Source organism: Rhinolophus sinicus, chromosome 2 (genome assembly GCF_057876585.1).
Source record: "Rhinolophus sinicus isolate RSI-liver-muscle chromosome 2, RSI-T2T, whole genome shotgun sequence".
Classification (NCBI taxonomy): domain Eukaryota; kingdom Metazoa; phylum Chordata; class Mammalia; order Chiroptera; family Rhinolophidae; genus Rhinolophus; species Rhinolophus sinicus.
The window spans coordinates 39,738,868-39,810,956 of NC_142502.1; the positions used below are offsets into that span (position 1 = coordinate 39,738,868).

At 37.5% G+C, this 72,089-nt stretch overlaps 3 protein-coding genes and 1 long non-coding RNA gene across 7 annotated transcripts in view; 2 read left to right on the plus strand and 2 right to left on the minus strand.

Annotated features, from left to right (window-relative positions):
• Window positions 1-2,169: 2,169 nt before the first annotated feature.
• Window positions 2,170-28,790, minus strand: NUS1 (NUS1 dehydrodolichyl diphosphate synthase subunit). Of its 2 annotated transcripts, XM_019741371.3 has the most exons (5): window positions 28,191-28,790; window positions 14,997-15,122; window positions 13,975-14,124; window positions 8,357-8,456; window positions 2,170-5,143 (listed from the first exon to the last, which is right to left on the minus strand). In XM_019741371.3, exons 1-5 carry the CDS (start codon window positions 28,603-28,605, stop codon window positions 5,053-5,055), a joined length of 882 nt encoding a protein of 293 aa, XP_019596930.3. In that variant the 5' UTR covers window positions 28,606-28,790; the 3' UTR covers window positions 2,170-5,052. The 2 variants fall into 2 exon arrangements, with proteins under 2 accessions (XP_019596930.3, XP_019596931.3); XM_019741372.3 differs by lacking the exon at window positions 13,975-14,124 and having other exon boundaries at window positions 28,191-28,753.
• On the plus strand, window positions 28,744-40,659 carry LOC148758764 (uncharacterized). Of its 2 annotated transcripts, none has more exons than XR_016020194.1 (4): window positions 28,744-28,994; window positions 36,602-36,704; window positions 37,974-38,067; window positions 38,531-40,659. It is a non-coding gene; the product is annotated as an uncharacterized LOC148758764 (long non-coding RNA). The 2 variants fall into 2 exon arrangements; XR_016020193.1 differs by having other exon boundaries at window positions 40,220-40,659.
• A 644-nt stretch (window positions 40,660-41,303) lies between these two features.
• On the minus strand, window positions 41,304-58,655 carry LOC109452430 (nephrocan-like). Its single transcript, XM_019741340.3, has 3 exons — window positions 58,467-58,655; window positions 50,525-51,423; window positions 41,304-42,373 (listed from the first exon to the last, which is right to left on the minus strand). The coding sequence occupies exons 1-3, from the start codon at window positions 58,653-58,655 to the stop codon at window positions 41,926-41,928; spliced, it is 1,536 nt and encodes a 511-aa protein (XP_019596899.3). The 3' UTR covers window positions 41,304-41,925.
• A 10,116-nt stretch (window positions 58,656-68,771) lies between these two features.
• The window catches only part of GOPC (golgi associated PDZ and coiled-coil motif containing), a 33,124-nt gene continuing 29,806 nt past the window's right edge, over window positions 68,772-72,089 (plus strand). The window contains exon 1 of one of the 2 annotated variants that reach the window (XM_019741348.3): window positions 68,772-69,294. In XM_019741348.3, the coding sequence (XP_019596907.1) occupies window positions 69,007-69,294 (288 nt within the window). In that variant the 5' untranslated portion in view covers window positions 68,772-69,006. The remainder of the gene's footprint in view (window positions 69,295-72,089) is intronic. The other variant, XM_019741349.3, reaches the window with a different exon arrangement.

The following is a 72,089-nucleotide window of genomic DNA, read 5'->3' on the forward strand; positions in this document are numbered from 1 at the left end:
ATTACCTACAGGATGAAATTGCTAACGTGATTATTTATACAATGGGTAATTTGAAGTATGGGATTTCTTATAAATTATACATGTGTAAAACATTACTCTCTGTCAAAAAACATTACTTTCAAATAAACTTAGACAATAAGCTGACAAGATTTGAAAAACTGGTAGGTGTCTCAAAATGTCAAAGATAAAATAAATGTGAAAATAATCGAACTCATGAGTGGGGAAAAAGTTAATATATCATCACATGTAATTAAAATATGCATGTTTATTTCATCTCTAAATTACGAATATACATTCAAATCTCAACAAATAGGTTTTATTACAATTATCCCATAGCACATTTTAGGCAACATCCATCATTACCCCTCCCCAAATCACACTAGACCAACGATTCTCAGCCCTACTGACATTTGAGACCAGGTAACTTTGTTTTGAAGGCTGTCATGTGCTTTGTAACACGTTTAGTAGCTTTCCTGGCCTCTTCTCACCAGTACCAGTATACTATTCCTCTTCTTCAGTTGTGAAACCAAAGTCTCCAGACATGTCAAATGTCCACTTAAGGGGGTGGGGGTGGGGTAATCACTCCAGGTGAGAACCACTACATCAGGCAAATGCTGTCAAATATCTCGTTAACTTCCACATTTTTATATCCCATTTCCTAATTATCTGAAGTTAATTAAAATATAGGTTCCCTTCTGGAGAAAAGTTGGTAACTATTACCATCACCCATCCACTTTTCCATTAAAGTTTATAAAAACAAGAAATTTAAGGCAGTTATGTACAGCTGTTACTGAGAAATAGTAATAGTGCAAAATACACACTTATCAAAATAAAGGGTTCATAGAACCAAATCCATAAAAGATATAGCAGTTGAAATCAATCTTCAACTGAATGGAAATTTTAGATACATATTAATTATGCTGTTAGCACTTGTCCACATTCTGATTTTTTCCTCATTTTGCTCAAGCTTTCCTTCTCTGAGACAAACAGGTCTTTCCTTATCCTCATTAAAGCAACTTAAATTATTAATGCTAAAGAAAAGAATATAAATATGGTCATGAGAAGATAATCCAAATAGCTTGATCTGGAAGCACATCTAATTTTTATTTTTTGCCATCTGGATAGAAATCCAGATGGCAAAATTAACTTATAGCCCTTGAATCTCTAAAAGATAAGAGGAAAGAGAGTGTAAAATTACCTGAAGAATTTGGACCAAGGTTAAATATTCATTAAGGATAACTGAATGTACACTATAATTTTTTCCAAACATTTTATTTTCATCTGCTGATGTAATTGTTTATATCCAAACACAATCAGATACAAAACAGAATGCAAGACTCTCATTTTAGTCTGTAGTTAAAAAAAAAAAAATCTCTTTATTAAACCTGTAGGATCCATTTTTTAAAATATAAGTACAAAAAAGTTCTAGGATTGCCACCAAAAATAGGAATCAATGAGCAATGCTATTATAAGTTATTTTCATTGATGTTGCTGAATTCTTAAAATTTTTCTACAATAAATGTTTTTTAAACCTTAAAATTTTCTTTGCATTGCCCTTTTCCACCAATTTTATGGCCAACTAGGATTTTTGCACAATTGCTAACATTAATCTTGTTTCCTGGGTTTTATTTCAATGTTTCTTGAACTTTTCCTACCCTACTTTTCATTAAAGATATTTCCTATTAACCAAAGTTAAAATGTGACCTTTGTAAAATTTGCTTTCAGATGAAAATTATGCATACAAAGCCAACTATCTTATAATTAGGTCCTCAAGTTAGAAAGGGAATACTCTATGCAACATTAAGACAAACCATAGGTCTTACCTTTGTATTTCACGGTTTGACAAAAACTCAAATTTCTTTTTAAAAGAGTACACATATATATTTTTAATTTGGCATTCCATATTCAACAAAAATCAATTCAGATTTTAATTATTGTGGAATTTTGACAATTCTCATAATGGTGAAAATGAATTTTATCTTGCTGTTATCTAGTAAAAACCAAATGACACTGTAAGATTTCAAATGTTTAACGTGGTAAAAATGAGAATATATTTCAATTAAGAACCATATAAAAAATAGTATTGCTATCTAGTCATACGAGTCTCTCATTACATTTCTGCAAGTCCTACATGTTTAGAATAAATGTAGCATTCACATAATTCTATAGTCCATGAAAAGAGTATATTCTTTTATTGTTTTTGTTCATACATGGTAAATTTCAACTTTCAATCATAAAATTCAATAAATTTGATTCCTTAATCATAAAAACTTGCTTTACACATTATTTACATGTTGCCAAAGTCCACAGCCATACAAAACATCACAAGGATTTGACTCTACCATCACACAGGAGGGGAGCTATCAAGTAACATACATTCCAAGATTAATTTGTAGATATGCAGTGTATTTGGCACAGTTCATTAACAATATAACACCTTTCTCTCTTCAGTCATTATTAAGCCTTGGTCACAATATACCAGAATTTGCTATTTGCATCAAAACCAGATTTCAATCTTTGTTAACAACAATGATCACTTTTAAGAAATAAAAACAACCAGAATTGGGAACAGAATTCCAACCCTCTGACTTCTTGGTATGCTCCAAGCTGCCATCTATAATGTAGGTTTAATTTGGTAATTATTCCATTGTGGGGTGTATCAAGAAAAAACAACTTAAGGACAATATCCTTCAATACACATAAAAACAAACTCTTTGAAATGATCAATTCTTCTTGGGAGCATAGAGGGAGCCTTGACAGTGTAAAACTGGTGCTAATTTTGGCAGGAATTACAGAATGACCAATGCCATTCAAGTTGTGAATGGAGGGCATACTAGCAGCTGAATTCATGAAAAGGATCTGGAATGCCCATACATGAATTCAGAATCCTTAGCAACTTGTTTTAAGAGTCTCTTTCTAGGATTGTAACAGACTCAGGTCACAGGTTATAGATTTACTCTGATGTGTAACACTACACTGTTATAGAATGGAAGAAAATAAAGTACAAAGACTCAACTATTAAAACTTTATCAACTCTAGCTACCGTTATTTCCCCGAAAATAAGACCTCGCTGGACAAGCAGCTCTACTGCGTCTTTTGGAGCAAAAATTAATATAAGACCCGGGTTATATTATAGTGTATTATATAAGACCCAGTCTTATATTAAGTAAAATAAGACCGCATCTTGTATTAATTTTTGCTCCAAAAGACGCATTAGAGCTGATTGTCCGGTTAGGTCTTATTTTTGGGGAAACATGGTATATCCCAATAGGTAATTATTCGACTAACTTCATTTTAACAAATATTAAATCTCTTCACTTCGATTGGGCCCCTTCAATTTAATTCATTAAAGCCACACATATTCCAGAATGTTTAAAAAAGACACATTTATAAAACACATACACTCAAGTCTTAAACTAAGGCCAAAAAGCCTCAATAGAACATGAATGACAGTACAGGGGAACAGAAATCAAAAATTCTCTGGTAAAGTTTAGAGACATGTTGTAGCTTCACACAAAACTTTTAGCAATAAATTAAGACTTTAAAAAAAAGTCTTGCAATATACAAAGGACTATGAAGTGCAAAGTAATGTCAACTAAACCAAAGTGTAGTTTAATCATTTTTATTTCAAGTGTATTTTTAAAATCATAAATGGGATTGTGTGATCCAAAGTTGGAACATTTATTCTTCACAGCTTCAGAATTTGACAAGTACTTCCAGATCTTGCTTTCCAAATCCAGTCTTCTCTGCTACTTTTCAGACTTCTGAGACCTAGTATTTAAACTACTCCATTCTAAATATACAATTTTAGGTAACCATTATACTGAAAAAATCCATCAAATATAAAGAATGGTTTCAGTGAGGAAAGAAATATTAAACACCTATCAAAAAATCATTTATTCACTTAAAAAATAACAGAACCAGTGCTGTTCTCTGTCATGAGAGAGAACATGTAAAATTAACTTACTTTTGTAGACTTTGGTAATATTTTATTACTTAACACAGGCCTCAATCTTACTTAAAGATCTCTTCTACTAAGTTACCATCAGGGTTTACCGAGTAAAAACCATGAGCACTAACATGGCCCTACGTGTTATTCCAAAGAGGAACAGGTTACTTTTGAGGAAAAGAGCTGCCCTGGTAACTTCCCTCAAATACTTATTTTCAATAAACATAGTTAATGGAAATTAAACCAACTTTGGGTATTCTTTAGCACATTGCCCACCAACAAAAAAGGAAATCCAAACTTTCTTTCCTTTTTTAGGATTTTCCACCATATTTACTTTTTAAGATTACAACATTTTCACCTTTTTTTGACTGCCTAATACATTTTAAAATTTTAAATTCTGCATTTCAGTGTTGTAGGAGTTCTTTTTCAAATGATTTTCCCAACCCAGAACAAGGACACCAGATCAACATTCTCAAGTCACACTGTTTGACAATAATGATGAGATGAAAATGGACGGGTATCTGAAAATAGGTATTCCCTCTGCTCCAGTGCTGAGCAAGTTTTTAAAATGTGAGCAATACAGAATTCCATTCCTCTGGAAATCCCTCAATCTCAGAATGCCTCCATTTAATAATATATTATTTTTAAAAATTAAAGTTTGGTCACTAGGAAAGACAAAAAAAAATTATTCCCCACCCCCCAAAACAACAACCACAGTCCTAAACACCCACTCATCTCCCTACAAAAACAGGGAAGTAGTTGGGACTGAAGCCTTTAAAACTGAAATTTCAGCTCATGAAACAGTGCTGCTATTTGCTCAAAGGTGCAAGTCCATGTATTTCATTCTCTAGCATTTCCCCATTTATAAGTTTATTTCTATACACACACACACACACACGCACGCACACGCACGCACACACACATACTCACACATACTCACACATACTCTTACTCTCAAGTAAGACACTTTTTTGTGTTTGTTGATAAATTATGAGGATTATGAATTAGGTGTATATAGGGTTTCGTAGGTGCTTTGTAAACATCAGAGTCACTTGGGTCCTTTTCTCCAAAAGCCTGGAATCAAATTATGCCACCAGGGGTCACTACTTTCCCAGACGCTGTTCACAGGCTGCATATTGACGAAGGGCAGAGAAAAAGTCCTCATATCTGATGTTTAGGTGGGAAGGCAAAGAGCTGAAAAGAAAGCAGAGGGGCAAAAAAGCAATTAGATGACATACCGTAATTTGGAGGGGGGCAACAGAAGGGTAATGACCAAAATGAGGTTAAGCGCAGAAAAAAGTAAATTATAAGCATAGAGTATGCAAACTATTTCTACTGAATAATTATTACACTCACTATGAAACAGTCCAAGTAAAAAATAATCTCTCCTTTCCACAAGAAGAGAAAAGCAACTTGCAGTGAGATAGAGATTCAGAACCTATTAAAGCATAAGTCTAGGTTAATGCAAAACTGGAGATCTATTTTGTAAAGAATTTCACTCAAATTTGCTTCAAGAATTCATCCGGTTCTACTTGAACGGTTTATGAAAACTATGTTTAACACCGGTGGAGCAGCACAGCATCCCCACGTGATAAGATACTGAAGCCATGTGGTGAGTAACCAACAAATGAACAATATTTACCTCCACCATTTCCAATTACTCAAGGGGACAATTATAACGTGAAGACAAGTACTTTAAAGGCAGCGTTAACATATAGCTGAAGGGTTCCCCTGTAAGTATTGTAAACACTTAAATAATTTTCAATAATTAACATTTAAAAAAAATCTCTAACTTACACAGCTTTATTGTGAGCCTTTGGAAATTCCGAACAGTATCAGAAATTCCAGCAGTATCAGAGCCCAACACTCTGGCCCAACACCTGGCCAGAGTACAAGAGTCACACTCAGAATTCTACAGTCACATGCACCACAGAAGAATTCAACAAGCCTACCATGACCCTGTGGTTCTTTTGCTACACTTCATCCTTCCTTCCCCGCCCCCAGCTTTATGAGACAATTGACATCTAGTCTTAACCCTTCCTCTGACTGCCAAGAATTCTGTAACAAGTCTCCTACTTCCCTTCATTTCTTCATCTCTTAATAATCTCTACCATCAACCTTTTACTCACTACTGAAATGATAGCCTCCAAGGACAAATTTAGTAATATTCTTCTCACAAAAGCTTGCTTCAGTCATCCTCCTCAAACTACCTACTTTCCTAAGTCTTCCATATTTTACCCCCTTTATCAAGTCTCATCTCCACTCACTCCTCAAGAAGCACTCAGAGCCACCACCCCTCAGTTCCTCCGAAGGGTCTTGCTATTTCCCAGTCTGTTCGGTCAGGATTCTACCCTTCTTCTCGGTATTACGATTCAGACATTTTTCCTACCATCAGGGTGCCTGCAGTCTGGTGGATGGTAGACAAATACAGAGGAAACCTCAGTGTAACAGAGCTAAGATAGACATACGTACCAAGATCCATGAGAAAGCCTGTTATGTGCTAGGAATCTGATGTCCATTATCAGACTTAAATCCTCAACTCCGTATTTAATTGGCCAGTTTACAAATATAGAGAAATTTAAATAGCTTTCCAAAGTCATGTTATTGAGCTGCACAGCAAAAATTCAAACAAGACCTGTTCTAAAACACACTCTTCCCTCCAAACCACTCCCAACCTCACAAAGTATCACTGCTACCTTTCTTGGACCCCACCTGAAAGGCACCTGAAATAACATAAAAAAGCCCTAGAGAAACAGAGACAAGAGAAACATACACCACCATAAAGAAACCCAGAGCTTGGAGATTTGAGTTCTAATTCCACTTGTTAGATGCTTGAGCAATGTCTCTTTCCCATTTTCCTCGCCTATAAAATGAGGACGCAGCACCAAACGATCACTAGCCCTTTTGACTCTAACATGCTACGTCTTCTTTTCTGCCTCTTTATGTGACACCTCTTCTCCCTCCAGCCCCTGAGCCTGAAGCATTTGAGCCCTCGGTACTGTGTTATCCTATATACACTTTAGAGCGGTCCTCCATTCTCTCAGGTTCAACTACTTCTACTTCCTGATATTGACGATCCCCAAATGTTCATCTTCAACCTTGACTTCTTATCTAAACACCATTCCTACATTTTCATCTGTCCTGCTACTAAGCATTTCTATCTAAATAGGGCCTCAAAATCATCTTAATCCTGAATTCAACATCTTCCCTTCAAAAATCAATGCTCCCTTGACATTTGCGTTTCTCTCAATAACACCGTAATTCACCCAGTCACTTATGCTTAAAAACTTAGAGGAGTCACTTCTTCTCTATTTTTTTTAGCACAATTAGCAAAGTCTTAGGCCTGCAATTTTACTTGGTAATTACTTCTCGTGAGAAGTAGAATTTGTGGTATTTTCTTCCTAAAATCCAGAATTTAAATGTATTTTAAAGCTCCTAAATCTCTCCTTTATTTTAAGTCAACCACTGGCAAATACAACCCAGGAGCCAGCCACATGTTTTTACAAATAAAGTTTTATTAGAACATGGTGACACACATTTGTTCACACACTGCCTGTGCTTGTTTAGATATACTAGCAAAAGTTGAGTAGTTGCAACAGAGAGGAATAGTTGCAAGAGGCTACAGGACCCTGCAAGGACTACAATATTTATTATCTGGCCGTTTATAGAAAAAGCTTGCCAAACTGTTCGAAATAAGCAATTTCATTCTTATCACTGTTTTCTCCCCTAAATTATAGCTTTGGCCTCTTTACTTGTCTTTTAAGCTCATCTTTTTCCAAATCCAATCTACTAAGCACGCAGCTGCTAAACAAATCTTCAAAAATCACCATTCCAGCATTATCCACAGGTTCAACTGTTTCCTACTGCCTGTCTAAATAATTATACACATTCCTTAAGCTGGTATTTAAAGTATTCCCAATGTCTACATCCCCAAACTATTTGATTTCACCTCATACACTATCGGACACTAACTCCCTGCTCTGGTGTGGCTAGTTCCCTCACTATTTCTGTAAAACGTGATGTTCACTCCCCCACCCCAACTTTTCTTTTTTTCCCTGCCCATGCCAATGTTTCTCCCTTTTTCTCTAGTTACAGAAATTCCACTCATTTTATATACTGCAGATCAAGCCACATCTTTTCTCTATTACCAACAACTCTGGCCCACAGAGATATCGCTCTCCTGATCTCCTTATGCTAACTGGTGTCAGTTCCAAACATTTGCACAGCCATACACTCTCTTGGGTCTGCGCCATTTGTATGTCTTTACTTTACCACTGATACTGTGAAATACCTGAGGGAAAGGATCCAGTATTGTAATTCTTTGGGAATTCCCTATGCCTAGTACAGCGTTGGTTCAAGAAACACTTGCTGAATTGAACCAAAGTCAGTACACTTTGAATTACTTACATAATCTCAGTCAATCTCAGCTGCCAGGGAAGAAAGCCTAATGTGCTCTCCACAGGACCAAACTTCAATACTACATCAGGATCAGGGAAACCATTTGAACCTTGGAAAGAAACACATACACAGGAATTTAGCATGTACTGCTCTCAAATAAGATGACCTACGGCAAAATCTGTTCATCAAATTGGCTTCTTAGGCTTTGAGTATCAGTTCTCTTCAGCCACTTCACTTGTATGTTTCCATACCCCCATCCCACTGCCCAACATATACTTTAATTATCTATGTTATTTCCAAATGTGGAAGTTTTCTCTCCAGTGCATTTAACTGGATCGATTCCATGATAAAAAGGGGTAAGCCAACTCCTACCCTAAACCCTACAGGTAGCTCCCCCCAAATCCCATCTGTCTTTCAAGACTCAACTTGTTAAGTGTTCTCTTGGCATCCCGGTAACTGCACTGCTTTAAGGGCAAAATTGCTTATTCTGGTCACAAAGTCAAATAACTTTAGATGAAGAGACTTAAAAAATATCTACACTCCTTCCCTTCCTCACCCCTCATTTTATAGCTAAGGACCCAGAAACACCAATTTCCAACTATACAGTACAAATGTTCTCAGTGTTCCTCAGGCTGACCCCCTAGAAGGGGAAAAGGAGGCTGTACACCTGCCTCCACAAAGGCCTGGCCATTTTCTGCTTTCCACACTGGCGTCCACATGAGACATGGCTTGAGGAAAAAAAGGGGGGATAAGGATATTTGAAGTGCTTATAAATAGAGTAAAATAAATCTTAAAATAAATGTCCTTGTATAAGAGAAAAGATGCTATAATTTAAGAGACCCAGGTTCAAACATTTTCTAGTAACAGTTCTGCCACTAACCTTCTTGTCGCACAACCTCTCCAGTGCTTACTTCGTTCCTTCATTTGTTAAATACAGAGACTACACTAGACAGGCCATCCTGCAGTAATAAAGAATATTTTCCTAACAAAGTCTCTTTAAAAGTCCATGTTGGCAGAGTGGGTGGACTCAGCAGAAGAACATACATTCCTCTGTCTGCTGAAAAAGCAAATTCTCTTCAGTAAAGAAAAGAAGGTACTTCCAGCTAATAGTGGTGTGAAGAAAGTGATGAATTCTCAAAACAAACAAACAAACAAAATGTATTAAACTGGACAAAAATCAATCACTTAAGGGCACTGGATATTAACCAGAAGCAGACAATTATTCTTTAAAAAACAAAACAAAACAAAACAAAAAGACACCAGCTAGAGCTTTAGGTTGAGAACGGTAAGAATCTTTGCCCTTCCTGTCTGGGAACGCTCAAGTCTACCCCCAATAACTGGAAAGAACTGCAGTTGTATCAGCACAGGGCTGACAGCAAAAACTGGCAGGTTAGCTGCTTGAAGCCAAAAGACACGGACCCAATGTGGAACTGGAGGTTGCGAGAAAGAGGGAAGGGGCAATGATGAAAACCTATGGTTTTGCTAAAAGCGACAAACTCAAAAGGATGCAAATGAGGAAAACCCCCAGTTTTGCTCTTCTCAAGTTGAAGCCCAGTTAGGGTAAACAGTATGATGGCCAGAAATTTAACAGGGAGATCCTGGAAATAAGGGCTCAGATAAACTCTCCACACATCCATCGTTGACTGGGAAACTACTCAGTAAAGGCGGAAGCATGGGACCAGGGAAGGAGGGGTAATGCAGGGTGGCAAGAAAGTCCAGTGAATATAGGCAAGGAAACTTGCGAACTGACTTGAATGCACTTTCCAACATCACAGAGATTTTAGAAGCCTTACAAACTTAAGGTGTTTGAGCACCATCAGTGTGCAAATCATTGGCTGCCACATTAAACCATGGACACAGAAAGCCAGATTAAAAAAAATAAAACTAAACATAGAAAAACTGAGCAGAGATAGCAACAATCATCTTATTTATAGACAACACAATCTTGTATTTTGAAAAATCGTAAGACTTTATAAAAAGCACTACTAGAACTGTTAAGTAAATTTTATCAAGGTTGTAAGATACAAAATCAATATTAAAAAATCAACTGTATTTCCATATATTATCAACAAACAACCCAAAAACAAAATTAAGAAAATAATTCTGTTAGCCACAGTATCAAAAAGAACAAAACAGAAATAAATTAACCAAAAGAAGTAGAAACTCTATATCCTAAAAGTATAAAACATTGTTAAGAGAAATATTAGGACCCAAATAAATGGAGAGATATACGATGTTCATGGATCAGAAGACTCAAAATTGTTAAGATGGCAATTCTCTCCAAATTAAGCTACAGATTCAACTCAATCCCTATGAAAACAGAATTTTGGGTTTTTTTGTATGTTTGTTTTTTAAACTGACAAGCTGATTTTAAAATGTTATGAAAATGCAAAGGACTCTGAGCAGCCAAAACAACTTTGGAAAAAAAAGATTCAATGTTGAAAGACTTATACTAGCTGATTTCAACGCTTACTATATAATAGGCTACAGTAATCAAGAAAGTATAGCATTATAAGAACAGAATATAGACCTATGGAAAGGAATAGAAAACCCAGAAATAAACTCATAGATTTATAATAAACTGATTTTCAACAAAGAATCCACAGTATTTCAAGGGGGAAAAGGCTGTCTTTTAACAAGTGGTGGTGGAAGAAAAACTGGTATACTATACCTCATACTATTAAAAAAAAATGGGTCAAAATGGATGACAGACTTAAATACAACAGCTAAATCTATACAAATTCTAGAAGAAAACACAGGAGAAAACAATTGTGACTTTGGATTATGCAAAAATTTCTTAGATATGACACTAATGCAAGATCCACGAAAGAAAAAACTGATAACTAGATTTGTAAAAATTAAACTCTTTAAAAAAATTTAAGAAAAAGAAAAGGTAAGCCATGGACTGGGAGAAAATATTTGCAAATTACATATCTTATCACTGATAAAAGAAAGACTTTTACCCAGAATAAAGACCTCTTAAAACCCAATTATACTACAAATAATCCATTAAAAATAAGCACAGGATATGAACAGACACCTCACCAAAGCAAATACAAATGAAAAATGCTTACTATCATTAATCATTAGTAAAATATAAACTAAAGCCACAATGAGATACATTACATGCCCACTAGAATGGCTAAAATTAAAAAACAATGAAAAAAACAACTGACAATACTATGTTTTGGCAAGGATATGGAGAACCTAGATTCCTTTACCTTGATGGTGGGATGCAAAATGGTACAGTTTGGTAGTTTCTTAAAAGTTAAATATTCACTTGCCACACAATCTAGAAATTCCCTTACAAGTTATCTACCCAAGAGAAAGGAAAACATGTCTATACAAAGACTAGTATGTGAATGGTCACAACAGCATTATTCAAAGAAACCAAATGTATGTCAACTGATGAATGGATAAACAAAATGTGGTATATCCATAAAATAAAATACTATTCACCAACAAAAAGTAATGAACTAATACATGCAATATAATGAACCTCAAAAATATCATGCTGAGTAAACACAGAAAGACATAAAGGACTATATATAATTCTATTTATGTAAAATTCCTTGAAAAGCTAAATATAGGCAGAAAACAGATGAGTAGTTGCCTCCCACTGAGGGGAGGAGGGAGGATTAACTGCAGTCACAGGGGAACTTTCTGGGCTAACAAGATTCAGAGGGTTTGCTTCCGTCGGATTAATGAGTTAACTTACAGACTGTGTACATTTTCATTTGTCATGGGTCTTCAACTCCTGACGGCAACACCTGGGCTCAGAACTTCAGCACTTCTCCATAGGCTGACTGACTATCTGAAGGACCACCTTTGGTCTCTGCATCACTTCCAGGACACCTTCACACATTATTACCCTGGTGGGGGCCTTACGGGATCCGGGGAATAGTCAACATCACAGCTGACTAGAGTCCTTACCATGGTCTACTTTAAGCCTATTCATTTGGCCTGAATACAGCCGAAATGACAGAGTAGAGAAGAGTGGGGTCTGAAGTGAGTAGTCAATCAAAGCAGAGTTAGTGAGACCAAGAGGCCAGAGAAGGACTGTGCTCTGAGATGGACATGTGTCCAAGTGGAGAAACAAAGAATGGAGAGTTAAATAAGACAGAAAACGCATAATTAATAGCTAAGGTAAATGGAGACTCTATGTGAATTAAAAAAAATATATGTCTGAAATTGTATGGCTACAGGAACTTGTTAGAAATATTGTCTTTCTTGAAAAAGATCAAGGATAATGCTATAAACAGGAGGATCTTAACATTAAGGCAAAAAGTTCCTAGGGAGTTCTAGAGAGAATAAAAAATGAAAGGCTTTCATATAAAGAGTTGGAGAAAATAAAATATAATGTTATACTTGGTACAACGTGACACATATAGTGGTATATTTGGTATACCATAATAGAAGGAACACTAAAAAAGGAGTCATGGATGACAATAAGATTATATTCTTGCGACTACTTCCTAAATAGCTATTAAGTTCAAACTTAATAGAGAGTTCAAACTGAAAAGAAAGAGGGAGGAGAGCGGTGTGATTTATAGTATAATAAAAAATATACATTTGGACTTTGTCCCAGTTTCCTAGCACAGAGCCCCTAAGACCCTTGGAATTTCCTGAGTGATAGGGGTAAAGCCAGAATATTTTGTGATTCATAAGCCCCTTTCAACCACAGCAGAGTTTATGTTACTGAGGTTGTTCTTCCTCGGCTCCTAGATACCTTCATGATGGGGGCCAGTTGCCAGAGGAATCACATGGTTGGAGGTTTGAAACTTTCGGCCACCAACCTTCAGGTAGGAGAGAGGGGCTGGAGACGATTTCATCAAACATGCCAGGTAATAGAGCCTCAATAAAACCCACTAGAGGACAGAACTCGGAGAGCTTCCAGGTAGGGAAACACATTGGGGTGCTGAGAGGTGTTGTATCCAAAGAGGTCATGGCTACCTGATACCTATATCAGAGGGTGCACCCCCACCTCCTACCACCACCTTGCCCTATGTATCTCATATCTGGCTGCTGCTGAGTTGTATGCTTTATAATAAACCAGTAAACATAAGTGCCTTCCTGAGTTCTGGGAGCCATTCTAGCAAACTATCAAACCTTAGGAAGGAGTCATGGGAACTCCCTATTTATAGCCAACTGATGGGAAGTACAGGTGGTCAGAGAATTCCAACTGCTGTCTGAAGTGGGGGCAGTCTTGCATGACTGAGCCCTTAAAGCTGGTAGTCTGGCACTAACTCTGGGTTGTTAGCATTGGGATTACACCCTGTTGGTGTCTGGAGAATTAGAAAATGCACTGCCAGTGTTGGAAAACATCGCAGAGGGAGGAAGGCTGACAAGCAGAAGTCCTCTTTTTAAGAAAATTCATTATCCCCTACCAAAATCCTCTTAGTTCCTTTCCTTTACCAGTATGTCATCATGCAAGTGAGTAGACTACATATTTCATTATCCCAAAACCATTTTCACAATAGAGGTCTTTAAACTTCAGAAACATGACAAATATAACAACAACAACAACAAAAAAAAAATCAGGCTTTATGATGTGAAAGGAACCTAGATAGTCTCCTTCATACTGTATATTTGTGGGACAAAACTAAAAACAAATGCATATGACTTACTAAGTAAACTGTCTAACATATGTACATCCAAATCTGTGGATTTCTTTTGCTGCTGGGCTACTAACTGGCAAAATTCCTGAGCAGCTCTCACAATATCTGCTTTTCCATCTTCTGGGGACAGGACTTTCACTGCTGATTGGCAATTTAAAACTGGAGGAAAACACAAACAAGACATTAAAAACAAAAAACAAAAAACACCCTCTTCCAGATATATTTCAAAATCTATCTCAAGATATATTACATTCAGACCAAAATAAAGGTACAATTCTTACAGTAAACAAAAACCATTTAAGCCCTTCAACTTCCGTATCAAAACATACTTAAGCTACTCTCCTCTGAAAGGACCCACACATCATATTTGTGTACATATTTATATACTGCCTTCTTTTCAAAGTACTCAGAATGACTTGTATCTGTGAATGAATCCTCTAGAAAATAAAAATTTTAATTATAGGGTAAATTACAATTTCTACAAGTCTAAAATGACCTCTACAATCACAATAGTTAGTAGTAACACGGGATAGAAGACAAAAAAAAGTATTTCAATGGAATATGCATCATCTATAGTACATACCCACCTTATCAAATTCTGTGATTCTTTCCAAGCTATTTAACAATTGATAGGATTCTAGGTAAGTGACAGCAATGCCAAATTTTGTCTACAGAGGTTCTCTCTAACCCCACATAAACACCATTTCAATAGTCCTGATCTAGAAATGTGTCCATTCTTTGGATTCTCTTTCGAACCAGTTATAAAATTGACCTGGTTCCTGGTGGTTTCTGAGTTGCATAAAACCTTTAACACGTGTTTATTTTTCAGTAGCTATGAAAGTCATGATTTTTTCTTTTTCTGAAAACTATCTTTTAACAAGATGAAGAAAGAAAAGTCTAAATCTGATAATTAAAGATGGTGACACTAAAGACTAACGGCAAAATGAATGAATCAATGAGTGACAGAATTTGCCTTGAAACACAAAACACATCCGCCTATGTAACATGTTCAATTTTATATTCATGCTTACCTTGATCGTCTTTGTCATTACTATTTGCAAACTCTGTTGAGTATTTGGAACAATCTAAGCCCAGAAGTTCCTGCTGTTGTTTTAAAATTTCATCCATCAATCTGGAATTATTTCTTTTGAAAATACCTTAAAAAGAATAAAAGCAAGTAAATCCCAACTAGGTTAATTTATCCTCTTCAATAATTAGTGGGTGCTTGCTATGAAAATAACACTGGATACAGAACTAAACAAATTCCAAATGAAGTAGTGACAGCGAATTCTAAACTAGAATTTGAACAGAAAACATTAATGACAAAAATTCATTAATACACAAGCCTGGCTTCAACTGAAGTAAAAAACAAAACAAAATAGGGGTAACCACTTAGTGTCAAAATGAATATAATACAAATTTAGACCTAGAAAGAAATTTTAAGAGATTGTTTTACTTTACATCTTTATTTACAGATTAAGAAATTGAGACCCAATGTCCGTGGGACTTGTCCAAGGATTTATGAACTATAACAGTGGTCTATAGCCCGTATCTTCCTGACTCCCAGGCTCATGTAATTTCCCTGCAGATTTACGACGTGCACTCAAAACTATTACCTCGATTTGATTAGTTTTTTAATGATGACAGGGACTATGAATTATGTAAAAAGTAGAAAATAGACAAAACTAACAAAATTTAGTAAATTCAACAAAGTATGAAAATAAGCCACTTAAAGTTGTTTTTGATCCTCCAGCCATGCGCAGAAAAATTAAAATTTTAATTACTATCATGTCATTGAGGAGGATGAAGGAACTATGTGACATACATTTAATATAAAATTAATATACAGAGGTCTAACTAAAAACAAACAAGTTTTTGGTTATTTTCACAGAGTCTAACCTTCCAGTGGCTATTGCCTTTTTGGCCTTTACCAATTGTTCCTCTCAGTCATATATTGTTTAAAAAGTTCAAAGATTAACTGCCAGAGAATATAGCACGGCATCTACAGAATATGCTGTATATAAATGCCAACTTGGTAGTATATGTGTAGTAGCAGTTCAAAGACAAAAGCAGTCTCCTTTTGTAGGGAAATGCTTTGTAAATAAGCAAGACTTAAGCTAAGCTGACCTCAGAAAGTAAAAGAGAAGAAAATGGACAGGATATTTAGATGGAGAAAATGCGTAAGAAAAAACACTGAATGCTCAAAAGACAAACAAATGCTGCTGGTACAAAGGAACTAAGAAAAGGGACCAAGGGATAGGCCTAATTTTTTTCCATTTTGCCTGCTCAAAGGGTAACCAACAATTTCTGAGTAATGTGTAAAGGTGTTGAAATTTGCTTCTTTAGGAAAATTAACCTAGTAACAGTGCAGACAAGGCCAGGCAGTAGACTACTGCAGAAGTCCATGTATAATTTGATGAAGCAATGGAAAAGGAGTCACTAAAAAGAATTGATAAAGAACATGACTTAGTTAGAGGTGAACACAGAAAATTCCACAGTTAACTTTAATCCTGGGTAATACAAAATGCTAACATTTTTTTAAAGAAAGGAAATTCTATAAAGAGAACTGGTTTGAAGGAAAAGATTAAGTTTAGTTCAACATAACTGATGCCAGAACACTTAGGTAAGAGTTTACTGTAAAAGTGATTAGAGACGTGAGGGAAGGGTGATCAAAAGAGGTCGTCATATGAACACCATGTGGGCAGGGATCTCACTTGTTTTGTTTCACTAGGGGCTGGCACCGTGCCTGGCACAGAACGGACACTCAATAAACACTTGCTGAAAGAAGATGACAGGTCAGAGATGGCTGGAGGACTGACATTTCAGCTGGCCCCTTGAAGAATTAGGAGAATTTTACAGGTGTGCAGCTGGGAAGGTGACAGAACACAAATGGAGGATGAGGATGTAGATACACATTTGGGAGTCATCCTCCCTAAGGTTGAGAGGCATACACACAAGAAATGATAAAGATTTCCAAAGGTAAAGGAGTATCCACGGAGAAGAGCAGAGGGCTGAGTGTGGCTCCTTATGAAAGTCCAGGATCCTTAAAATGCTGAGCTGGGAAAGACAAAAGTGAACGTTCTGTAACACCCATATCCAGGGCAAGATTAAACAACAAAAAAAAGATACTCGCAAATACAAAGACAATCCTTAAAGGGAGGTGATTAATATCAGCAGCTATTTGAATAACAATGTTTAGAATAGCAGTACTTTGTGTAGCAATACAAATCAATCATAAAATTCACTTGTATGATACAAAAATAGCACATAAGTATATGATACAGGCCTACAACTATTACAAGATTTCCAATTACTTATGCAAGTAAAAGAAAAAGAATAGTTTAGACCACACTTGGATCTCTACTGTAGGGATAAACTGTAGAAGGTGTGTGAATTTCAAAATTCTCTTATGTTAAAAATGTAAAATCTCTATAACACTACTGCTAGGATATTACGACTTTATGAAAAATAAAATATTAAACAAATCTATTTCTCATATCAACTATGATTTATTCATTTTAATAGTAACCCAACACTAGGAACCCTTGGTTTTGTCTAGTCACATCACACTGATTCCTTTCTTTGATACTCTAAAAGGCCTATGCCTCAGTTCTCACCAATTCACTCATCTTTCCCTTCCTTTTCAGATTAAAATGGGAAAGCTTTCCAGGAACTCTTGCTCTCTTCAAGGCAATGGATGACATTCTTCATCAGCAAAATGGTCACTAGCTCATCTCAATCTTTATTCTTCTCAACCTGTCTGAAGCGTTATGACCACACTGCTTCATCTCAAAATTCTATCCTCATTCTTGCTTGTTGGAATGTTTTCTCCTGGTTCGACTCCCAATCTGCTCCTTGAATGGCCCCTTCTCACTTTGCGCTGAATCCTTTGCCTCTTTCCACTCCTAAATGGAGATCATTCTTCCAAGTTCCCACTGCAGCCCTTTCTGTCCAAGTACTCCTCCTTCTCTGAGTCTAGTTACTCACAGGATTTTAAAACCACTCAGGACCAGGACAAGGGTAAGATGAGTGAAGCAAAATTTAGGGAGTGCCCAAAACTCAGTAATTAAGATAAATAATAACAATGCGTTATCTTTAAAAACTTAAAATTAATGCAAAACATCCATGACGAACAAAACATTAACATTTTAAGAACAGCATTTGGTTCCTCACATTTCCAGTGCATTCTAACATCCAATCCTACCTATAAGTTCTATCAGCATCTGAAAAGGAACAAATCTAAAACCTGGCAGCTTATCTTTTAAAGCTAGCTCTCAAACACTTATACAGTATCACATGAAGTTAAAAGAAATGGAGCAGTCCGTAAGTGTGAAACTTGTATGTGCTTAGGGACAAGGCCTATAAGACAATAGGCAACATGAGAACAGTAAATGTATTAATATAAGGGTAATGAGACAACAGGTCATCTAAAAATATAACTGCTGTAAAGCTGTTCATATAACTAAAAAAAAAAAAAAAAACTTCTTGTTCTATTTCTAATAAAGGCACCACTTACGCGCCCAGCCACCCAGGTATCTTCCGTACTCTCTAGCATTATCACCACCAGCCGCCAGTGCCCTATTAATATGCTGAATCCATACATTCTTCTACAGCAATGTTTCCTGTACCCATTTCCTTTTGCCCATTATCCCCACTGTTTCAAGCAACAGTCTTCTTTACAATTTTACAATCACCTTCTCTCTAATGGGTCTTTCCTGCCTCTTCTCAAGTATCACTAGACTGACTACAAGATCAGTCTTCTTTGGGTACATCTTCAAACCCGGCACATTCCATCTTTAATATCTTCCATGACTCCCAAAATGCTTACCGTATTAAGTACAAGCTGCTCAGGGCAGAATTAGCATTCTAGCCCATGCTTCCACACTCGGTGGGTAGAAACAATTTACGTTTATGAAATAAATGAATCTATGTCCCTATAGTACTCTATCCCCAGCAAATCAGACTGCTTCACATTCCTCCAAAAATCAGAATGACTCCAACCCCGTCTGTTATGTTACCTACCCAGTCCCACACCTGTAAAATTCTCCTAACTTCTCACAGGACCTGAAATGTCATTTACCCTCAATCCCCCAGCCAGATGTGCCTCCTTCCTCTGACTGACCCTCACCTCCTCCAAATACACACATTTTGTTCAAACTCCTTAATAAACCAATATTCTACTTCTTACTATAGTTATAGTTTAACCTCCCTACTAAACTACCGTCCTAGTTGTGAACTTGTGTCTTACTCATCTCTTTTCCCCTAAGGCACCTTCCATATAGCAGGAGCTCAATGTTTAAAAAACTGAATTATCAGTGCACAAAGTGACACCTAACAACAACAAAACCTTAACAGATATGTCACTGAATGGAATTTTTAAGAAGTTTCCAGGAACCTCTCACAATAAAAGCAGGAACTTCCTTACTGCACACAAACAGAAATTCTGTTTAAAAGGAAGAATATTACACAAAGGCATAGATAGCTACGAGTATCTTTTATAAAGAAGACTTTCATAAAGTTATTTTAAAAAGAACCTTTGTCTTGGCTGATCTGGATGAAGAAATGAAATTTTAAAAACTATAGTTTCTGCGATATGCTAACTGCATTGATAAGACAGATTATCAGCTGGATGATTCCTGATACTTCATAGCCTCGCCCTCATCCTGAAATCTGATTATACTCTATGGTACTTATCTCACTTACCCATAAGCAGTATTATCAGCTTACAATTCTGTTCAGGATTCAAAGTCTACACATACGTGTATACATTCACATGATACACAAGAAATGCAACAAGACATGTGCCTTTGAGTAAGACAGGTAATATCACAGTCTGTGTGGAGATTCTTTTTCTTGTATCATAATTCATCTGTTCACCTTAACAGAATTTAAACTAAAGCCAAAATGATATGATAAAAGTAAAGAAACTATCATAAAAGTAATTTTATGTAAAAGGAAATTGAGGCTTCATTCAGGAATAACTGATCTAAGAGAAAAACATTTGTAAATACTCAAATTTTTGAGAAAATATACATTATAGAATTATACAGAAATGAACTGCAAAAATTATTTTATCCCATCCTTTTACAGATGAGGATATAAGACCCAGAAAGGTCAAGCAATTGTCCTTGTTCACGAGTTTACGACTGGACTGAAATCCAGATCTCCTGGCTTCTAATCATTCATTTCAGTAACTATTTCTAATGCTGATAAACAATGATAAATCCACTTTACTATGAAATTTTGAATTATCCTTTCAAAAACGTTAAATTCCATAAAATAAATGAAACTGACCTTTTTTTTTTTTTTTTTTTTTTTTACAAATGAAGAGTATCTTTTGAAAAAACCAGGACTACAGTATGTTTTTAAAAAGCTTTTGAAGGTTTCCCAGAGCTAGCAGATCATTGAATTCTGTAAGAATGACTTGGGAATATAAAATAACTTTTTGCAATAATGATTTAAAGAATTTTACATTGTTTTTTTGCTCTACAACTACCTATATCTCACGCTCTCGCAATTTCCCAAGTATAAACTATATGGAAATACATATACTTGTAGAAAAGATACATGAAAGACCCAAAAATTTTTTAAACACATACATGCACACACACACTTTCTCTTATACTGTATTTTAACTGTACCTTTTCTATGTTTAGATATGTTTAGATACACAAATACTTACCATTGTGTTACAATTGCCTACAGTATTCAGTAGAGTAACATGCTATGCAGGTTTGTAGCCTGGGAGTAACAGACTATACCAGAGAACCTAGGTGTGTAGTAAGCTATGCTATCTAGGTTTGTGCAAATGCACTCTAGATACTCACACAATGACGAAATCACCTAACAGCACATTTCTCATAATGCATCCCCATTATTAAGTGACATGTGACTGTATGTATAGGAAAAAATATAGCATATATGAGGATCAGTACTATCTGCGGTTTCAGGCATCCACGAGGTGCTAGAATGCATTTCCACACTAAGGGGGAACTACTGTATAAGGGCCAGATAGAAATGAAGACCAACCATGAGCCTACAACAGTAATCCAGGCAAAAGATAATGATAACTCAACCTTCGGTGGTTACAACAGGGAACCAAAACAAGTGGGAAATTTGATATACTCTAGAAGTCAGACCAAGGAGGCCTGTTGATAGATTACAGGTGGAATATGATGTAGGAAAGGACTCATATATGACACCTAAGTTTTTAGCTTGAGCAATCTGTCGGAAGGTAGCAGTATTTTCTGAGATCGGAAAATCTGAGAGCGAGGCAGAGGTCAGCAAACTACTGCTACTAGAACACAGTCACATGGCTGCTTTCTGGCTCCGTCAGCAGAACTGAGTAGTTGAAACAGGGACCATAGAGCCCACTAAGCCTGAAATATTTACTAGCTGGCCCTTTAAGAAAAAGTTTGTGGACCCGATCTAGGAGACAGAGTGAACAACAGAAAGACACACATAGGGCACACATACAGCACAAAACCCTAAGACACCCCAAAATTTCAAGTGGAGCAAATGAGGAGAAGCCAGACATAAGGCTCAGAACAAACTGACAGTGAGATAGGAAGAAATCCAACCATATGTAATGTCACAGAAGCCTGGAGAGAAAAATACTTCAAAAAGAGTGGAATTAAGTAGGCCCCACCCACCTATTAGATTATATATAAGGTGTGATCTAAAAATGCAGTAGAAGTTTAAATTTAAAAAACTTTATTACAGTAAAAGACACATTGCCATTTATCCCCCTCAAAATACTTCCCCTCACTTCGAACACACTTATCCCATCACCCTAGCCACTTTCTGAAGCAGTTCTGAAGACCTCTTTTATTGAGTGTATTTAGTTGCGTTGTCGTGGCTGCCTCGATGTCCTGAATCGAGTCAAAATGTTAACATTTCAAGGTCATTTTGACTTTGGGGAAGAGCCAGAAGTCACACGGTGCCAGATCTGGTGAATAAGGTGGTTGAGGACACACTGTAATGTTTTCATTTGACAGAAATTGCCGTACCAGAAGCGATGTTTGACAGGGAGCGTTGTCATGATGGAAGATGAAGTAAAGACACTCACGAAAGAGAACTTCCAGAACTGCTTCAGAAAGTGGTTAAGAACAATGGGATAAATGTGTTTGAAGTGAAGGGGAGTATTTTGAAGGAAATTAATGGCAATGTGTCTTTTACTGTAATAAATTTTTTTTATTTAAACATTCACCGTATTTTTATCACACCTCATACTATACTCAGGTACATTATTGGAGTCTTTAAAAATCTCTACTATATTAGTTAAAATGACATTTTAGAATTTTACATCGGTCTCAATATTTAGTCTACCTATATACTCAAGCATGTACTTATTAACGAGGTCATAAAAACATGATATACATATTTTTTCAACTTAAGGAAACCAAGTAACAAGGAATTTAATTAGACAAGTATTCAGTCAGCAAATCTTATCTGTATCCCTTAAATACTGCTTCCTTTAAAATTTATGTGAAATGAATAATTAATTCTATAAAATAAGATTTTTAAAACACACGTTTAGTATATCTTCTTCTAAATCTGAAATTAGAATTTTTACTGTGGTTTTCCCTTCCTTCTATAGAAACAGATTTTTTTAAAAAGTACCTACCAGCAAGTATTTATAGGGACAAGGGAAGCAAAGGGGTGAAAAGTGAGATAAACACTGAAATATCTTAGTTATAAAGCATCTCTCCAGCTATGGGACTAAAGTAATACCTCTTTATAAATAAATGCAATCATTAAAGTAGCCTTTTTTCTTCTTAAACTAGACACCTATGTAAGTTATCTAGTGGTAACTCTCATTTAATTCTCTAACAATCAAATTATAACACTACTGGAATCAAATTTCAGAGAGGAAAACATATACTTACGGAGCAATTATTTAAAAATGAAAAAAATCTGCCATTAAAATTTTACATGAATGAATGTAGTCATAATAAAACAAATTTTATAAGCTACTAAATAACTTCATTTCAAAAGAGAGCCGCAGGATACCTCACAGAAAACAAATTAGCATGCTGTGGCACTGTACAAGGGAATGTGCAATGGCGGCACTGTACAAGGGAATGTGGGCTGGGGTTTAAGTCCCAGCCCTTCAGCAGAAGAGATGTGTAAAATGAACAAGGCTCGTGTGCTTTCTCAGCCTCTGGTTGCACATTTAAAAAGTGAGAATATCTCCACATACTCTGCTTACCCGACAAATAAGTAGTTCAATATAGAACAGGAGCCCCATAAAGTTCAATTTATCTGATCAAAAAAGGACAGTGTGTCCTATAACTTATAGGATAAACATTTATACTAGTGGTATGAAAATAATTCTATCTGCCTTTAAATACCTTTTACAAATCATTTCTATCATCTGTAGATAACTACCACTTTACCAAGGCTCTAAGAGGCCCCTCCAGTCAGGAACAGTGACCGCATCACGGTCACACTCTCTTACCGGTGTGAGTCAGTATGGCATAAAGGTTAAGAACAAAAGCTGTGCAATAAAATCTGTTCAAATTCTAGATGTGCTCCTTGCTAGGTATGGGTACTTGCTTTCTAAGTCTCACTTTCCTGACGTGAGGATTTAAGGTCCTTCTCTGCATAGTGAGTGGTACATAGTAAGAGTTCAACAGAGTAATTATTACCGTCAAGTAAAGGTTTATTTTCATACATTGATCCAGCAAATGAGGTCATTTCAAAAGGTAACAAAAGCAGGACAGAACTTTCCAAAGAGTTAAACAGGGGGTGGAACAGTTGAGAGAGGTCGTCCAGGAGGTGATAGTCAGAATGGATATACAAGGATTGTATATCATGTTGGATCTACTGGTGGCTAGTAGCTAGTCTTCTGGTAGCAAAAGGAGAAGACGACATCCCAGAAGGCTGATAAATGTGAAATTCTGCGCTAGAAGTGCCCTGTACAAGGTGCAGGCTGGGACTCTGATGCCCCTTTACATGCAGGACCACATAAGGGAAAGCCAGGTACACTCGTTTGCACTGTCTGGTAGATTAAAATGTAATGACATTTACATTTGGACTTTGAAAACTTCTGGCAACTTTGTATTTCAAAATAAGGACAATAGCGTACTTAATAAAATCATATTTGCCAATAGCATGTGTCAGTGTGCCAAATAAGTAAACGAGGGGAAAACTTACATTCTTTTCCTCCATTATTTTAGGCTTCTCGGTAGTATTTGTGTTGGGAAACATATTACAACTCAGTTCATTATTCTTATCCCCAGAAAATGCAGACCTTAACAGGCTTAACACCAAGCTACACTCTGTAGGACAAATGCAAATGAAAAGGCTAGATACCATCTGTGGAGCTTACACTCTAGGAAGAAAATTCAGGCACTAATACATATGACTAATACTTTAAAAAATAGACAAAAGAAGTACCCTTAGATGCACAGTTTTAAGTAGATTCAAGGACAGAGCAAGATTAGGAAAGGAAAGTAGAGACTATCTAAGAGGTGATGGATAGACTTAAACAATGATCAACGACATTGTTTTGACAGGTTGATAACCATTTCCCAGGAAAAGGACCAGAGGGAACAACAACTAACCTAATTATGGACAAAGCAAAAGGTATATAAAATAGTGAGGAATAGGTTGGGATGGTTGGCAGTACACCGGGCAGACCTTTTAACAACAAGTGGGAGAAATCTGTACCCACAAACCATTTCATAAGACACCTAGTGTGGATTTACAACAATGAACATGACACTAAAAAGAGCTACAAAATAGATTTCTTTTGTCTTTTACTGAGTCCTCACATAGAAGGCAAACCTATTCTGGAGCTCTCAAATTTACACTGGGTAACATTAACACCCACCCAGATTATCCTCCCTCACAAATAGGAACATGAAGGGTGAATAATTTGATTTAAGGTAAGTAGCAGAGCATCCTTTGATTTCTTTTAGGGTCAAACTTCAGTGTACACATCTATCGTCTAGATCATTTGATAAAAATAGACATGCTCAGGTCACATTCCCTAATTAGGTCTGATCGATTGTGTTGAATCTGTATTTGTTATATCCCCAATGACTCCTTCACAGACATTCCACAGACCATGTTTTGAAAATACTGCCCTATAGCAAGGTTTCCAGCATGGCACCAATACAGCTGGGCAATATGAACAGGTTCCATCACTGAAGATAATAATACATGTCCAGATAACCTGGATCTAGGCATATTTGAAGTGAGACCTAGGCAAGCAGAGCACCCACACAGCTATAGCACCAAAAGCCCCAAACCGCAATTTTTGTACTATCCTAGTTACGGTCATTTTTTGAATTATAATTTCGTTAACAAAAAACAGCCAAGTTTCCTTACTAGACTTCTGAGCTCTAGAAATTCCTGAGAAAATTCCAATTTCCAATAGATTAAAGAAATACTGGCAGAAATCATTATAATCAAGTAGTATTGCACGTAGATGAAAATAAAAGGTTCAGGTTGCTTACAGAGTCAAACCGTGGTAAATATCAATGGATTTTTTAGATTAAGTATAATCTAGATCCAATTATAATTAGAATGAATAGTCATTTTAAAAAGTGCCACTCACCAGCATTTATATATTTGCTGGTATTAATATTTAGTATATACCCCTAACTTGAGTGCAAACTCCTTAAGAGACACAACTTCTTGTATTCCTTTGTATCTCAGTACTTTATATCACAGAAGGTGCTCAATAAATCTGGCATCTGTGAGTATGTCAATAGAATTTTTTATAAGTTAAATACCTATATAGAAATAGCTTAAATAAAAGTTTGTTGGAGAAAACTGAGTAAAGCTTACGGATCTCTAAGGACAACTTTTCTCACATATCCACATGGCTGCTCCCTCACGTCCTTCAGGTCTATGATCAAAAGTCACTGAGGCTTTCCCAGGCCAGTCTATTTAAAACTGTACCCCCTCTTCCACCACTGACTTTCAGCACGCCCTTCCCTGCTTTATTTGTCCTCATTATTTATGATCTAATATACTACATATTTTACTCATTTATAATATTTGTCAGACTTCCACTAAAATTTAAGTTTCATAAACATAGGGAGTTTTCTCTGTTTTGTTTACTGGTGTGCCCTCATGTCTGGAACAGTATCTGGTACTTCAATTGTCGGCTGGTAAATGAATGGATGAATGACTCAATCAATCAAAACCAAGAATGGGTAAATGGAAAGCCTCTTATTTTAGACAATGAAATTATTCCTTATCCCTTAAGAAATAATTAAAACTGCTTTTATAGAGAGACCAAGTACTCTATGTCCATTCGCTGAAAATGCTCTTTAAAACTCCTTTTGGTTATCAGTCAATACTTGGACAGCTTGACTTCCTCCTTTTCATTACCAATCATTTTTATTTTACAGAATATGGGACAGGATATGTCTGAATCCCATAAGCAATTCAATAACAGGAATTGCCAGAACAAGGAAGTGTGACAATATTAGAATCTGTGTTAGCAGGCACAGTCACCAAGTTAAACTATTTGCTCTACATTTTTCTTCCCTACTAGAAGGTAAAGGACCTCGCTGTAAAAGAATCACCTGGATATGTGATTAGCTTGTAAGTAAATTCACCACACTGCTTAAAGGCCTTAACTAAATTTCCATTTCTGCTTCCCTTATTTTGATCCCAAGGCAATAAATCTATCTGATGCATTGCTTTAAGCAAAGATTATACCTCCTTTTTAACAGTCTCATGATTTCTATTCCTCTGCAGAATTCTTAGGCAAGTTCCATGAAATGTCAGTCCCTGAGTATATTAAGCTTCACCCTACAGGACAAATCATTGGATGATAATAGGCTCTAGTCACCATATTTCTTGCTGGCTTCAAGAAATGTTATAAGTCAATCAAAGGTTACTCTAATGCCCTCTTACAGTTAGTCAGACCTCGACCTACCCTTTCTGACAAAATCCACACTAAGGGGGTTGCTGGTTAGCTCAGTTGGTTAGAGCGTGACGCTAGTAACACCAAGGTTGTAAGTTCAGTCCTCACACTGTGAGCTGTGCCCACCTTTAACAAAATAGATCCACACTAAACCTATCTATTTGACAAAGATTTAAAGATTAAAAATCAAGTTGTAGCTTCTGTGGAACACACCAGTCATTTAAGTTATTGAACAAATATTAAAAGATTAAGCTTTTGTCCTTCATATCAATACTCCTAAATCATTCTTTTCATCACACCTTTATCTCTAAGGAAATCCCACTGCTTTCAGGATATGATTGAAACCCAAACCTCGCATTTGGAGCATTCCATAACCTTATCTCCTACTCATTCTTCCTTGTCCAGCTTAAATCCCTCTGCATGAACTTCTCAAGTTCCTCCATTCAGAATATCTCTCCCCTCTTCTCATCAGTGGTTCCTTACACCCACCATTTCGTGTTAATGACCATGTCACTTATGTGAGTATATGTCTACTCCCTGCAAGCCTGAGAGTTCATGGAGTTAAACGGAAGATTCCAAGGATAATGCCCAGCAGAGTGCTTAAAGGCCTTAACTAATTTCCATTTCTGGTTTGTAGCCACCTGGTGTTTGCACAAATTCCCTCAATCCAAACTATGGAAGGACAATTATTGTGTCAAGTACTGTGTCAGCCACTGAGGATGGAGGATCCATCCCAGACCTCCCAAGACAAAAGGTGATGTTTTCTTTTCTGCCTATCCGGTCACTCACGCACTTTTCAGAAGCCCAGTTCAAATGCCACCTGGCCCCAAACATTCAGCTTATGCCTAACTCCTCCACAGCCTGACTGTGACTGAAGATCAGTGCCTTGAACCTCTGGAGAAACACTGTAGTGTAATAAAAGGGTAAATATGTAGAAAAACACAGACTGGCTAAAATGTCAATCTCCCTATTTTACTACCTTGTTGACTTTGGACAAATCAGTGAATGTTGTTGATCCTCCGCTCCCTCACTTGTGAAACAAAGATATACAAATGCTATTTACCTTACTGTGGCATTATGGAGAATAAGAAATGTTTTAAAAATGTATAGAAAGAGACTGGGTCGAATTCAAGGACTTAGTAGGTGTTCAATAAAGCTTTCCTACTCCCCTTCCTCGAAAGCGCGAACACTGTAACTTCATGCAAGGGCCGTAGGACAAGAAACTCGCGGAACCGGGAGGGCTGCGATAAGCCGTGCGCCCCGAGAACACACCTGCCCATTGTAAGGTCCCCGCGGTCGGAAATGCCCCGGTCCCCCTACCTGCGCTGGGTCTCACCTTGGTGGTCGTAGACGCTAATGTAGGAGATGCCCACGGCCATACACCACACCACGAGGCTCGCGATATCCGAGTAGCTGGTCTCCTGCTCCTCCTCGGTGATCAGCAGGCCCATGTGCACAGGCAGCTTCTCCAGGGAACGGGCGTCTGCGCGCCAGCGCAGCCGGGGGTGGGCGGCGGCCGCACCCGGGCCCCCTCGTGGGTGACGGTGCTGACGGCGGTTTCTGCCTACAGCCCGGGGCTTTCGGAGCGTGAAGCCGAGCGGCGCTAGGACCGCGGCGGAGGCGGCGCGGCAGCAGCGCCGCCAGATCCAGTTCCAGGTGCCAAACCGAACACGGAGCCAGTAGGTGAGCGTGCGGTGCAGGCAGAGCAGAGCGTGCAGCACCCGCCACACCAGCTCGTACAGCCCCGTCATACTCTCGTGGCGCCCCGGTATCCTACCCTCCCTCTGTCCCACACCCACGGCGCGACGGCTTTTTACCTACCCCTACGGCCGGCGCGGGCCATCGCTCCGCGTTCCCCTCCCCCCGCGCCCAAACCCTTTCTACTGCCAACAGCTCACCTCGCCCCCGCCGCCATCTTCCACCGGCCTTGGCAGCCCCACCCCCGCTAGTACATAGACAGTTCTGATTGGTTGGCCTTGGAACTCTGACGTGGCTTCTGGGTTCGAGGATGTGGCCTACCCCGGCGGGGCGAGGGACAGCGCGCGCCTGCGAAGTAGGTGGGCCAGTGACCGAGTGCGCCCCCTGGTCGTGTGGAGGGCTAGGAGCACACGCTACTGACACCAGAGCTAGACCCAGTAAGGTGAATGTCCTCATGGGAAGAAAGGGTGACTGCAGGGACGACAGCGTCCCTCGGGTCCTGGGAGTCTTATACTTTCTGTCTAATCTCCTGGCCTCGCCAGAAACGGTTTCCAAGGAGTAAAAGTGGCCCAAATGGAGTGGAATTACAAATGCCCGAAAACACCTGGGGGTAGAAAATAGCTCTCAACAAGTGTTGACGCTGGCATCAACCAGGGTCCCCTAAAGGAAGTGTCTGCAGAGGTAGGAGTGTGCTCCTTAGAGAGAGCCTGCTACTGTTCTTTAGTCAAACCTTCTAGCTAGGCTAATTCTCCCAAGAGTGAGAATAAAGACCCTTAGTAATTAATGTTCCTGAAATGTAATTCAGCCCATGTCATTCCCCTCTAAAGGGAATCCTTACTGGCTGTCCACTGCTTAGTACATAAAAGAAAGGCTCCACCGCCTAGCAGTTCATCACTTCATTCCTTTATCCATTCATTCAGCAAGGTGTTATTGACTACCTGGCACCCCTGAGGTCAGTCACCATTAGGGCTTCCAGGCGGGAATACCTGCCCCGTCTCAAATTTTTTTCGCTTTCCCATTCCCGAATCCTGAGATATAAACTGTTTTCTGTTCTCCACGATGAATCATTTCCACAAAGTGATGGCCGATACTACCAACCACCAGGATTCAAGGAGCCAATTTTCCCGATTTCCTGACCAACTTTTCTCGGGATTCAGGAACGGAAAAGCGAAAAAAATTCCCAAGAACGGGCAGAAATTCCCTGCAGGCCTGAGAGTCCATGGAATTAAATGTAATGGTGTTGTGTTTTTAATTTCAAATTCCACTTGCTCATCGCTGGGAATTGTTCCTTAGTCTTATGAGTAAGTCTCGGTTTTTCAGTGAGCCTTGACTCTGAACTGTGAACTTCACAAATGCTTTTATCCACCACCACCACCACCCCAACATGTAGGACAGGATTGTCAAGTGGGGTGGAGTTGGCTATTTTCCTTCTCCCAGGTCAGTTAGGCTATGATAGGACCCCAGTAGTTTAGGCTCCAGTAAAATAGTTTATTTTGGGGGCAGGCCTTATTAAGAAGAAAGGGAATTCTAGCATATTTCAAAATGGTTCCTTTACCCCTCCCATTGCCAGAAGCATGAGATTTTTTTCCAATATTCACTTGAGAACCTGGTTCAGTTCCTGAAGGTAATAAAACTCACAAAAGTAGGCTCACCCTCCTGATCTGGGTCCAGATTTTTAAATTCTCGTATTTGTCCACTCTGAGTCTCCAGCAATTCATGAATTACAGTTCAGGTTTTCTGATCACAGCACTAGTTCCCATGGAGGTTCCTGCCCCAGTAAGTTGTAATTCTCTGTATTCACCTGTCCATTTCAATTTGGGGAGCATACATTTGCTCTGTGCCCTAACTTGTTTTATGGATCTAAGAAGAGTTGTCGATTTTTTAGTTTGTCCAGCTTTTCACTTGTTATGATGGATTGACAACTTGCAAGCTCCTCACATGCTGGATCATAAACCAGAAGTCTACCGCCAGTTGTTTTAAAACTTTTTAAAGAACATAGCTACAGCCATTTATTTATGAATTTTCTATGGCAGAGTTGAGTAGTTCCAACAGAGATCACTAGGCCCACAAACTCTAAAATATACGATCTCATCATTTACATAAAAAAGTAGGCAACACCTGACTTTGATTATTACAATGTCTCCAATAAAAGGAGCTTTATTCTGATTGGTTTATATAAGCTAAAAAGTACCTATATAGACTTATATAAGTCATTCTAATATTCCTAGGATTTCCAGAAAGTAAAGAAACTGAACTACATACTAGCTTTTGAAGGACAAACAAATCACTTCTTAAACTGTTAGGTCATAAGCATTTTTATACAAGGATCCAAAATTCTTGCGTAAATCATACTTGTTTGACAATCTGTGGTTTTGGTAAGTCTGTAAATTCATTCCCTTCTCGTAGAGAGACTAGTTAACCTGAACTTCTTGTACTGGGTTATTGATCAGATTAAGTTTACTCCCACATAGTGTTTAAAATTAGGATAAATGTAAAATTATACATTCAACAATTTAGAATGATGTAAATTCTAATGATCTTTTTATATCAACATTAATTATGTTCTGTAGTGTGTCATTTTAAATAGAATTCCTAAGATCCTTAGTTAACTTTAACATTTGGAAATAATATGAAATCAGGTTTTAATTAATTGATATGTGTTACATAGATAACTTCTAAGTAACAGAATACTGAAACATAGGTTACTAAGATACATATCTATCCATAGAGATGGATATATCATATATACATACATACCTATGTAAGTATAATACACATATATACACACGTTAAAATATACCTTAGTGTATATATACACACGTGCATAATGTGTACTTTGTATATAAAAGTATGACTGATTTGACTATCTAAAGCTTAAAATTTTCTGTAAAGCAAAAAATATAAACCAAGCCAAAAGAAAAAGAATAGTCTGGGAGAAAATATTAGTAATATTACTGACAAAATAGAGATAATATCTCTACTGCACAAAGACATCCTGTAAGTTGACTTTTAGAATAGAAAACTAAATTTTTGAAAAATGAACAAAGTATATGAACAGGTTGTAAACAGAAGAGGAAATGCAAAGGCTTACAAATACATAAAAAACAAGGTCAGCGTCACTGGTAGTCAGTGATGTGAAAGTCCAAACAATGAGATAACTCTTTTCTCACCCATCAGACTGGCAGAACTGTAAAGACTGAGGATAAATGCTGATGGTTTCAAAACAGGTGGCTACAAACATTGCTAATGAGTTTATACAACATTTGGAAGAAGTAATCTTTGTAAAATAATCTGTTGGGATCAATTGAAATTAAAAATATATATAGCCTTTAACACAGGGATCCCATTTTGGAATTTCATCACGTTTCCAAGTGAATAATTATCATGAGCTACTTTTCATATAACGTGGATTTTCTTTCTATTCAGACAGTATTATTTTCAGTGCATTTTTTTTTTAAAGTAGATGGTAAATCCTACAGTACAAATGACAATGAATAACAATGATCCAACATTGGTAGGGGAGGTTGTGGGGGTTTGTGTTGTGGGGAGAGAATAGGTGGGGAGGACTGACTATAGACTAAGTATTTTTCTGAAACCAAGTTAGATTGGGATAAGAATACTCTAAAAGCAATTGTCAGTGACTGTTTTGAAAGTTGGATGTGGTATTAAATCAAATCCTTTATGTTGGATTTATAGAAACAGTGTTTTGTGAAAGTCTACAGAGAATATTAGAACAATATCTTGACTTAGAAAAAAAAAGATAGGGAAATCCATCATAGCAGCTCTTCCCTGTCAGAAACAGATACCAGGGCTCAGAGATAGTGCTAGTAAGGTTCCTGAACGAAAATGTTAAGATAATCCACTATTATTACTGGTATGGCACCAGTTCTACAAAATTTATTCTCATCAAACTGCTTTGGACAATTTTCCATTCCTTGAGATTTCAGACTGATAAGCTGGCAAGAATCCAACTTTTAATGGTCACTGTACAAGTATATGATGGAAAACCACTGAGTTTCTGGTTGACTTATAAAGATGGTAGTTATTTCATTTGTGTCCATATTTATTGAAGCAAATTTAGCTAAGATCAAAATATCTAATTAAACGAGTGACATAATAGCCCCAGCCCCTGGCAAAGTAGAGCTTTAAAAAATTAGTATTCAGTTTCTCAGGGCTGGTGAAATCTATACAACTTATATACAAAAAACATGAAAGAGTTAAACATCAACAGATCCCCCTCCCCCCCCCACAGCTGTTTTATAATGAGTAAACCAGAATTTTTATGAGTAAACCAGAATTTTTGGCTACAGCCTCAGCACCAGAGCATTATTTGATGAAAGGACATAGTAAACAACTATGAAGAAAAAAGACTCCTTCACAGGAAGGAGAGTTTTCTGAGCATCAGCTTTGAAGACATCTTTCCCACCTAAAGCCAGAACCAGAACATCTATGAAACTCCTCTCTCTGAAGTAAGGGAGAGACCCACAGGTGAAACCAAGCAAAGATTTGAGAAGACTTGTGAGTTCCTTTGCAAAGGCATTCGCAGAAAGTCCACACATCTAAAGAAGACAAGTCTACAGCTTCCTGCTATAATAGAAATTTATAAATCTGTGAGGAAAAAACTCTTCAAAGTTTATAAATTCTGAGTAGAAACTAAGAATGCCCCTGAATGAAAATATTAAATCTGATAGAAGTGGTATGTTTCTGTGGACTGTGTGTACACCAGAAGAACCAGTGCCTTCTTTTCACATCATTTCAGTTATTCCTTCTGGGTTTCAAAACTGGGATGAAATTCTCACCCCCTTCCTCAAGACTGAGAGGGAGACTCGTCTTTCATCTAAGAAAAATCAAGACCCTGCAGGGTGCAATCTAAAATCTTTAGCCAAGATTTGCGTAACCAGTAGGAGGGTATAACCAGGCAGTGGTTCACTTCTGACACTTGGCAGGGCTAAGCAGGTAGAATTTGAGTGGTTGGGGCGACACAGTGAGGGAAGAGAGGGCCTTCAGTAGGACACATGCTGTCCACTGCATAGCTCTAGGGGGTGCCACTTACATATGCTACCATGTGATTGGCAGCCCGCTATAGAGCAATGTCTCCATTTGGAGAGAGAGGGGGGCAGATTTGCAAGTTCTAGTTCTGCCACTTCCTGTGTGAGTGAACTGACAGTCACTTCAGTCCTATGAGCCTGAGCTCTCTCAGCTCCCTCAGCTCCCTCAGACTGGATTCTTTCTCAAAGTCTTCACAGCTTGGGGATTCTGATTATTAACATCCAGGCAGTGTCAATGGGCATAAATTATTACTCATCAAACATCATTAGTCTTTCTTAGAGAAAACTGGAGGTCTAACACATTAAAAGAGTTGAAGTCCTACACAATAAGAAAGGAAAATCATGTCAGAGTTCCCTTCTGTGCTTTATGGACCTGGGATACCTGTCAATGTGCCAGGGAGTCCTAGAAACCATAATATAAAAAGGTCTCTTCTCCAAGGAGTGTCAATTTTATAAAGATTTTGGGAGAAGAAAACATGGACATAAAGCAAGTAATGAAAAATTTGCATAAAACTTGAAACATGACATTCTGGAGAAAGTGTAAGCTTCTGGTGGGCATCTTTGCTCAGCTACTCAATCTCTACTGTTTACTTTCCCTGCCATCGAGGGTGTTTTCATGGCAAACTTTATGAAATACTACAACAGAAACTAATTTGGATGTGGTTTCAGTTTTATTTGTAAATACATTGTATTCACAAGTAGATTGATAGAAAAAAAATATTCTACAGTCACACCTCTATCACCAGACAGGCAACTCTCAAAAGCATGCAGTAATCAAAAGGCAGGCAGTGGGGGGATTGTGGTCAACTCAGAGAGAACTGCATATAGCTCAAAGCACGATTCTTTTCAAGAAGGCCTTTGTAGGGACATCTGTAGTATTTTAAGCTGCCAGTGTATAGAGCATATAAAATGCATTATATATGTTGGATTGAGGTTTGCAAAACAAGTTGTTTACTAGTAGGGACAGGACGATGGTATCTATCCAGAGAAATCAAAACACTAATTCGAAAAATTTATGTACGCCTATGTTTATTGCAGCACTAGTCACAGTAGCCAAGACATGGAAACAACCGAAATGCCCATCGGTAGATGACTGGATTAAGAAACTGTGGTACATTTATAGAATGGAGTATTACTCGGCCATAAAGAAGAATGAAATCTTACCATTTGCAATGATACGCATGGACCTAGAGAACATTATGCTAAGTGAGATAAGTCAGATGGAGAAAGACAAATGCCATATGATCTCACTTATATGTGGAATCCAGGGAATGGAATAGATGAGCAAACTAATCAGAAACAGTCTCAGAGATGTAGGAGAAAGACTGAGGGTTGCTATGTGGGGGGGGGCATGAGGGAGAAGGTGGGGGGATTGGAAAGTGCAATCGGTAACCATGGGATTGCCACAGGGATACGGACAGTTTGGGGAATGTAGTCAGTAATGTTGTAAAGATTTTGTAGGGTATCTGATGGACACTTATCTTCTTAGGGAGACCAGTTCATGGACGGTGTAGATGCCTGATCACTGCACTGCACACCTGAAGCTGGAGCTGAATAATAATGAATGTCAACTATAATTTTATATATATATAAAATATATAAAGATATATATATATATCTTGCAGGATGTGGAGTACAGCATTAAGGAATAGAGTCAGTGAAAATGTAACAGCTATATACGATGTCAGAGGGGTAGTATATTGGGGGAGGGGAGTTATAACTTTGTGAGGGGTATAAATGTCTAACTATTACATTGTTTCATACACCTGAAACTAATAATAATAAAAAAAAATCAAATGGGCAATATAGATTGACTATTGACTACAAAAATATTAATTAAAATAGTTCCAAAATGCCAGGGGTGTTGCCTGACCCTGAGGAGGTAATTAATAAAATTACCCAGAGAAACAGCAAATTTTATGTGACGATTGATATGTCCGATATGTTCTTTGCCATTCCGATTACAGAGTACAGCAAGGAATATACCACCTGTACATGGGAAGGTGCACAATATCAATTCACAGCAGTACTTGGATAGCCCAGTCATTGCACGTTCCATTTTGGCATCACAAATTGACAATTCCAAATACTCTTCTCTTATTATCTCCTATATTGATGATATCATTATGATGCGTGACGAGGACACATATCCAGACAGGAAAAACAAAAATTGATATAGGACTTACAATCAAAAGGATGGACCGTAAATGAGGAAAAGACCTCAGGTCCCGCAACAACTGTTAAATTTTTAGGCATAACATGGAATTCACAAGGCAGACAAGTACCACAATCAGCAGTTGACAAAATTAAAGCCCTAACAGCACCCAAGGATCAGGTATGTACAGGCTCAGAGGCTGATAGGATTGTTTGGCTATTGGAGACAACACATTCCTTATATGGGAGTGTTGCTGGCACCATTGTACAAAATAACTAGGAAGGCAGAACATTTTTGAGGGGACTCGAAACAGGAAAAAGTTTTTCAGTAGTTAAAAGCCTATATTCTTACCTTTCAAATCCTAGTATATCCAGCACAAGGTGATGAGTTGCGCCTGGAACTAGTACAGACACGTGATTATGGCACATGGTCTCTATGGGCCAGAAAAAAGGGGGGTAAACTGTTCAAACCATGCGGTTTCTGGACCAACAGATTTCCATACTCTCCTAATATACTTAATTTGAGCAATCGGTCTGGCTCTCGTATGAAGCTTTAATATCCACAGAGCCTCTCAGGCCACACCAAGCTCACTGTTCGAACCACAGTACCTGTCCTATTCTGGACTAAGCTGATGCCAGAAGAAACAGTGGGCATCCAATGTGACCAGCAGTTGCTAGCCTGGAAATGGTACATCCAAGGCAGGGATGTTGCCACAAAAGGGCAACCTAGTCTTCTCACAGAGGAGATTCACAAGGCAGAGATAGACTTGCCAGACCTTGGTCTGAGGGATAAGCAAATCCATGTCCCTAAGGGAAATGGGGCTCATCCTGGTCTCCTGTCTTGCAGAACATCTGGTTCACAGACGGCTCAGTGGTGGTAACTAAGGGCGTGACTGCATGGACAGCAGCAGCTTTCAGGCCAGAGGACTGGGTGGTTCTCAAGGAACAAGGTAAGAGCAGTTCTGCTCAACAAGCAGAGCTCATAGCTGTGGTGTTGGCAGAGAGACACTCAGTATAGGATAAGCAACCTATGATCAGAATTTTTACTGACTCCTGGGCAGTTGCTAATGGAATTACTATTTGGTCACAAAGATGGAAAAAGACAGATTTCAAAATTAATGGCAGAGAAGTCTGGTACAAGGATTACTGGAAAGATTAAGCCTATTAGCTGAACAGATTAAGATCTTAGTTACACATGTATACATACATAGAAAGGGAGAAACGCCAGAAGAATATTATAATAACATTGCAGACTCTCTCACCAAAGAATCAGAGGTAAGGGTAGACTCTAAGGACTCACTATCTAGGCCAAAGAGACAAATCAAATTTCCTATTAAATATGAGGACTATGCTACAACTGGAGCATTTAAGGTTCCTAATGAACCAGACAAAACACAACCACATAGACCGCAGAGGGAGCATAAGCCTCCAGCTCATCTAAAGGACTATGTCACTTATGCAACACAAGTTACAGAACACAAACCTATTATAGTTGATACCATTAAACAGATCCATAATAACTTAGGGCATTTAGGAACACATTCCCTTTATAATTGGCTTACTAAAAGGGGTTTACAGATTCCATGGCAACACATTAAGCATATTATTTCTACGTGCGTTGACTGCAAAACATTTAGTAACAGATGATATAAAGAACCATCTGATGCTACATCTATACACACTTTTAATTTTCTTTGTCAAATTGATTTTATTGGACCATTAACACATTCATACATCCACAAATATACATGCACCTTGGTGGATAAATACTCTGGCATTGGAGTTGCATTAGCCTGTCACAAACCCACATCAAAGGCAGCCCAAAGAGCGATTCTTCGATGGTGTTGTTTCTATGGACCACCTAAAATTGAAAGTGATCAAGGATCATATTTTATCTCCACAGCACTAAAAAACGGACATAACTTTTAGAAATCCAATGGGAATATCATTTACCTTATAATCCCACTGCTTCAGGCAATATTGAGATTCAATGGACTTTTAAAAAGGGAACTAAAATTACTACAGCAACTTTCTTCTTTTCAATTGGCACTGGATGTCGCATGTTTCCATTTAAATCAAAGAGAAAGACCTGGTGGTGAGCCACTTCACTCCTATCTAAATTGCTCACCAGACATTGTCGATTTGCCAATTGACAACAAGCCTTGTAAATTTCCTTATAAGTCACCATTAAGGATCATAAAAATAAACTCTCCCCACAGGATATAATTGCTGATGGAGGAGGGACTACTTACTGGACTCCAGGAGGACGTGGACAGTTACAGCCCCACAAAGCCAACCAAATCTCCCCAAACTGTTAAGTATTTTTGCTACTTTTTACTGGATATTTTATTAGTGCTTTCACTTGTTGAACTTATTCATATTATTCTTATTTATCGCTGTGCTCCAACATACCTTCACTTGGCAGTACTAACAGCCCTTGTTTTCATTTTCTCTATTTTATATATTACCTTTTTCCTTTGTGAATATGCCTACCGAAAGGGATCTCATGACACACTTATCCATGCACTTGTGAAAACTCAAATATACCCTGTCGGCAAACCCCCAAACCATTATCAGGTCATGGAGCCCTCAGGAGGGAATATCCCTCCTATATAATTTAGGACATAGGCTGTGCAATAGAGACTGCTTCATATGCTTGTACAGTAGGTAGCAGTAAGGCTTCCTAACAGACAAATTAGGGCAATGGAATTGAGGAAGTAAAACAACCAGCTTTTTGGTCTTCGGTATACTTAATGAAGCATATTCTCCACTGTAGGATGCCTGGATACTTGGATTACGTTTATGGAAAACCTGAAGAACACATAACATGGTACAAATATAATCTACAAAAATGGATTATTCCAGGCTATCTGGCTATATAGCTGATGGTGAATGTCTGATCATTCTAATAGAACTAATAGATACAGCTTCAGTACTTTTCTATGACACTCATGCGACACCTGTCACAATTCAGGGACGAATCTTTGTTCCCCTTGAGAGACCTTTTTATCTACAAGGCTATTATCTTTCTGGAGAGCTTATTCATCCTTTCACTTCATCTATTTACTTCACTATGCAACCTGTGGAAGTTACCCTTTCTGATATTCCTATGGTACATATTGAAACCCCAGCACTTGTAAAGAGCTTGGGTGATGGCACATGGATTTTGTGTACACACAACATATCTCAGTTACTCTATTTTAATCATACAGCCATGTGAATCAACAATTTCATCTTTACAGCTTACATTCATGTTTTGAATGGTATTAATATTACTTTTAATGGTCACAGTTATCTGACCTCTACTAATACACCTTTATCATACTGTTTCCTTTCACCTACTGTGGCAGATACTAGCAAACCAATTCCTTGGATTAATTCCACCACAGTCAAGGAAGCCATTCATCAAAATTTGGACGTACTAAAGACCACTCATGATGACACCATTAAACACCTCCACACACTGGAGGCACATACAACCAAAATACAGTCATTGGTTTATACCCTGAATAGTTATCTGAGTAAGGCATGGACAATGAATTAAGTACACCTTGTTCCTTTTGGGGACTTGTCGTGCGGGAGACCCTGCTCGCTGTGCCATTTGTCGTTCAAAGCAGCCTGTGGGGCCTCTGGTCCCGCTCCCCACATAAGAATGCACGATATGGCTAGGCCAAAAAGGAACACCCATGGAGCCATAGGTAGGGGAGTCATACCACTATAGTCTCACTGGAGGCTGGAGCCACACTACCTACAACCTGCTGTCTGCTTTTCTGCCTGCCAACCGACCGACTCCAACCAGCGCAGCCGCGGCAGTTATATCAGTGGCCAATTGGCCAACTGGTCACAGCTGATGGCCAACCAGCCACAGCCGACAGCCATCCACCACCTGAGCCAGTACCCCTCCACGTGAGGCCGAGAGCCTGGAAACCGCTCTCTGGGACTCTGTCCCCACAGGACTCATTAAGAGATCCCTGTGCCTACACACTTGTTCTGGCTCATGGAGCACAAATAACTCTTTGTACTTCTTTCAAGCTACCTGGAATTCTGTCATTGGAAATGTTGGAGTGGACTGAAAGAAATTTTGCTTTTTATGATATGTATTGTTTTTGGTTGGTATTGTTTAAATATATAATACACACCTGTTGCACAGGTAAAGTTTTTGCTAAAACACCATAATTGTGATTTCCTCAATATTTTCTTTGTAACGTTTCAGAAATCGGGATTGGCATGTATAGAGCATATAAAATAATATTATATATGTTGGATTGAGGTTTGCAAAACAAGTTGTTTACTAGTAGGGACAGGACTATGGCCGCACATGTGTGAGACTGATAAGAGTAAAGTGAAAGTAAACATGTCTATGTTTAGAACATATACATGAAAGTTTATGTTTATGTGTGAAACTGAGCATAACAAAATTGGGTGGTAAACATGTTCACCAAAACAACTTCTGGTTATTTACCAGGGAGGTAAACAACTCCTGGCAAACAACTTCTGGTTATCACCTAAGAAGCAAAGTCCAAGAAAAAGAGGATAAAAGCAGAGCTCAGAGCAATGCCATGAGTGGTCTGACTGGGTGCTCCAGCTAAGACCCTCTACGAGGGCTCTGAGCGAGACACTCCAGAACAATCCTCCAGGACGTTCGTCGGGGCGATCTGACAGAGCCTCTGCGAGGTGCAAGCTGCAATTTTCCAGGACTCTCCGAAGTTCTTCCTTGAAAGACCAGCTCGCCTCAGACCCGTCGTGGGCCCAGTCACCTCTCCCTGACCAGGGTCCTTCCTTATCTCGATTGACTCTTGGACTTGGTTCATTATTAAAGTCTATTCTATTCTGTATAGCCTTCTGTGCTTACCAGAGCATTGGCCTCTGGAGGGATATTGGCTCCCAAATAAAGCTGTGTTACTCACTCTATCTGAACCTGTGTGCTGGGATCTTGTTTCCTACTTGCGTCATGAGTACCACGCAGGGACGTAGGGCCCTGCTGAGGGGTTAACGTCCCCTTGACTTTCAGGAAGAGACTGAAATACAGCGACTGCCCTTCCAAGCGCTCGCAACAGCAGTTTATATTTTCCTTTCTGGTTTCCCTATGGTCTTGGTAAGTTGTCAAACAAGACCTACTACAGTCCCTTAGCCAAGGGCAAACAGGTGACTCCAGCAAGGACTTAACTTTTCCCTCTGAGGATAGGGATCTTGAGGGAAGCTAACTCTTGGAGTAGGAGGAGTGCCTCATTCTGCAGAGAGAAACCTCCAGAAGCTGAGAATCTCCTCATTAAGTCCTTCTGCCTGGGGCAACGGAGCATTTCTGATCCCTCCTTTCCAGGTTCTTCAGGTTTTCCTTTGATTCTGTGACCTAGTCCCTATCTTTCCCATAAATTCTTTGTTGCTTAAGTCAGTCACAGTCAGTTTCTATTGGCTTGCAGTCAAAAGCCTACGACAGTGTAGGTCTATTTACATATGTACCTATATCAACTTGATTTACAAAAATCATCACTTTTCATTGGATAAAATGAACTTACTCTATTTTTGCAGGAAGTTAGCCAGATGGCAGTTTTATTTGGCATTGTTATTTATCTAGATTTCAGTACAAAACACAAACAAATTACTTTTAACATGCAAGGAATCTTACATCATCTTACCATTGTTCCTTTCTACTTACCCCCTCCCATCGCAACTTAGCTTAACCTCATTTCATGCTTTAAAAAAGAAAGAAAAACTTACAGAAAAGAGTCTTTTCTATATCTAAATGTATAGAATATTTCTGCTTAAAAGATTGAATATTAAAAAACTTTTTCAGGAGCACAGATAATTTTTAGGGCAGTGAGACTGCTATGTATGATAATATAATGGTAGATACATGCCATACATTTGTCCAAACCCATAGAATATACAATATGAAGAGTGAATTCTAATATAAACTGTGGCCCTTAGGCGATTATGATGTGTCAGTGCAGGTTCATTGATTGTAATAAATGTGCCATGCTGGTGGAGCATTTGTAATGGGGGAGAGTGGGAGAGGGGACATATGGAAAATCTCTGGGGACGAATGAAAAATCTCTGTACCGTCCTCTCAATTTTGCTGTGAACCTAAAACTGCTCTAAAACTGAAGTCTATTTAAAAAAGAAAAGAACAAGAAGCAAAACCTTTTTCTAAACTGTATGCAAAGCTCACAGTTAATCAATTTCATAATCATAATAATCATCATCCATGTTGATTCTGATGCTGGAGTGCTCTTCAGGTTTTGATTTCTTTTTGGTCTCTTTGCTTTTCTCGGTCAGATGTAAGTGATGCTCACATTGCCTCATGATCTTCTTGGAAGACATCCAGCTCTCCCCTTGTCTTTCAGCTGGTGCTGCACACTGTCCTCCCCTCACATCTGTCCCCTTGGCCTTCAGGACCTCCCGCGCTCTTACAAGACTGCAAGTGCAATTCCATGGATTTCCATCCAGATACAGGTGCCTGAGGCGAGGTAGCCCCTCCAAGGCTTTGAGGTCTAAGGCCGAGATCTTATTGTTCCTAAGGTTTAGAACCTGAAGCTGCTTCAGATCCTTGAGCTCCCGCTCAGCAATGTCCCGGATGGCATTGCCTTTGAGATCCAGCCTGGCTAAGGTCCCAGGAAGCCTGCAACAGCAGAAAACCAGGATGCAAGAGAAGGTCATGACCATTATTCCATAATTGCAGAGCAACTCAGATTGAGCAACACCCGCCTTTTCTACAGCTCTGTCCTTTCTGAAGCTAGAAAACAATTTTTTTTAAGAAGTAATTATAAGTGCAAGCCTCAGTCTTTTCTGTAAGTTTTTAATCCTTCCTCATAAGTCTTATTTTCCAACTTGCTGTTTTTTTCTGGCTCCTAGTCATAAAACTCTAATACTTTTCTTGTCAAATGGGATCACACAAATAAATCAATAAGAAAAGTACTAAGTTCCCATTTTTTTAGTTGACAAAGGCCATGAATCATAATTTATAGAAATAAAAATATGGAAAAAAATGTTCTTAATGAATATAAAAGGCAGATGAAAAAATGATGCAACATTTTTGTGTATCAGATGAGAACATGATTTTGGTTATAAATTTAAAACTTATTGCTACTGAGGGTGTAATGAGGTAAGAACTTGAACACCTGTGCTGGGAGTGTACATTGGTACCACTTTGGAAACAATTTGATAACATGTATCAAATGTAAATAATGTCATGCCTTTTGACTTTGGAGATAATAGGAGAAGAAAATAGAGACATATTTACAAATATGTTTGTTACACATTTGATCATATTTATAACAGCAAAAAAAAAAAAATGATAAAAGACGAATGTCCACTACTGGAAATGAAGAGATAAAGACTATTATGTGATCATAAAAATCATGTTTTCAAATAATTTTTAAAATACTAATTGTGTGAGAATTTTTTAACTATGACTTAAAATCCAGAAGCTATAAAAAAATCGATAAATCAACTACACTAAAAATAATTTTAAAAGAAATTGTGTATGGCAAAAGGCATATGCAAAGTCAAAAGACAAATGATAAATTTGGGGAAATATCTGCAACGTACATCCCAGACAAAGAGCTAATCTCCCTTGAAAAGAAATGTTTTAAATCAGACTGGTAACTTCAACCATATTCAGGAAAGAGAAATGAAAAATAAAACCATGCCATTTCTCACCTATCAGACTGGTAAAAATCCTAATCTTTAACAATACTTTCTGTGAGCAAAGTTGTGAAGAAACAGACATTCTTATATTTAGCTTGTAGGAGTCTGAAATGGCACAGCTCCTGAATTTAGTAAAACCTAAGAAAATAGCATATGCTTTTTTACCCTTTGACCCAGCAATCTTACTTTTGGGTATATACTCTGAAGACATGACTCCACAAATATAAAACAGTGTATGCGGCATTTATTATGGTATTGCTGATCATATCAAAAGATTGGAAACAACCAGTACATCAGAAAAGAACTGGTATGCATCCTTAAAAAAGAAAGGAGTTGGTCTCTATGAACTATCAAAATGGTTTCTAGAAAGTATTGTTAAAGGGGGAAAAAAACCAAGAAGCAGAACAGCATATATATAATATGCTAGTTTTTGTGCAAGAAAAAGGGAAATAAGAATACATATACACATATTTGCTTGTATTTGGGGAAAAAAAGATAAACCAGTAGTGAATAAAAATGGTTACTTATTAGGGAATGTTTGGTTCCATATGGTTTTAAATTTTGAATCACATTAATGTTTTATATGTCCACAAAACAGAACAAAAAAGGAAAAAAATCAAGCCCTAAAATTGAACACAAGCAGAATCAAACAAATTAATTAATTATTCAAATGTTTATGTTGGTAACATAAACATAAACATATAGAGAAAAGAGAAAAGTACTCTGACTGAACATCCTTGGTGGTTATGTCTTAGAGTCTAAGGATAAAAGGACCTGAAAGAAATTTCTCTCAGTATGTTTACTGTTAATATTAATGTTAGTAACTAAATTTTAAAACTATTTAATGAACAGAGTAAGACAAAACAAGTAAATATATTAATGTTATTAGAAACCAAGATTTTCACTGTAAAAGAAAACGGTACAACTACAAAACAGAAGAAGTAAAACCATCTCTAATGTTAACTATGAATTGGAAATGTCCATGTGAATTCATAATTTTCAAAATATATTTTCTAGCTCTGTGTGCTGAAAGGACCTAGAAACAATATTACAATAGAAGAAACAATATTACACCCTAGTAGTGGCACTGCCCTCATACCATAAGCACACCACACACTCAGATCTTAGTTTCAGAATTCCAATCTCCACTTAAAAAAAAACAAGGTTTCTTGGAGAAATGGCTGATCCCATATCTGGGGTGAGGTAAGCTAGAACTTCTGAGCCAGAATGCAATACAATGTTTAAAGATTAACAGAATACCCATCAGGATGGCTACTACCAAAAAAACAAAAAACAAACAAAACAAAGAAAAAACCAGAAAATAAGAAGTACTGGCAAAAATGTAGAGAAATTGGAACCCGTGTATACTGTTGGTAGGGATGTAAAATGGCACAATTGCTAAGGAACAGATATGGTATCTTACCATATGTATTGTCGTTCCTCAAAACATTATAAATAGAATTACAATATGATCCAGCAGTTCCACTTCTGGGTAAATACTCAAAAGAATTGAAAGCAGGGTCTTGAAGAGATATTTAGGCACTCATACACCCGCACTGAATTCACAATAGCTAAAGTGTGGAAGCAACCCAAGTGTTCATTGACAGATGAATATATAGCACACATACCACATTTTGCTATATGTACATACAATAAATATCATCCAACTTTAAAAAGTAAATTCTGACACATGCTAAAAAGTGGATAAACTTTGAGGACATTATGCTAAATGAAAAAGCCTATCATAAAAAGACAACTACAGTACGATTTCACTTATTTGAGATACCTAGAGTAATCAAATTCATAGACACAGAAAGTAGAATGGTGGTTGCCAGGGGCTGAAGGGAAGGGAAATGAGGAGTTGCTGTTTAATGGGTGTAGAATTTCAGTTTTGTGGGATGAAAGTGTTCTGGAGATGAGCTGCACAACAATGTGAAGACATTTAGCAATACTGATCTGTACACTTAAAAATGGTTACAACGGTAAATTTTATGTGTATTTTACCACAATTAAAAAAAAGATAGATAATGAAGTCATGTCTCATGAACACAAGAACCAACTAAAAGGGGCTCTGACTAGCCAAATTTGGGACAATTTGAGCATGAAAATAGACTAGCAACTATAAAGGATCATAACACACTGAATAAATTAAGATCCATAAGTCCATAGTGATACTTAGGAAACATAGAAAGAAAAGGGAAAAGGGAAAGCAAAAAAATCTATAATGTTAGGTGGAAAAATTAGAATACAAAATTGAATGATCCCAAATATGTAAAAACAAATTATGATTAGACACAGGCTCTCTGAGCAATTATGGATGCGTTTTTTATTTTCCAGCACACTAAATTTTCAACCTTGAACAAATATTGCTTTATAGTCAAGGAAAAAAAAAGTTTTTAAAACTGTGGATAGCAATTTGAAAAATGTCATACTAATGCCCATTGATAAAAAAATAAAAAAGAATCACAATTGTGAACCCTCAAATTTTCTGCTATACAAAAACTTTATACTTAGTGCCATTCTTTTCATGAAACACAAAAAGTTGGGAAGTTTTACAGAAAAAAAAAGGCCTTCAAAAGGCCCTTCAAATGGCCATCCAAATAGTATTTCCCTACAGTGTAAACACATTGGATGTTCATGCCTTTTTAGTATTCAGTGAAATTTACTGTGACATTCCCAGTCATTGATTGTTATGTCAAAGAGCAAAAACAAATGAATTTAATGATGTTTTATGACAGTATCCCCTTTGCTTGTTAGAGTATTATTCTTACACGAATTTCATTCCAAAAGTTTATCCTTTTAGGTTTTTTATTGGCTCTTAGCTTAAAATTGTACCCTTGGGTTTTTATTTTATATTTATATTTTAAATTTATATATGTATATTTATGTTTATATATTTTATAGTTGTATTCATATTCTAAACTATATAGTAAATATATTTACATAAATGCCTTCTCCTTAGTTGGAATAAAATTTACGTAACAAAGATTAAATTACCCGGGAAATTACTTCATACATTTTAACAGCTTGACGATTAAATTCATTTGAGTTTAATTGCCAAGACAATGTGATTTGTGCACACATTAGCTTCTGTAAGGTACATCTCTCAAAGGTGCACAGAAAGTCTCTCATGTATAGCTTTCCCCCCAACCAAGGAAAGATTGACTATTAACAGACTGTGTAGCAAGCAGTAAGCAAGATTCTGTTCCCATTGAGAGTACAAGAGAGCAAAACTGGAAAAAGATATGATAGAGTAAACCTAAAATGGAAAAAGTCCCTACCCATTAGGACTTGGGTTCTAACTTTGACCGTTCATTCCATTAATATTTACCAATATGTGGTTTTACGTAGGTAATTTCACTCCCTAAAACTTCTAATTTTCCACCCTGCAGATGAAAGTTCTCAGTACACAGAAGTCACATAATAAATGTTAGCTAGAGAAAATAAGCAAGCCAAGTTTTCTTTGAAAAAAATACAATTATTCAGTTCTGGGCTGAGTAACCAAATATTGCACCTGTTCTTAGGAGTACATTTTTTTCTCTTTCTCTTGTTTCTATGGATGTATAGCCAAAATGACATCGGAAGAAAAAAACACTAATTTTCCTGGTTTTGTGACTTTCGGGCAGTCATTTATTGCTTAGATATAATTTATCTTTGTAATTCTGATTTCTCTGAAAAGGTAGCCCTGATTTTACGACAAATGTGTTTCTAGAAATGCTGTATGTTCTTTGGGTAGTTGTTGCTTTTTAGGCTAAAAAGAGGCCTATCCTATTTTGCAAGTAGATGGCACTTGGGTATACGTAAGTAAGATAAAATGCTAACTGGACTGTGTTAGTTTGAAGAAAGCTGTCCTGGATTTGAATTATCCAAAAAGTGGATAAAGAAGAGACGATGTGATATATTTGTTCTCTGAGCTGCAGATGGGTGAAATGTGAAGCAGCAAAGCAAGGCGTTCAGACCTCTAAGTACTGTAGTGCACTGCCCACAGTAGGGTTAGCCTCAGAGGCCGGTGCTCCTGCGATGGTCACAGATCCCGGCTGTGGAGTTAGACTACTGTGCTAAACCTGCCGCTGCCGCTTACTGAGGATGTGACTTTGAGCAAGTTTCTTGATTCCTCTTAACAGTAACATCCTAATCTGTAAAATAATAGGTAAAGCAACGTACCTACCTTCACAGGATTGCTGTAAGGAACAACGAATGTATACGAATTCACTGCTGATTTTAGCACTTAATGAATGTTAGGTATTATTTTCTACCTCAGTTACCATATTGACAATGGCAAATAGGGTAGACTGTTATTCTTGATGAAATGTAGAATGCAAGGTGGAAAAGAAGGATTTGTGAAAATAGTTTGTGATAGAAATAAATTGCATGTGTTTATTACAGTTTATATACAAAACTGAATTTTAAAGTGTAACTTTGTGTCTGAATAAGGAGTGTGCAGGGGGGGGAGAGAGAGAGAGAGAGAGACAGAGAAAGAAAGAGACAGAGAGAGAGAGGAAAAGAAAGGGTGTACTGTTTAAAGCTCATAAATAAAAGTTTTAAAATTCAAATATTTTTAAAAATTCAAATAGATCATTCTTGTAGAGAGTGATTTTTAAATTGGAATTTAAAAATCACTCTCTACAAGAATTTTACTTTCATAGCTAGCCAAGTTCTTTGACAGAGCAGACAGTTAATTTAAGTCTCACAGGAAAAGCCCATTCCCATCTCATGTTACTTGCCCCACTGCCTTTGCCCACTAGTTCTCAACCCTGGTTGCACAGTAAACTCATCTGGGGAACTGTTTAAAACTACTGATGCTTGGGCCCCAACCCCGGGTGTCTGATTTAATTTGTTTGAAGTGAGGTCTGGGCATGAGTATGATTTTTTTTGAGTTTTTCAGATCATTCTAATGTGAAGTCAGATTTGAAAATAATAGTTCACTCAGGCTTGCAACTCCACTATACACTCCATTGGGTAGAAACGCAGGGCTTTCTACAGTCACTTATTAAAACACAAATACGCTAGTAGGAGTAAATAAGTAAGCTATTTTTTACTCATTAAATTTAGCAGCATTACTTAACCAAATGCTGTCTAAAAGTAAACTGAATAGAAAAATCAACTGAGTTCTCAATTTTGCCCACAGCTGTCATAGCCTCTGAGAATCCTTATGTGATAAAGTCACTCCCTAGCCTGTTTTATGAGTTTTTATTACATACATGATTTTTTTTTTTTTTTTTGAGTAGAGACATGCAGTAGCAAAATAGCTTGAAACATAGTAATTATTTAAATAACAAGGGTTAAAGTTTTGGAACTCAGCAGGCATATTCTTGCCTTGGTGGGATTTGTACCGGCTCTTCTGTCTGGAACACCTTTTCTCCCAAATTGCTTCACAGCTAATCTCTCATCTCCTTTCAGTCTTTGCTCAAAAATTGCATTTTCATGAGAGCTTATCTTATTTAAAATTTCAACCAGGCACCCCCACTCTATAGTCTTGAATCTAGTAATCCTGCCCTTTTTTGTTGTCATGAACTCTAACACCTAACACCATCTAAATATTACATACTTTACTTATACATTATGTGATTGTCACTCTTTCCTTGCTAGAATTTAAGCGGTACAGAACAAGAAGTTTTCTCTCTTTTATTAAACGGATGCATCCCAAATGCCTGGTAAAGTAACTGGCACATGGTAAATGCTCCAAACATATTTAGGGAATTAAATTAACTGTGTGCACAGGCTGTGCATTAAAAGAAATTGATTACTTTCAAATCACCCTGAATTATATATTTTAAAACATGGATTTCAGTTGGAAAATCACGTTTTGATGTTTTGAACTGAGTAGTACAGTTACCATACTGTATAATGAAGTCTCTTTTTTAACTAGAAAAAATTAACACCTGTAAATAGCAAAGATAATTTTTCTCTTTGTCATTGGTAAGAAAAATTATTTTAACTAACAATGAAAATAAATAGCGTGCCATAGGATTCTACAGAAGCCAAAAGCTGGTATATTATGAGAAATAATAATGATAATAGGCAGGCAAGAAGCCTTTTCTTTTCTATAAAGTGCTAAAAGAAAAAATAATCCACTGGTAGGCACATATAATAAACAATATAATATATTTTTAGAGAGAATAATAGTGCTGTATTCTACTTTTTTATTTATCTACTTTAAAATGTAGAACATAGGAGAAAGCTTAAAAATAAATAGGGTCAAAAAATAAATAGGGTCAATTAATGTATACATGTACACTAGTTTAGATTATGACTGGTTTGGGGGAACATTGGGTTGGGTATAGAGGGAGAGATATTTGGAAAGAGAAATTAAGTGTCAGAGTATGAGGGCGTGTGTGTGTGTATGTGTGTGTATGTGTGTGTGTGTGAGAGAGAGAGAGAGAGAGAGAGAGAGACAGAGAGACAGAGAGACAGAGAGACAGAGACAGAGAGACAGAGACAGAGAGAGAGGTGAAGAGACAACCAAAACCAGAAGGTAAGGCCAACACAAATGGCCTCACACACTCACAGACACACAGAGAATAAACAGAGCCAGTTAAATCCTTTAAAGATCACAGCACTAAGAAGGATACGAGGCTCACAAATAAGTAATTCAAAATAAATGTGTATAATATTAAATTGTAAAGTTTTTTTTTTCCCCCATAACTACTATTTCAATGCTTTTTAAAGAATAAATATCTTACTGCATTTCCCCCACCCCCACCTCCATTTTGTTGCTCGTGTCCTTGCTTTGCTAATGGCTAAGCCCATGCCTCTTCTGCCCTGGGTTAACCCAGGCCATATATTTAGAAACCGAAACACACCTTTTACAAGTAATATCTCCATATCATGTTTGTTAGCACACTTCCCCAAAGCAGCATTGCGTATTTTCAAATATAGATCTCATCCATTGGTGTCTTGTCCCATGGGCAAAATAATAAATTAAGTTAGTGCTGGCCTCAAATTGAGGGCTGGAGATTCTAATCTCTTGTTTAAAATTTCTACCCCTCAACCCTTGGGTAGCTTCGGTCAGATCATCTTTGTTTGCTCTGACTAATGTTCTTGCTTGTCTAGTGTGCTCCTTGCCCCAATCTTTGGAGAACCTTTATACTAGTGACCATAAATGGCACCGCTGCTCACTTACCTCAGAGGTATAGATAACAGCAAATTCTGCTCCAGGGCCAGATTAGACAGCTGGGAACACCTCTGCAAGGCTCCTGCTTCGAACAGGCTGACAATGTTGTTGTCCAGAAACAAATGTTTCAAGTCTCGGAGGTCCTGAAAGTCTTGCACTGTAACTCTCTGAATGAGATTATTGCTAATATCAAGCTTCTGTAGCCTTGCCGGAAATCTTAGGGGCAGCATTTGAAGCTGGTTGTGGGACAGCTCAAGAGTGGTTAAATTGGCAAGGAGCTGTGCCCCATCGATGGAAGAGAGAGAATTTTCTGACAGGTAAAGATGGGAAAGGTTCTCCAAGTGTTTCATATCTCGAAACCTTACCACTTTGAGCTGGTTTCTCTCCATCTTTAAAGAGACCAAGGATTTGGGCAGATTAATAGGAATTCTTGTCAGAAAGTTACCACTGAAACTGAGAAACTGCAAAGACTGTAGAGAAGTAAAGAAGACAGCTGGTATAAGATGCAGTTTATTATTCTCCATGCTCATATGTTTCAGATGGGGAAGAGCCAGTGGTCCAGCTACCGTATCAATATTGTTCCCATCCAACATCAAACTTTGCAAACTGGCAAGGGAGGAGAAGATATCAGACAGGGAAGATATCAGGTTGTTTTTAAGTTCAAGGATTTTTAATTTCTTCAGTCCTTCAAAATCAGATCCGTGCAGGACATATATGGAATTATCATTTAGTTTTAACACTTCAAGACTGGCTGGGAGAGCACTGGGGACTCGTCTGAGCTTATTTTTCCAGAGTTCCAAGGTCTTCAAGGTACCCAGAGCTTTGAAGGTATCATTTTCTACTGACTCTGTTCCACTGGCCAGAAGAATAAAATCTTCTAGAGCCAACATTCCGGTCAACTTAGATAGCTTAAAAAAAAAAAAAAAAAAAAAAAAAAGGCAGAAGTGGGGAGCAGGGAGAAAAGCAATAAATTAAAATTATGTGGGGGAAAAAACATATGTATAATCATTCAATACTAATGATATTTCAGATTTCCTTTCAGGATCTATTTTAAATTATCTCTTGCAAAAGGATGAAAACTCAGATCCTGACTTTTTATTTATGATTGCTAACATTGTAAGATATCAAAACCATTTTATGCACTTTCACACACTGTTCTTAGACATGCAGTATTGGTCAACTTTTGCTGCATGTTCTCTGACCCAGCAAGTTTACTTCTAGGCAGAAGTACCTATAATTGCACAATAATTTATGGGATAAGATGTTCCTTGTTGTGTCATCTTATAACAGCCCCAAATTGAAACAATCTGGAAATCTTTCACCAAACCATTAACAGTTGCTAACACTAGGGTGTAAGATTACAAGGGATTTTCATAATCTATCTACATTTTGCATTATTTGAATTTTTTTTTAAGTAGAAATTACCTTTATTTTTTTTTTAAGCATGAAAAATAAAAATTTTAAATGTCCTAAATACTGCTATCACTAGGATGAGCCTATCAGAGAAAATTTTTTCTTGCCCTTGTTGAATACCTACAAGTGTGAAGTGGTTTTTCTCTATGTTATCATTAATTCTCCTAATAACACTCAAGTTTGCTGTTGTCAACTCTGGCTTTTAGATGAGGAAATTAGAAGTTAGTAAGTGAAAGAGTTGAGAATTTCAACAAACTCTGTTGGACTCCAAAGACCTTTCTTCTTCAGTTCACCATTTTCTAATGCATTTTCTATTGCATTTGTTCTACAACTAATGTTTTTTAAAAAAACTCAAGATCTGGACACAAATCATATAATTTTAGAAAAGCAGAGTTTTTAGAGATTTTCTAGTCCAAATCTTCCATTTAAGAGATGAAGAATTTCAGCCCCCCTCCAAAAAAAAATATTAAATGACCTGTCCACTACTCAAGTGTTCTTTAATCTACTCTCCGTTCTAAAGTCCCCTTTTCTAGGCTTTTCTTTCATATAAAGTCAGAAACGAGTCTAGACATAGATCTTTATTTCTTGGACTGTTGAGCTCCCAAAAGAAGAACTTCCACTTCTGAGTGACCATAAACTCTAAAAGATTGCTCATTATGCAGCAAATATCAGAGATGACGTGCATCTGAATGGGCAATTTATTTGGGGAATAGACAAGTGTGGTGTCTGAGCGTCAATCTGTCAGTTTGTCTTGATTTCTATTTGTAAAGTATACAGACTGGCCTAAATAGTAAATATAGTAAATAGTCCGTATTCTTAACCGAATCCAGTAGATAGTTGTTTTCTCTTATTAAACATAGAGAAACCTTTCTTTTTCTTTTTATCAGAGACAATGCAGATTACTTTTGATTATTAATTAAAATGGCTACCTTTATTTAAGTATTTACAATGTTTATCTTTACAAAGCCCTATGTGTAAGCATGATTATACCCTTTTCTCAGAGGGGAAACTAAGGCTCAAAAGGCGAAACAACATGTCCAAATATATCTATATAGCATGTAGAAAAGTTGGGTTTTCAACCCAGGTTTATCTTACCCCAACACATATATTTTTAACCTTAACCACTACAATATTCATTTAACTGAAGAATATACTTACGGTGGCACAAACAGTGAGGAAAATACCTACTGATTTTCAACTTTTCAGTTGAGTTTGAAGAACTAACAAAAGAAAAAAGTTCTGCCAGACCTGTTTTTTCATTTTTCCTGGCCTAAGCCTGGCTGTGCTCAATGAGATGTGGAAAGAGATGCTTTTGTCCTAGAGCTAACCTTGGGGCTGCTGGCAGTTTTTCCAATGTTGCTTAAAAAGCAAGGTAAGTATGGCTTGGCATTAATAATTAGGCATAGATTGCTTATCTAGGTATAATTCCTGCCATCACAGTTTTACAGTTTAGTTACCTAATACATATGTAGATAAAAGTTACAATACAATATGAAAATTTATAAAAACAGGAGGGAAGTAAAATGAAGTAGAGCAGAAGGGCAACTCCTACTGGCTTCCCCATGAAAGGCTTTGTTTCTGGTTTCAATTCTGGGCAGACCATGCTCCGAGCATTAGAGGGCCACAGGCTTTTCCTGAACTTCTTATAGGTCTAAGGTACATACAAAACTGACATACTGTCACAGTAACTACCTATGACTTGTGTGAACAAGCCAGCAAAAAGTTTTCAAAACAATGTTGGAATTTTTTACTCTGAACATCAAAACACTTATTCTCGGTAAATGATTTTAAAATTCTGGAAGGTATGGAGAGAGTATAAAAACAATCTATAATCCCCCACTTGGTGATAAACCCTGTTTATATATTTCTTACCTAGGAGGAATTTTAAGTAACTTCTTTTCTTCCACAAAAGATGTAAAGTGCAACCATGTAAATGACTGCCCCCCATAAAGACATTCCTATTTGTCTTCTAAATGTAAGAGCTAAAACTATAAACCTCTTAGAAGAAAATATGAGCATCAATTTTCATGACCCTGGGTTTGGTAAAAGGTATTTTAGATATGATATCAAACAAACGTGACACAAGAAAAAATAGACAAATTTGACTTAATCAAAATTGGATACTTTTGGGCTTCAAAGGACACCATCAAGAAAATAAAAGATAACCCACAGAATGAGAAAAATTTTCACAAATAATATATCTGATAAAAGATTTATATTTAGCATATATTAAAAAACTCTTTCAACTCAATAATAAAAAGACAAAAAGCCTAATTAAAAATGGGCAAAAGATTTTTAAAGACACTTCTTCAAAGAAAGTATACAAATGGCCAATAATCATATGAAAGATGCTCAACATTAGTGATATGAAAGTCAAAGACATAATGAGATATACAACCTGACCTCACTAGGATGGCTGTGGTCAAAAAAAAAAAGATAAGAAATGCTAGCAAGGATGTGGAAAAATTGAAACTGTCATACATTGCTGTGGAAATGTAAAATGATGAAGCCACTTGGAAAAGTCTGGCAGTTCCTCAAAATGTCAAACATAGAATTACCATATGACCCAGAAATTCCACTCCTAGGTATATACCCAAGAGAAATGAAAACATATGTCCATACAAAACATGTACATGAATGTTCATAGCAGCATTATATTCATAATAGCCAAAAAGAGGAAACAACCCAAATGTCCATCAACTGATATATGGATAAACAAAATGTGGCATATACAATATTCTGTCTTTAAAAAGAAGAAAATTCAGACATATGCTACAGCATGGATCAACTTTGAGGACATTTTTGAAGTGGAAAAGCCAGTCACAAAAGACCACAGGTTTAGTGAGAAAGACTGAATTCAGTTTATAGCTTGTTATTGAGAGAGAGAGATCTAGTAGACAGCTGAATAAGACTAAAACATGGGGGAAAGGTATGATAGAAACTCAGTTGTGGGAGCCATCATCATGTACATAAAGTCACCTAAGGAGAGTGTGCATAGTAAAAAAAGAGATGGCTGATGATTGAGACCCTCTGGAAAAGCCAAAAACCAAGGGGCAGTGGAAGAAAAGAAACCTATAAAAATGGCAGAAAAGAAATATCAGGGAGGAATAATGAAGACATAAAAGTGTGATGTCATGGAAGGCAAGAAAATCGGAATTTCAAGAAATAGGATTGAGCCAATGTCTGAGAGAGAACAGTTTTAGCTGTGTGGAGTAGGTAGAAAACAGACAACAGTGAATTAAAGAATAAACAGAAGAAGTGGAGACAGTAAATACAGACTACCCTTTCATGGAGTTTTGCAAATAAAGATAGTAGCAAGAGGAGACACAGGATTAAAATACTTTTATTTTTATTGTAGTGAAAGGCACATATTTATAGGCTAGTGCAGAAAAAACAACTAACGATACGGGAGTGGGGAGAATAATAGAGCAAGCTTTGGGGGCAGGTGAGAAAGATGGAATCAAGGGCATGGAAGGGAGATTGCCTTGAACAGAAGGAGAGATACCTCATCCTTTCTGAAGGAAAGAGTTTGCAGAATTAGATAGAGACAAGTTAATACACAGCAGGAATTGAGGGAGATCAAGAATAGTGGCCTCAGTTTTGTCATAATTTGTCAATAAAATGAAAGGGCAGCCATTTGGTGAGAATAAGGAGGGCAGGGATTGAGAAGGCAATCCAAAACTATACTGAAGTCTTGGAAGATGTGGAGGGAATATAGGGAGAACATAACAAAGAAAAACTGAAAGGACAGATGGGTGACATTGAAGACCCAGATGAGGTTGGTAGACCTTGAATTTGTGGTGATTCTACAAATGTGTGATGGTTCTAAACACCACACACACACACACACACACACACACACACACACACAGAGGTTGTGTAATCCTCTCCAGCAGCATCCATATGTTCAGGTACAGGAGAAATAAAGGAAAATGATCACCCTAACTTAAGACTGAGGCTTTGCTGGATAAGTGTTGAGGTAATTCATTATTGGATGCAAAACAGGGAAAAGGTAGAAGGATAGATAAGAAATAAATTGATTGGGTCGGTCTAGGATTAGAAGTCTCCATGAGGTAGAAAGATAAATGCAGATTAGGACAGCTGAAAGGAAAGGAGATGAGGACCAGAGACAGGATGGAAATTCAAGATTTTTGAGTGAAGAAGTTTTAGGTATAAAGAGGATTATGGCATAACCAAGACAGTAGATGCCTATGGTAAAAGATACTTTTTTATGAGTTTAAGGAAGGATGAGACTAGGACGTTGGACACTGAAGGCACTCAAGACATGCAGGGCTTAGGATAGAGAGGAAGACTAGAGCCAAGGGGGAAGGGACCAGGGCACAGTATAAGACACACAGAAGAACAAAGAGATTTTTACAGCCTGATGGAATGCACCTTCAAAGAAGTAGAATTTTTTACAGATAAATTGATAAAATCCCTTTTTTCTTGATGGCAGGAACTGTGTATTTTTCTTTTATTCACAATCCCAAGCACAGTTAAATTACTGTGTGATGGTTCCAAACACCATATATTGCGGTTGCCAAAAAAATGTATACACATGACTTGTATTCGTCTTTTATTATTGGTACATATTGAGTATTACAATTTTAATATAGTTTTTTCCTCTCTTAAAATGTGTATACATTTTTTTGGCACCCTCTGTGTATGTGTGTGTATATATATATATATATATATATATATATACACACATACACACGTAATAGAAACATTTTAAATTGTGACATGTATACACATATGTGTATATATGTATTTGTGTATACATGCATACATGTGTGTGATATGTGTATGCATATATTTATATACATAGATGCATATATATGTATATATATATATATATATATACACACACACACATAATTTCTATTGCAATTAATCTGAAGAGATATTTTAAGGTTTTTTTTGTCTTTAAATATAGGCATTGTATTCTACAATTCAAACCAAGTACACAGACTATACATTGTATTTACCAAATACAGTGAAATATGGCCATTTAAAACCTAAAGGTTTTGAAAAGAGAAAGGAGAAAATATTATTGCTCAAAGCTTTTTATTTCCTTCATAAAACAATTCTGTATTTCATCAACCTTTCTGCTGGGAACTGTCCTTTCAAGAGACAATTAACTGGGTTCAAATCAGGGAAGTGGCAATACTGCAGTCCAATGAACCTAAACCAATGACAAATGGACTGATTCAGTCATTAAACTTGATAAGAGAGTCATAATTTCATCTTACTGGCTGCCAAGCAGCAGTGTGGAATCATGACCAGGCTTAGTTGACCCCTAGCTCTCAGCATCTCAAGTCCTCAGAACAAATATTTAAGCATCTGGTCCTTTAACCAGGTGTTTGGCTTGAATGCTGAGACCTGACCGGGTCACACTTGCTCTCTGGCATTGGGCACCACTGGATTAGGAGAAGTAAACAGATGACAACTAGGCAATTGTGCTGAATAAGCCTCGAAATAAATACCACGCCACATATTTTAAACCCTCTGTGTTCACATGCAACTACAAGTACATTAAAATTTCTTAACCAAATGAAAGGAGGAGGGGGCGCTGTTTGAAGGGAAAGTACATTCACCTGTTGACTTTGCACCTGGATCACAGAGAGACATTTCCTTATTTTAGGATGTGGATCAATGAGGTAGAAGCAGTGACCAGTAAAGGCAAAATCAGAGAGCTAGCGAATTTTCCATCTAGAAGCGGCCTGGGGTCATCTATCTAATCCAGACTTCTCACTTCATAAAGGTAACAGTGAGGCTGCGATTTTTAGTAAGCAAACTAAGGTGAGAATCCTAGTCTCTTGATCCTTTTTTCAAAATAAAAGTAAGACAAATCTATAGCACTTTTTTCAGCGTCCTCTGAATAGGTAAGCATACAAATAAAAATCATAATTAAAAGTACATAGAATGAGAACTGCAGCAACATGGCAAAACAAAAACATGTATTTCTTCTGCATAGGTTTCCACAAAGATACTAATGCTTAGCTGCATATAAGGTCTGATGAATAATTCTTGTATGCTGGGTACATCTTGATAGTCTTATAATGCTCTAAGTATCATCTGCCTTCTATGGCATAAACAAAACTACTTTTTTCCCTTAAAGGACTTACTCTTAATCCTGGAGACATAAAGTAGCCATATGCTCTCAAACTCTTTTTGTTCAAAAGAGCCATTTCTTTACTTTTTCTTTGCAACAACATAATCAGACATTTTTTAAGCAAAAACTGAAATAAAATATCAATTATAGATTCTGGTTTTTTGTTTTGTGGGGCTTTTGGTTTTTTTTGGCTGCTTCCCTAAAAAGAAATATCCAGAGGCACACATCCATCTCTGTAATACAGAGCAAGCTGGTAGCTAGTGCAACTACCCAAAACTTGATATGTTTTATTTTTTGAGTTTCAAGTTTTAACCTTTGAGTTTTAAATTTTGACTATTTAAATCAAGTTGAACGATTCCACACTCACCCCTTACCGTGCCACGTAAAATAAAGTAGCAGCAACTTGAATGAATGCATAGTTACCTGAAGGTGTTGAATTTTGCTATGACTGATGTAGAGCTTCTTGGTGGTGGGAGGAATGGCCGATGGCAGCTCCGTTAGCCTGTAGCATTGCACCGACTGCACATAATCGCAGCTGCATCTGCCAGGACAGTTTGGATCGAAACCGTCACTGAGAGAGAGTAAAGCAAGGAACACATAAAGCAGATACATCTTCCAAAACAGGGCCTCTCAGGTAACAGGTGAGTGTGTAGGTGATGTCTCACTCTTTATACCATGAAATCGGATAATAGAATCTTATGAATGTGTACTCTGTCAATGTAAGATGACAGGAAAGAAAAAATTCTCCATTTGCCTGGGTTAAAATGTTAGCAACCGTTACAAAGAGGAAGGGGCTTAAACATTGATAAGCTGCCTTAATATCTGTAGGTGAGCAAAACCCTGTGTTATTTATGGCTTGAAAGACTAATCTGCAAACACCTCTATTATCTGTGGTTTCCTTGTTTTGTTAAATGTGACACTAGGGAATTAGTGGGAAAAGACAAAGAGCTATTTTATAGGGGGCTATAAAACCTTTGAATTTTCTGTGACCCCATATTAAAACCATTTTTGTAGGACTGCAAGGGACAGGTGTTTTCTTTTCACGTTAACTAGTATGGGAACATAGCCAGGTTTTCGATTCATTATTGTTGTTTCAGTAACATTTTATTGCTAGGTGAAACAATAGGGTAAATGGAGAAATATTTAGAGCTACAGATAACTTGTTCGATTCATCCATTACTTGATTTCCAAATATTGTATTTGGAAAATATTTTTGTTATTCAAAAATATTGTTGACTCAAACCAGAATAAAACTTTGAAATGGGTCTGTAATCTTCATCTATTTGTAATAATGGAAGAAAAAAGACCTCTGGTTTCTGCAGAGGAACCTATTGGCTCTTACACCTGACTAGAGAGAGAAATCTTCACTTATCCCAGGCACTCCTTTGCTGTGGCTTTTGTCTTGCTGTGGTCATCCCTGCTGAGGGATCTGAAAGCATTTTAAGCGAAAGATTAAATAAAGAATTCTCTCCCTGCAAGTGAAGACCTAAATTTCCCCATGCTAATCAACCTCCCTTTCTGATACTGAAAAGCTTCTCTGATCTCCTCTTCAACCTTACCTCTCTTTGTGATAATATTCATTTTGAAGCCAAAAGTTTCTTTGATCTAATAATCAATTTATTCTATTTCCGGAGTAAGGATTTCTGTGTGCTTTTCCCAACAGACTTTTTGACTTCTCTTTTCTGATTGTTTTTCCTGTTTTCTTTCACTATCAGAGACAAAGAGTGATAAGAGATTTCTGTCAATATTCTGATTTTCAACAAACTTCATTATTTATTTATCTTGTCTAGTAAAAGAATTTTTCTTTTTTAATTTTTAAAATTTTCAAATAGCAAAGTAATGCTCAATAAAAGAAAATTTGGATAAAAGAGCAAGGAGGGGAAAAAATCCAAATCAAACGTTTTTCCAGTTTCTTTTCTCTGCCTAGGCTTTGAAACAACAAAGAGAAATACTTATTGAACACTTTTTCTTCCTGTATCGCTAAAAAGGTAAATTCCTATTTAGTTACTTGAAACAAAATGCCTGCAAAATTCTATCCTCTCACCGGCCATCAACGACAACTAATTTTTCTGTTATGTGGCATAGCAATGTTTCATTTTTTATCCTGTGTTGGTGGCCATAGAATTCTGTTTTCTTTGATTAAGCCTTGAAATTACACTCTATACTACATTTTTTCCCCCTTCTTTTCCATGGTATTTCTATAGCTTTCCTACAATTTTGGCATTATCTCCAATGTATTAGTACTTTACACTGAACAGTTTTATCAGTTTGTAAACATAATTCATAGAGATATAACTTTATATTCTGTATTTTTCACTATTATTTTTCCTTATTATTTCATAGTCTCCATAAACACAACTTTAAATGTTTAATAGTCCATCGAGAGTACTGTATAAATTTAACTGTTTTCTAAGTGTTGGATTTTTAGATTGTTTCCTGATTTTACCATTATAAATATAAATAACTGATTATAAAAAGTTTGAGGATGTTTTGAAGAATAAAAATCCATCTGTTCCCCCAGATTATACCTATTTATTTAGGGTTAAACTGAGAAGTCATTTTTTTTTTTTTTGGTCACGTAGAAGGTGAATTCTTGTTGATACTATAAACTGAGGAGAAATTATAATACAAAGGTACAGCCTGAATGCTTGAAGGACATGTTTTGTTGTACTTGCTCTGGAGGTGACAGGCCCCTTTGCAGTTATGTTGTGCGAGGAAGTAGCCACAAAAGTTGTCACCATTGAAGGAGGAATATTTTCCTGTGAGCCCCCAAATGATGTTGGATCTGCTAGCCGTTTCTGGGTGTGAGCCGGGATCCTGTCTCATGAAGCCGAAGAATGGACACACAGACGAGGGAGAGGCAAAGAGTTGCAAAGGATGATAGTTTTTTAGAGGCAGGAGAAGAGGTTGCAGCTCCCGAGCAGGAGGGGGTCCTGAATGGGGGTACCCAGTGAAAGAGGCAAAAGCTCTTTTATACCTGCCCTTGCCTACTTGGGGAAGGGGGCTGGCACCTTCTAATGGAATTCATCTATCAGGTTTGTCCAGTTTGTCCATCCTGAAGGGATTAACAAACAACCCATTCCTATCTATCAGATCTGCTTCTTTGTCTGGCCAGAAGGGATTTGAGATTATCTATTAACCCCAAGGCATATTCTCAAGTCTCTGTCCTGGAATGAAGGAGACATTCCAGGGCCTGGAGTTTCAAGATTATGACTGTTTTTTTGTTTATTCCATCAGGGACCCCCCTGTCTACCTAGCCAACATACTGACTATCCTGTCTCACCACTGCTCAGCATCTAGTTTAACTTTCTGCTGAGTTTTGACATGTTGACTAAGGATTAGGGGTGTAAAATTCACTACCTTTAGTTTGGGTTTTTAGCTCTTGAGTTTATGAGTCCCTAAGGATGAGTGTGAGGCAAACTGCTCTTTTCTCTAAAAAGGACTTAACAAGACCTTTTCTGATCATTACTACTTGGCTTCTTTGGGTAAGGAGAAACCGACTAAAGAAAGAACACGAGTGTCTTTCTGAAGTATGAAAACTCAGTAAGTCACCCAGAAACTCTGTTCAGAATACAGCCCAGAATCTACGTTTAATCTTTCAGCACACAAGAAAACTGCAATCTCAAAAAAAAAAAATGCTTTGCATTTGAATCTGGATTGAATTAGATTTATGTCGTTGTTGAGATTCTCAAACCAGGATCCTCCCTGATTTGCTTTCTTATCTTTGTTTTTTTCCCTATAACCCAGTAGTCTTCAACCAGGGGCGATTTGTCAATGTCTGGAGACATTTTGGACAATAAAAGTTGGGAGTGGGTGGGTAGGCGGTGCTACTGTCATCTATGAGGTAATGACCAGGGATGATACTGAATACCTTACAATGCCCAGGACAGCCCCCACAACAAAGAATTATGCAACCCAAAATGTCAATATTCCCGTTGTTAAGAAACTGCAATAAACACAAGTCTGTGCCTCTATGGATATTGCATAGAGGCTGTTCTGTGTTAATTAAAAGCAAAGAGGACAAGTTTCCATTGTAGAAAGGAAAATTAATTCCAAAGAAGAAACTAACCCAAATTCTCCCTGACTAGGGTATAGAAACATTAGCTTGTGGTTCCTATTATGAAACTCATCAGCCAAGAGCTAAACAGACTTTAATTTATCAAAATCTCATTCTAAGGTAAAAGACATTTTAAAGAGTAAAATAATTGTGACTATGATTCTTTTTTGGCTTGTTTGCTTCTGGAGAATGTTGCAAGAAGAGCATAAATTGAAAGTAAAACAAAAAATACAAATTTCTATTAGCTAACCTCTCTACACCTCAATTTTTTCTTCCACAGAATGAAGTTAAAATGGGAGAAATACTTTCCATTTTATAAAGAGGAAGAGATGAAATTAAGCCTGTCAAGTCCATGGGGGGGGGGGGAAGGATCTCAATAAATAATGGTATCTGCTTAGGTTACTAGTTGCAAGCAATACAAACAAATTTTGGCTGATTTAAGCAGAAAGGGAATTACTGAGAGAAAACTGGGTAGCACACAGTATGGTAAGAAAGCCTGGAGAGCCAGTTTTGGAAATGGACAAGAATGAAGGAAGGCTTGAGAGCCAGAGCCACAGGCAAAATCACACTTCAGTCTAAAGTCACCACAGAACATGGATGTCCTGGCCTCCACTACTGAATCAGCAACTGGGTGTCATTGCTGACACAGCTGCTACTGAAAAAGGATGCTGCTACTCCCACTCCCATCTCCACTCCCTACCAAGAAAAGTTCCCCAATCCCTGCCTCACTATTTCCATGGTAAAAATTTCAGGTGGATGGGCAGCTGGTTAGCTCCGTTGGTTGGAGTGCGGTGCTCTTAACAACAAGGTTGCTGGTTTGATCTCCACATGCGCCACTGTGAGCTGCTGTCTTCCACAACTAGATTGAAACAACTACTTGATTTGGGTCCTGAAAAACACATTTAAATAAAAAAATAAAAAATAAATAAAAAAATTCAGGTGGATGATTTTGTTTAGGTAAGCCTAGGACATATGCCAGTGCTCTAGCTGTCACAAAGCTGACATTTTCAGTTCATTATGGGAGGAGGCTTGTATTTCCAATATTCAAGTCACATAGGTAAGGAATTGCCTAAACAAAGGGGGTTCAAATATGGACAGCCCCCCATTAGTAGTGACAAATTTCCACTGTAAAATCTTTTCACCCTCACTCCTGCTTACCATGACCATAAAAGCCAAATGAGTTTTGAGTGAATTGCAATCAACTGGGGACCAAACAAATTCTATTCCTAATAACTGTTGTGATACGGCTTTTGTGTAATTGTTTCATTATGCTTTTTTTTAGAAGACTATGAAAATTCTAATGTGATAATTTAAAGTGTTCTTATACTTTTTAATATAAGTACAAAGGTAATTAATGTTAAAGGGCATTCAGAATGCAGTCGTTTTGGGCCTCTTACAGAACTAATCTATAAGAAATACAAATGAGGGAGGCTGGTGAGGGGGAGTCTATGTTTGATCTGTAAAGTCTGACAATCTGAGAAATAAACAGTGACTTGATAGTGGGTGAAAGAGGAAAAATCAATATTAGCAAACTCTGATACCATTGTTGATAAACTGTGGTTTTAGATAATACTGAACCAAACCTGGAGCTGTGGGAAAGGGTAAATGAAGATTGTAGATCAGGCAATAGTGGAAAAGCAGTTATAGTTAATCTTTGAGCGTGTAAGAAAATAAAATATTGCAATACAGATTTTTAAAATTATTTTTGCTGTTTTGTTTTTAGGTTTGGGTACACCATACAAAATGTAGTATTTCCTATATTTTAACTATAGAATAGATAAAATAATTCTCAAAGCCTAAATTATACTGGATTTTATTAGTCAAATTGTTAAATAAACTTCTCTTTAGATTGGGAAAAATATTCCTTGGATTTTAAAGGAATATGCATCTTATAGATATTTAACATGTATTTTATAGATACTCCTAACCTCTGAGCCAATATAAAAATGTTTAGCTATGCTCTTTAGCAGATATCAAAGTATGTCTTGAAAAGTGACTTCTTAGAAATTTCCTAGGTAGACTGTTGTAATATCTTAATTATTCAACTGATCACACAAATATTTTCAGCATTCGCACTATATTAACTACTAACACAGGACCTGCATTCAAAGTAAACAAAGTAGAGCTATTGCTGCCAAAGTGCTCACAGCCTAAGGGGCTCCAAAAAACATATATATGATGAATACTATAGCAGGTATTCGCAGGAAACTAGATAGGGATGGAGTCCATAGCTTCATATGAAGAGAAAAAAGGAAGGCTTTCTGGAAGAGGTGTCTGAACTAATCCTAAATCACTGTACCAAAATTCTTAAGTTTTAGGAACAGGAGAGTAAACAATTATTCCATAGGTATACACGAGGGCAGACAATTAAGTTCGTGAACTCATCCTAGAAAAAGTGCTACATATCTCATTGCTAAGGTCACCTCACCTTTGAAGTACTCCCCTCGGGAAGCTATGCACTGATGCCAGTGCCTAGTCCACCCTTCAATGTAATTTTGGAACTCTTTTTCTGGAATGGCCATCAGAGCTGTCATCATATTACCCTTGATGTCCTGAATGTCATCCAAATGTCTTCCTTTCAGTATTTCCTTTATCTTTGCGTAAAGAAAGAAGTCATTGGGCGCCAGATCAGGTGAGTAGGGAGGGTGTTCCAATATAGTTATTTGTTTACTGGCTAAAAACTCCCTCACAGACAGTGCCATGTGAGCTAGTGCATTGTCGTGATGCAACAGCCATGAATTGTTGACAAAAAGTTCAGGTCCTCTAACTTTTTCACGCAGCCTTTTCAGCACTTCCAAATAGTAAACTTGGTTAACTGTTTGTCAAGTTGGTGCAAATTCATAGTGAATAATCCCTCTGATATCAAAAAAGATTAGTAACGTCATTGCAACAAATTCACGAACTTAATTGTCAGGCCTCATATAAATGATCAGGAGAATGAAGCTACTAAATCACTGTGGAATGCCCAAACTTATTTCATTAGTATGGCTACCACAAAATTTCAAATTGTTAGTATATATGAATAATTATAACATAAATAATACATATGAATATGATATATTCCAGAACTTTTCCCACATATCTTAAGTAAAATGGTAATGGGTTTTCCTTGGGTTTCTTCTAATATATAAAACAATTTATTGCGACCAACAGCACTTACTTAATAGCTTTTCCTTTTCCTGGTAGGGACATTGGAGAGTAAATGATACTTGTGAAGCTTACTATAGGGCCTGGTACACAGTCGAGTTCACTAAATGGTAGTCCCCCTCTCCAGTCCAAAGTACAACTTCTATGTCCATTCGCTACAGGGCCTTTGCAATTAATGATGCTCTAAAAAATATCTGAACTCTAATCTCACAGCTAATTACCAGTACCTACCAAAGAAATCTTTAGCATCTTTCGTCCCCACCCTATTTATTCCTAGCAATACCTTGTGGTGAAACGCTGTTAGGTAAGTTCTTAGAACAACACTGTCACATTTAAGTTATGCTAGAAATTTTTAATCATGTAAGCATAATTCCTGAAACAGTTATTGGAAGCTTCTGCCAATGCAATGGCAAATATAAGTATAAAGATTTTACCTCTAGGAAAATAAATCCCATAAGTATTGGGATTAATACAATTCCCAATTCCAAAGTAGGTCAAAATAAGTCAATAAATGTAGGTCGAGCGCACAGCCAACAGATGGCAGCAGTTGAACATCAAACCCTGCTTTTCACGTCCATGTAAAATTGTAACTTGCAGAAATGCAAACCCCCAATCAAAGTGGGTAAAAAATGTCTATAGAGGGCACCTCGTGAGTATTTGAATTAGTCACATAGCACCAATATAGCAAACATATAGGAATGTGGTAGTTGCTACATAGTATGGTAATGAGAAGGGACAATATGAGATGAAAGTATTCTGACACACAGGATGTGACTTGCTGAAGAAAAAGATTGGAAACAGAAACTAACTGGATTCCACAATCCTGAAAATGGGGGTATTCACCAAGGATCAGAGCACTGGAAACATATAAATACTTAAAATACATTTCAGTACTATCCATACAATATAGCAGGAAGTTGAATGGTATTTTTTTAAATAAATAAAATTTATTTTCAAGTGTAGTCCATATAAACTAAAGAGAGTGATAGAAAATGAGTATTAGAATTACTTTTTGGTAATAGTTCTTATATATTAATAGATTCGCATATGGCTACAACTGGGAAGAAATTGTTTTGAAAAACCTTTTTGACTGATTTGCCAATTTATAATACTGGTAACTTATACAAGAAATAGATTCCCTCTTCCTTCTATAACCCGTGTTTAACTTTCAAGACTTTGGAAGAAAAGATACCTAGAGTGGAATCTCACCTCAGTCGGCTTTTAGCTGTATTACCTTAACAAGATACTTAAGTTCTCTGTGACTCATCTATAAAAAAGTGACAATAGCTACCTCACAGGATTTTGTGAGAGTCAAAGAAGTAAACAAATAGCACTTGTTTAACACATAGTATGTACTGCATAATGGAAAGCTATTATTATTGTGATTCCAGGTTATGTGCCCCCCCTCATTTTAAATTATTTGCTTCAAATTCCTGAAAAATACATTGTTAACTGTATTATGTATATAGTTATTAGAAAGAATTTCTGCAAAGGTCCAAATTAATTTAAAGCGACTGGAAAGTAAGAGAAAGTGACAGAATTGCTAGTCTGCTAATGGCTGCTGACCAGTTAACAAAAGATTTCTTACATCCCTGTTTTGCCTGTTGGGATTTCAGATTAATTTCCAGGTGGTTATTTCTGCAGATTATTTTAGCCAGCCACCACCTAACTCCAGGAGCCTCCTCTTGCTCATATGTGAGCTTTCCAGACTGGTGTCCTAGCAGACATTTCTTCATGTGGACTCTGCTATCTCAAAACTGGCCCCGACTTCACCTTTCCCCAACCCTTTGCCTACAGCTCATGTAAATTCTTTCAGACTATCTCCTTCTTCCCCCTCTCCCATATTTGATGTATAAAAACACTTGCAAAACTCTGGGACGACAGACATGTTGTCTTTTCTACCTAGCCATGCTGCTTGCTGGTGGTTTAGACTCCATGCTCCAAGACCGGTCTTTTGGCTAGCATTTTTGGGTCAATAAAACACTACTTAAAAAAAGACCTTCAGCCATGGAAGTTAAATTTTTTTAGTTTAACAAGAGAAGGTGGCTGGAACTTGGTAGCTATAGTAATAATGTTCTTGCAAGGACTGCAGATGAAAATAGTTAATTGGGAAGGTAATGGAAAAAGATGCAAATTTTATATTATTTCTTGTGTGTTAAAACCTATATGAAGGTGCCTATTTCAGCTCAAGGCAAGGATCTCATGGTTAGTTTTGCTTAGCTGTTTGCTGAACCAAGCCAAAGGACTTTATTGACCGATGCTATCCAGTCCGCCATAGAGTACCCAGAGAGCAAACTAAAGCTATGATTTCTTATTCCTCATTGGCATTGTGTTGGCGAGGGGTACACAGTGCAGGCTTTGGTGGTAATGAACTGGAAGAGTCTGTCCCATGAACAGATCACAGAAGAGTGTGTAGCCTGCCAGTAAAATTTCCCCCTAGGCAGTGGAGAGGCAGTTCCTACCAACCTACACTGTTCACATTGGTTTTTCCTTCGTTTTCCAAGACTGGGCTACTCTTGAAGGGGAAGGGGGTTGAAAGTGAGTAGGCAGAATAGCAAAGGGCAGTTGCTAAACTTAACTTTCAAAGGTACTGCAAAATTCAAATTAAAGTTGTAGCTATGAGGACTAGACTCACTGGCCACTGAGCTCTGCTTAAGTGTTATGTCTTATTCCATTTTGTATCCCAAATGCCTCAGCAGGGCTCTGCATTCAATATATTTATGAATATATAGATCGTCATAATTTTGTTTTTCTGAAATGTTACGTGTGGGAACACTGAACCAGTTTTTGAAATAAACAATCGTTTTAAGTAGTTTCTGGAAATGACCTCTGGTGCAATAATAAAGAATACCAAATGCCAAGCACTGAAGCTAAGCATTTTACTTATTACGGAGTGAATTTTGGCAACTGAGGCTTCAAGATTGTATTCAAGAGACTACAACTAAGATGGCACAGCTGATATGTGACAGGGTTTAAGACTTGAATCCAAGCTTGCCTGACTCTTAAATCACAAGACAAAACTATTAATTCAGCAAAACCTGGTCAACCACGGTCCTTCAATGTGCAGAGTCCACAGTGAATTTAGGGCCTGGTTCACCAAGATGAGCCAGTGTGTCCACCCACCCCACCCTAAACAGGAACTGGGATGTTGAAGGTAAAACGTGGCCTTTGCGCAGGCTCACACGCCCATCCTCACTCTCCCTTCCCCGCCCACTGGGCGTCACCGCCACAACTTTCCCGGACAACTTTAGAATGGCTCCCACCCACTGTGAAGTCAAACGGGCGGAAGTCGTTCCTCTCCGCGACACACGGACATCCTTCTCTTCCTCTGGCCTTTCCAACTGGGAAAGTGACACAATGCCCCTCCGTTTCTCTGGCATTCAAGAGGGAGTTTGCCAGTTGTCAATATGGCCGCTGACGGGCCGGTCCCCTGCAGAGGCTTTTCATAGGCCAAGGTCGCATCTTAGCCCCGCCCACTACGTCCCTCCCGGCTGCTCCCGCCTAGGTCTTGGCTGCGCATGCGCAGCCGGGGCTGACCGGGAGGTGGGACTGCTGGATTCTTCCGTGTGCCACCGTCTCTTCCTCAGGGTGGCTGCTCCTGCCACTTCGGGGCTGCATTGCCGACGTTAGCCGCGCGAGGGGAAGGGACGGGACGGAAGGAGCGTGCGTGCACGGGGATCCTTCCAGTCCCAGCAGTTCCTCTAGCGCGGGGTGGGCGGTGGGGGTCAGCAGTAGTCGGCAGTGGCCCTAGACGGCGCCATGTCGGCGGGCGGCCCGTGCCCGGCAGGAGCCGGAGGGGGCCCAGGGAGCGCATCTTGCGCCGTGGGCGTCTCCCCAGGTGGGGTATCCATGTTCCGGTGGCTGGAGGTGCTGGAGAAGGAGTTCGACAAGGCCTTCGTGGATGTGGATCTGCTGCTAGGCGAGATCGATCCGGACCAGGCGGACATCACTTATGAGGGGCGACAGAAGATGACCAGCCTGAGCTCCTGCTTTGCGCAGCTTTGCCACAAAGCCCAAACTGTGTCCCAAATCAACCACAAGCTAGAGGTGAGCTTTGGGCGCTGGACGGGGCGGCATTCAACTGCAGTCATGAGATCGCATTGAACGCATCAGTGAAACGACCCTAGAAAACTGCCCAGTGGGGCACCTGGGCTTTCAAATGTAACGGAGAGTGTGTCTGTGTATGTGTGAAGGAAAAGAGTGAGGTGAGGTTGGAGTAGAAAGGGGGTGTACATCGACGTGTAGGTCTCCCTGGGTCCTGTCATCCACCTTCTTTCTATCTCTATGAGGCAACAGGAACTAATTGCACCAACCTACATATTACATTAAGCTAAGATTTAAGCTCAAAGATTCTGTCATAGGAATACCTTCGCCCATCTTTCAACATTTGGGTTTTTAGATATACTTTCACATTGATAAACTACGTTTGTATATCCAGACAGGTACTGTCCTGGTTATTTTTAACAATTTCAGATGAACGTCTATTGTTGCACACAGACATACTATTCCCTGCATGCATGAACTATTTAGGGGAATTTGATAAACGTGCTGAGGAAAATTTAGAGGGATAAACACAGTAGTATCAATGTCCTTCTCGGTTTACAGTCCTTAAATTACAGGCGATACCACCAGAGCTCCCTACAATCATTCAAATGACGTCTAACATTGAGATTTTGTTTGTACTTGACTATATTTCCCAAAGTCAGGATTTATTTTTGAGAGTGTGTGAACAATGATCATTTGCTTTAGTCTCTAATCTTGGTTGTGGTTGTAGGTGGAGTGGTGGTGGGTACAAACAACAACAAAAAACCTACCACATTGTGCAGAAAATTAAATTAGCATATTACAATATTTAGAAATCATCATAGATTAACATTGCATAAAGAGCTTTTTCTAACTGGGTTATTTTAAATGTAAGAATGGGTTTTTCATTTTAAAGTACATAAAAATAGGATAATCAGTGATGTGCAAAGCTCTTTGAACATTAGGTTTCCTAAGAAATCATCACTGCTACTTATCAGTTTTAATAAGAGAATGCCCATTGGATTCATATCAATATAAATATCAGATATGCATCCTCTTCTTGCTTAGCCATTAGCATTCTTTCTCTTTCCTATTAGTTAGCTATGAAAAAGTTGGTATAATTTTTGATTAGCAGAGAATTGCATATCAGAAATTTTGTGACTTCTCCAATGAAAGGACTGTTAATTTTTTTCTATCTGTTTTGAAAAGGTTGGAATGGAAGTGCTAATATGAGGCTAATCACTTTTTCTTCTAGGTATATGAAAATGTCTCTTGATTTCTTGATTAGTGATAGTTTCTAGAAGATAGTTATTTTTTCAGGTAATGAAATTGCATTTGATGATTTTTATGAATAGTACTCTAGTTTTAAATAACAGAGCAAGAGTAGGTTTTGCCACATGAGAACTTTCATATCATTTACAACTGAAAGTATCTACTAAGGATAAACAGCTTTTAAAAAATGAAACAATATCTAATTCATGTTTTAAATGAATAAGGAAACTTTAACAGTGATATTTTGATGTAAGATATGAAATCTAATTTTGGGAAAAGGATAGTTCTCTGAGTAGGAGGTGGTGCTTAATTTATTTCACCTTTAATATTTTAGATGAGGATTCAGAGCTATAATAAATTATACATGTTCTTTTTTCCAGAAATTATAATTACGTATTCTGACTCCATGTCCTGACTTAGGAAGTAGCGTTATTTCTCGAAATAAGAAATGCTAGCCTATCATAATGTGAGCATACATTTTTTTAACATGCTTGAAATCCTTGATATAAATATCTTGGAAAATGGGAGGGGAGAGGCTAAACATGATTTTGTTGTTTGTGTGTTTTTTCAGTTACAGTTGCTCATCTGTTTGTGGGGTTAACCTTCTACATTTAGTAGTTTCTGAAGTGTTCATGAAATTAGTTGTGTATTGCTGAGGAAAGCTTCATTGTCAGTAGCGCATTTTCAAAGTGGATCTGCTGTTATATTATCTGCAGAATTTCAGAGGTTGCTCCGTATACTGTTATGGATCTTCTGAGATTTTGAAATCTCAGAAACACATGTCCATGCTTTCTTGCCCTATTGTATTTCTCAGTAAGTGGATTGAATTAGTTCTGTTGTTTTAAAGATTTGGACATGAAGGCATACTGTTTGAGGCCACTTACTGTTTGATATATAACAAATGTGCACCAAAGTTCAAAGTTCCCTGGTTTTAGTGATTGATACCTTAAACCACATTACCATAATAAACTATTTTTGTAATAAAGTCTCAGATATCTCCAATTATGGATAACTTACATTTCAATTGGTCTTGACTGCTCTTCCAGATTGCCCCTTCTTCTGCCCAGTCATCGTGTCTTTAGGTAGCACCGTGTTTAATATTAATGTCGTAGTTAGGAAAACAATTTTGCTGCAAAAAAAAAAATATCATAGGTTACATTTAAAAATTAAATATGAATGATATCTATGTGACTGCTTCTTGCCATAAGTTGTATTTGGGGAGAGGGATATCTGTAAGAGAATGGGGAGGGCAACAAATACCAGAATATTTTGAGGTAGCACCATTTCAGATGACTCACATCTCTCCTGCACTTCCCACCTGTTTGAGAATTCCTGCTACGGTGAGCCACTTGGTGACAGCTGTGTGGGAGTAACAGGTACTGACTGGGATAGTAGTCGTAGTAATAGTGGTAGTAGCAGTAGTAGGTGTGTTGGAATAGAACAAAGGTTGAGAACCAATACTTGAGAAAAACTCATCTCTGCCTTGACATACGATCTTCTGCCTATTCACCCCTGCTTTAAAATGACAGCAAGACAATACATCTTCT

Coding starts and splice junctions, on each gene's coding strand:
- NUS1 (XM_019741371.3), bottom strand. CDS start 28,605: ATGACGGGGCTGTACGAGCTGGTGTGGCGGGTGCTGCACGCTCTGCTC. Junction 14,125..14,996: donor TAATGACAAAGACGATCAAG/GTAAGCATGAAT, acceptor GTTTTCCTCCAG/TTTTAAATTGCCAATCAGCA. Junction 8,457..13,974: donor TATGTTAGACAGTTTACTTA/GTAAGTCATATG, acceptor TTTCTTTCCAAG/GTTCAAATGGTTTCCCTGAT.
- LOC109452430 (XM_019741340.3), bottom strand. CDS start 58,655: ATGTATCTGCTTTATGTGTTCCTTGCTTTACTCTCTCTCAGTGACGGT. Junction 51,424..58,466: donor GCAAAATTCAACACCTTCAG/GTAACTATGCAT, acceptor TTTTTTTTTAAG/CTATCTAAGTTGACCGGAAT. Junction 42,374..50,524: donor CTGTTATCTATACCTCTGAG/GTAAGTGAGCAG, acceptor CTGCTGTTGCAG/GCTTCCTGGGACCTTAGCCA.